General features: G+C 27.8%; 1 protein-coding gene across 1 annotated transcript; it reads left to right on the top strand.

Moving 5' to 3' along the window:
• Window positions 1-44863: 44863 nt before the first annotated feature.
• Window positions 44864-49955, top strand: LOC132935754 (uncharacterized). Its single transcript, XM_061002367.1, has 3 exons — window positions 44864-45148; window positions 49390-49655; window positions 49723-49955. The coding sequence occupies exons 2-3, from the start codon at window positions 49408-49410 to the stop codon at window positions 49907-49909; spliced, it is 435 nt and encodes a 144-aa protein (XP_060858350.1). The 5' UTR covers window positions 44864-45148; window positions 49390-49407; the 3' UTR covers window positions 49910-49955.
• Window positions 49956-72089: the final 22134 nt, after the last annotated feature.

Raw genomic sequence — 72089 nt, 5'->3', positions numbered from 1 at the left:
TTATGTTGGAATAATCATGATTTTCGTGATAAATGTTCATTTTGAAGGCAATAAAGTTAAGAAATTTATTTTGGACGCGTTCAAGTCGTAGCTGGTCTTTGACTAAATATGGTTGCTAGATCACAGATCCAAATTCAAGAAGAGAGCGGACAAGGGCATAGTATAAAGTACAAAGGCATCCAACCGACTTAAATAATTTAGTATTACGTATGATGAACCCGAGGACTTTAAGTGCTCTATTAACCATCGAATTTATGTGAGTGCTAAAACATAGATTAGGTGAGTAAATTATACCAAAGTCCTTAATGGAGGAAACTCGTTCAAGTTCCGTGCCGTTAAGAAAGTTTTAGCATTATAAATAACAAGGTATGACTTTAAAGCCGAGAGAAAACCAGGACACTAGGTTAACAATGGAACGAACATGGGAACGAGTTCATTTTTTAGAGGAACTATATTTGGAACGAGTTCATATTTTAACAAATGAACAGGGAACGGAACGAGATGCTTTTAAAAACATAACTGCATTTATTAGATGTGGAAAGGCGGGGAATAGTAAGTTCCTGCACGAGAGTAGCAGGTAAACAATTACATACGTTAGTTCCTACACGACGGGAAAAGGTACATATATGTAAGTTCCTACACGGCGGAAAAGGTTAAATATGTATATATACCTACAAATTAATAAAAATAAATATAATATGATGATTAAAAAATATAATAAAAATTGCATATTGCAAAATTTTATATTTTATAAGGTTTATTTCTATAACTTAAAAATTTAACATAATCGTATTTGATTCATTTTGTTTGTTATATAGTCTGCATTTTTTTCATTTAAGCCACAGCACCAACAGGCGTATCGTTTTAATAATACTCGGTCCAGCTGTAGCTAGCTATAATATACACTCAAATATACTTCATTTAAAGCCAAACATATACCCACGAAATTACGGGAAAATACTACAAGCTACAAGCTGATAATAGTATCCCGACTTGACGTAGGGTGAAAGATAAAATATCTTATTGAAATTTTTCCGGTAACAGAGGTGTTTGATTGTCGTTTTCATTTGGGCCAAGCTTGGCATCGCAAAAATTCAAAATTTTAGTTTACGCACCACAATTTAATTTTGCAAATGACGATGTAGGAAAATGGTTGGTACATATTTTAAGACTTTTTTCAATCCAGAGGATGTGGCAGAATGCTGTACAGAATATTTCATGGCAGACAAACCTAAAAATACAAAAGCTATAACAGAATTTTGTGATTATTTGATAGACAATTATTCAAATGTCCTCCGAAAATGTAGGCGTGGCAATGTTCTAATACAGTCCGCATACGACAAACGCATGTGAAAGTTTTCATTCAAATTCTAACTCAAATTTTTTTCACCAACATCCACATATTTTTATATTTATTGAAATTCTCAAACCTTTTCAAGTAAATACATATATTTAAATAAGAACCACAATTAGCAACGAAAAACCAAAAATCAGTAAAAAATACGCCGAAAAAGAAGATTTCATAAATAAACAAATTTCAGATTATACAACGAACAAAATTAAGCAATACGATTATGTTAAGTTTTTAAGTTATAGAAATAAACCTCAAAATATAAAATTTCGTATATGCGATTTTTTTATATTTTTTATTCACCATATTAGATCTATCTTATTTATTTATGAAAATGCTCTATAACGATATTTATTATATTTTTTAAACATTATATATGTATTTTTTTAAATTCGTATATACATATTTAACCTTTTTCTATCGTGTAGGAACTAACGTATGTATTTTGTGTACCTGCTACTCTCGTGTAGGAACTTACATTGGCCCGGAAAGGCAATGGGGAGGGGAGGGGGGGGGGGGGGTGAACACCCAAAACCCCCCCCTGTCTACGCCACTGAGAGGACGCAAAAATGCCATTTGTTGTCTCCCACTTACAAACGATCGTCATCTGACGAACTGTGCAATAACACATTTTACTCTGCAATTTCTAAAATTAGAGTGAATTTTCCTCATTATTCATGGAAGGAGGATTTTATTGATATTATTATTTGTATTATGTAAGTTATGATCATTTTAAGATTAAATTGTTCGATTCCTTGGCCGTGGTATTTTTCTTCGGACAAGTCACGGTGTCCGGAGAAGAAGTGCCGCCATCCCCCACCCGGGCATATGGCAGATACCTACGGGTGCCCAATCAAAAATTCTGCCAAAAACAACACACAGGATCGTACAAAACATAATATAAACCTAATATACTATAAAATCAAACTTTTGTTTTCAAAAAGACGAAATTCTAAATTGTATTACATAATTTTTGGTTCATCTATCTTCTGAAACCAAATACCTTAAACTTTAATATTTTGGAAAAATGTAAAACTGTTGCTTTTGTTTAATACCGAGGAGATCAACATTTTACCTAGGTGGAAAATAATTTATTCACCAACAGGTACTCGACAAACCTTAATTAATCGTAATTAAAAACGAAATAAAAAATTTCGCGCAGGTTAAGCACGCGTGGTCAAGCAGGTGTGTCGTAAAGATGACACGACGGTTTTGGTACGGGCGACAAGTCTGTGCTGGGCTGGACTAGTGCTAAGTCGGCACACGATTTTATTTTTAAACGCAAGGTTTTATCACGCGGTCTTGGACGTGTCCATTCCAAGCGCGCCCGAAATCGCTTACGTCTAAAGGGGGCTTTGTAAGTGATCCGCTTCCCTAAATACCAAGAAAAAATTAACTTGGTCCTTAGCATCGGAGATGTAGCCATGAACATTGTGATATAATAATTATTATATTACCCGTATTAAATTATAATTAAATGCTTTATATATTATATAGCGAAATGACTGGAACAAATGTATCTCGTAAGTATCTATACGTCTAAAAATTGTTTTATTAATTATTAGTACCCACCTATTTATACACGTTGACAGTGGCATACGCAACATTTTTCGGTAAATAACGATTGAGAACGGCATTTTTGGTAACACGATTGAGAGCGCTCGATATTTCATTTTTTTTCCAACGTTGCCAAATTTAATCGAATTATAATTTGAGCACCATAATTGGTTGGTATACCTATTGAAATAATCCAGAAATATACTATGTTGTTATTAAAATTCAAATTGAAACTCGATCAGAAACTATATTGAAAGTACTACGAAAGTTAGAGTCCAGGTACTAAGAATAAATTGTATTTGTATGTCATAGGTTTAGGCAAGTTTGGAGGCTTAGATGATCTAAAAATGTGTAACTTTGCATTTATTAAATCAAATTTCGGATTTTTACCTAAATCCATAACATATTTGGAAAAGAAAGAAATAAAATTATCTGATTCATTAAAAACTGTCGAAGATGTGAAAAATAAAATCATTGACTTAAAATGTATAAAATGCAAACCAGTTGAACAAGTTAAACGATGTTTTAAACAAAAACAAAGCTTTATGAAAATTTTCAAAAATTTTGAGCGGCAAAGTATAAGATATAGAAGGATTGCCTGAGGATTTCATAAGTATAATGATTTGGTTTATTTTATGTATATGCTCAAATGTCGTCTGTAGATGTCGAAAGAAGTATTTCCGTGTATACAAATTTATTGTCAAGTAATCGTCGTGGATTCACGTTAAAAACATCAGGAAATATCTCTTTGTGCAGTGTTATTTTTAACGTAAAGAAATTAAGAAAAAAAATAAGAATTAAAACATTTAAATATTTAAACATTGTTTAGTTTTTACTTTAGGATCGGTAGATACGGAAGAAAACTAAAATGTAAACCAATTACCTTTTAAAATTTCAATTTATTAAATCATTTTAAATATAATAATATAATATAATTAAAAATAATATAATATTCTAATATAGTAATATATAATATACATTTTAATAAAACAAATATTAAATTTTACCACATAATTGTTAAATTAAATTTTTTTGGGCATATCTTCGTGCATATACGGTTATTTTTAAGTGCATATTTGGCCATATTTTGGTGCATATTTTGGTGTTTTTTAGAGCTAGAATTCCCTAAGCCTATTAATTACTAACGATCTACCAATATAAATAATTGAAGTATAACAAATACTACCTACATATAATATTACATATAGTTTATATTTTTGTAAAACCATATTTAAGGATTATTATCCTTGGTATGAATATTTTAATAACTCAGAAACAACTTATTAGAATTTTGATTTAGATACTTCAACATTTTCAAGAGAATCACCCACAAAAAAATTTACAGTAAAAAAGGAAGATTTTCATTTGAAAAATTTAAGTTTTTATCGCCACAGAAAATTCCTTGAGTAGTACAAAATGATCAGGAATTTGAAAATATGGTCTTTTAAAATCAGAATTTTAATAAAAGTATTATTAAAGGGATAAATGGAGTTGAGCATGTTTAAAAAATTGTTCTATGTACCTATTACGTATTTTTATAAGTTATACATATTATTTTACGTTTTTTATTCATATATTTGTATTACATATTATTAGGTGCACATATATTGGTATTAGGTTATAATTATTAATTTATGACTTTTTTCAAGAATATTTACGGGCATGAATATTTCAATACCTAGCTAAATAAATTATATGGCAACGTCGTATGTAAATTCGTTCTCAATCGTTCGGCCAATAAGGTATAACGTTCACAATTGTTCGATAGCCACATTTTTATTGGTGGGGGGAAAATAATTTATCCAATTTATTTTGTCCAATCTAATAATTTCAGACGTTTAGGTGAGTTATATTTGAAAACGTTTGTATAACTTCAACTTCTCAACTTTTCTAGTAGACGTTTTCTAAACACGTTGATACACTTAAAAACATTGTCTTCTATAAATATTATTATTATTAATATAATATGTATCTGTTTATCTAATAATTTGTATTATATTAGAAGCAAAAGCATGATATCCGCCAACTGCAAAGGGTATATGACAAATATAAGCCAGAAAAACTAAAATAATTTTGTTATAAAGTTATTAATTATATTATACTGATTTATTTTTACCAATACTTTTTAGTGTATATGTCAAAATTCAAATATAATACGTGGGAACTACACTACTACTTATAGAACTTTAGTACTTACCTGCCTATCGATAATATTGTAATAATTTTTAGTATGATAAATATAATAAATAATAAAAATATTATTATGGTATAAACGCGAATATCCCAGCGTTTATACGTACCGGTACGTATTTATTGACATTTATATAAACAATTTTTTTTTAAAAATCGAAAATACTAAATGACAAATACAAATACCCTAATACGGTTATTCGTGCACAAAATAATCAAAAAATAAGTCGTTAGGATATTTTGCTTGAAACACAAATCACGACTAAGAAAAATTAAAAAAAATTAACATATTTCCATAAAATTACAAATGAAAATAAAATGTTTCTAACTAATATTCAAATCGTAAAATTGCAGGAGAAACGTAAAAATGAAGAAACTTCACTATAATAATATTATAAATATTGGAAACAACAACGGTCGACCGACGATGGTACTGCGTATACTAGCCACCGCATACCGCGGTATGACATCCTGGTACCGGGGCGGAAAAAAAGATTGTGTTTTCTTGTTTTTTTCTTGTGGCCTTTCCCTGGTGGAATATTATATACCTATGATGACGAATAGGATCAATTATGTTAATGTTAAATACTTAGTCAACATATTGTTTATACATTATTAATTACAAAAAATACTATAGTGGTTACTTAATTGTATTTATTCAAGTGTATTATACTTCTACGTCCTGCCAAATAGTTAAAAAATTGATCCTATTCGTCATAATAGGTATTTGTAATATTATAAAATGGCATTTTACTTAGTTTCCATATTATATCATGTCTTGTAAAGATTTAATCGTTACTAATATTATTATTTTTTTTTATTTAGATTTATTTGACACAGAGTTATAACGAAGTGTTTTTGGTGTGGTATAAGCTATTTTTTTATGAAATTAGTCGCGATGTTATTTGACTGTATATAATAATAATAATAATAATAATCCATATAGCATGCATCGTTGGCCTCCTGGTGTTATATCTTTTTTTCTAAAACTATAACGCGTAAACATCTTTTCCACCACGAGGCCAGCGTTCCATACTTATAGACATATCGTTACATCTAACCCATATTTTATTATCATGTATTCATGTTTAATAGTTGATGGCTTGCGACTTGAGTCATAGATGGACCATGATGGCAAATCACAGAATTAAGAGCATATGATTTACCATCGACCTTAATAAATTGTTGCCACGGGTAATGAATTAATCACCAGATTGTTTATTTTCTTATTAAAATTGTTCCGAGTTTTTAGCATAATAATATTATAATACCGTCGCGCTGGATACACGAAATGCACTAAACAATCGCACTCGTTGAGTCGTATATACATGCAATACACGCAATACCAGTGAGGCTCGAGCCTAGGGCGACAACTTGTATACGTACATATGTTTTAAAGTTATACCAAAAACTAAAATTCGATTTTGTCAAAACCCGATTTTGCGTAAAAATTCCCGTTTTTTCTTAATTTTCATTTTGTTTTTCCAGTCGCTTTTGAAAACTATTGGGAATTTAAAATTTTGACCTCCCAAAAGTACCAACTAGATTCACTTTCCCGTCGAACAAGATACTGAAGTTGAAAATCGAAGCATTCTTTCGACTACTAATCGTGTACACAGACACATAAATAAAAAAAAATAAAAAACACACATCATTGTAAAATCAATACATTCGTCGCTCCGCTCAGAATCTAAAATTGTGTGTAGTGTGTATTTTTATATTATATTAGATGGCTGAAAATGTTGGGTTGGGTAAACAATTCTAGATTTCACTTCACAAAAAAATGTTGAGTTCGGCGCCACTACCTGTGAAGTTACTGAATGCGATATCCCAAAATAATGTTGTATGTTTCGTCACATTGTAACTTTCATAACAATCATATAGTGTAACACGAGACTTCCCTATTTAAGCGCACCGACTTCGCTGAGAGTACACAAAGTGGTGTCCGGAAAAATAGGAAAAAAATATTCAAGTCTTATCAAATCATACCAATGACCTGTGAGTCGGGATCGAACCATACACCCCTAACTTAAATTACCTACCCCTTACATACAGGGACACACTAATAAGATAACTCAATAGAAATAACATAGTGTATTTAGACTCGTATAGGTATTAGGTAATAGTCGGGTGTTTGGTAAGTGGTATAAGTATTATAATGAAATATATAAGTATTACAAACAACAATATTGGTATAGGTATACTTATGATTTATAGACTTCTAGTTTATACATTGCTCAATAAAGTAGGTAGGTATTAACTTATAAAACTTATCTGCCACCTAAGTCCTACCTACTAAGTACTAATTATTACCAAGTAACATGCAGTAAGTAATTAATCCAATCAACTTAATTTGTTAGTTCGTTATGTTGTTATAATTATTTGGTTATCACTTATAAAACTAAATTCATGCAAGTTCATACAATCATACATAAACAAAATAAAACAAGTATTAATTTCAATTTTTAAAAAAATGAAATTCTTTATTAATATTTAGGTATTATTAAAACTTAAAAATTACAGAAATGATTAATTATTATAAGCATTAAGAAACCAGATTATTTATTATTTAGTAGTTATACCTTAGTAGGTATAACTTAAGTGCTAACATAAGAATAGTAAGTTAGGTAATTATAGATATAAGGCAGGTACTCGTATCTTTTTTTATAATTCATGAAGTAGAGTAATAGCAATGGATTTGCTACCTGTTGGTATATTATATAAACATTTATTTTTTAAACAGTCCAAGTCAATTAATTTTGAAGAAATATGATTATTATTGTTAATTTAAAATTATTTAATTAAGCAAGATGGAATGGGATCTTGATACATAATACAATAATTTAATGGAGTTACAATAAGATGTATTTATATTTATGTATTTTTATTTATATTAAATTTTGGGATGTCTCGATGATTACACAACGAGCTCCCTAATAGGTTGTGTTTTTTTTATAGTTTCTATTTTTATATCTCTGGGATATCGCATTCGACAATTGCATTATATCTAGTTGATAGATCGATATGACTCCGCATACAATAACACCCATAGTAGTCGACTAGTAATTGTTATTTGTTATTTCAAATTTAAATCGCATAGAAATCACTTTGTCACATCTCAGAGAATATAATTATAAACACTTTTTATAACATCTATTTAAAACTACATAGTAGTAGTTATGCGATGTCCCATTTGAGACTTAAAAATACAGTCTCTGAGATATCGAAATCAACTTTATGCACACAGAGTAATTAGTATCTATAATTAATATTTAATTACAGATACGCATATTATATTATATTATTCCTTCTAAGATTTTTCTGATTTTTAATAGGTTTTTATGAAAAACCTATTTTATCTATTACTTGAACTAATTTTAAAAAATACTAGACAATTGTCTGAATTTAACAAATACATGTTGTACCTGGTGAGTATATATTAACATATAAAAAAAAATTAAAACATTCGTGTTGACCAATTAAATAAGTCTTTTTACTGTAAGTAGGTGCCTCGTGCCTACATTCAATAAATTATTATTTGATAATAATTATTATTATTACCTATATTTTGTATAATATTTTTATATACTATGTTTTTAACTGTATTATTTGGCGTATCGATCATTCAAAATATTTTTATATACTATACCTATTTGTGAAGTTGTTAAGTTAGTTAAGTTGAATTACACATAATATATTATCGTAATTGAAAACAAAATTTATGATGCATAATTTATTTTAACAATATAATATAATATACGTATTTGTAATTAAATATTAACTAGAGATACTAATAAACGTCTAAAAATATTTGTTCAACCATTTGCATGTAGTTGTGGGTAATATGGGGATTTTTTTTCCTATGGTCGGGGATTTTTTTTCCAATTAAGTACCATTTTATAGTGATGGACACTACCGAATAGTTTGTACTATCGAATGTTAGTACATAATATATTATATGTAGTAGTATTGTACATATAGTATATACGAATAATAAATGGACATTTTCCTTTTTTTTAAAAAGTTTATTATTATAACTAATATAATTTAATAATACAATATTATTTATTATTTAATATGAAATTATTTTTTTTTTAAATAAAATATAAAATATATAAACATTTTTTTATTTTCATAAATATAATAGATTACCTATAAATGAATATGTTTGATCAACTGAACTAATTGAAACAATACAAATTTTAAAAAAATAAGTATAAAATAAAATATAATTAGTAGTCAATAAAAATGGCTATAAATTCTGACATAAAAATGATACATTTTGTAAAAAACATTCGATTACTGATTCTTTCGTTGCTTCTAAACACATATTTTTTAGCCTTTGTTCATATTTATTTTTTATTTATTAAAACTGTACCAGTTTGAATAATTAATAATTTAATAATTTCTTTTTAATTTTATTGTTATGATAGTTTTCAAAACGTCAATTAACTTAACTTTCAAAAAAAAAAATGGGGGTAACTTAAGTGAAATTGTACCCAAACACTGATAGACTATACACATAATAATATGAAATAATGAAAATCTGACACGTATGACTAGCAGCGCTCGGCAGTTAATGAGACTACGGCGTAACGAGTTCCGACCGCCGATCCAGCCCGCGTTGCATAACCTGTTCTTTATAATCGTGATCTAGATAAATTTATCTATTTTACTATTATAAATTATAATTAATGTTAATCAGGTATTTTATATTTTCTGATTACAAAAGTTTCAAGTACCCACGAATAATATTATACGATGACAACAAAATAACTAAAAACAAATATTCTAGGATTTTTAATATGTAATTTCGTCCAAATTTGAACTTAAAATGACTAAAAATAATAAACTGTGTTTATGTATTATTTAGATTTTTTGGTAACATAATTCACTATTTACGTGGAATATTGTTTTAAATTCTCAATCTTTAGGTATAAAAGTGGAACATTTTATATATTTTTAACTACAAAATAATTATTCAATTTTAAATTTGATAAATTTTATCAAAATTCGATCTTTAAATGCTTATAAAAAAAAATTATGCACATGTATTTTTAATATTTTCAGGAGCCTTGTATTAATTTTTACTCTTTTTGGCCCAACAGATAAACTTTATTGATATTCATAGAAAAAAAAATAAAAAAATTCAAATATGAAATTGTATGTAAACAGTTCAAAACAAGTCAAGATATTTTGAAAATGTTATTAAGTATAAGAATTGATAAAATAAACATTCAGTGAAATTTTCATGTACTACAGTTATTCGTTTTTGAATTACAACAAAATAAGAAAATCGCTACATGAGAAATTGAGTGAATATCCAATGTTGTAAAAATATAAACTTCAAACGCTCATAAAAATTTAATTTGATTTGCCTGTAGCCTTTTTTTTGATAAACGTAGACAAACTTATGAGGAATCTTGTATTACATTTTCATTTCTTAGACTTGAAAAGAAAATTTTTATGAATTATTAACTCAAAATAATTTGCTAATTTTCGTGATTATTCCGTATTTTGTCAATATTTGAACTTTGAATGCTTATAAATAAAAACTGTGACTAAGGATTTTTAATATTTTTCAAACGTCATTGTAACTACATAGTAGGAGCTTTGTATTAAATATTATATCCGTAAACAGCTCAAAACAAGTCAAAATATTTTGAAAAATTTTTCATGTATAGAAAAGGCTAATATAAACATTCAGTGAAAATTTCATGTATTTACAATCATTTGTTTTAGAGTTACACCAAAAGCCAAAGTCAATTTTGTCAAAAACCGATTTTGCGTAAAAAAAACCCGTTTTTCCTTAATTTGTATTTTGTTTTTCCAGGCGCTTTTGAAAACTATTGGGAATTTTAAATTTTGACCTTTTTGCACCAACGATATTCACTTTCCCATCGAAAAAGATACTGAAATTGAAAATCCAATCATTATTTCGACTATTTACCGTGTATAAAGGCACAAAAAAAAAATGTAAAAAAAAAACACACATCATTGTCAAATCAATACATTCAACGCTCCGCTCAGAATCTAAGACATAAGATATTATGTAGATATAAAGACAATTTCAAGTCTAAATAATTTTGAAGTTTCGTTTTTTGACATCAAATTTTATGGTGTTTTGAAAATTCCCCTTTACTTAATTTAAAAAACATATTTATTGAAATAACATTTAATTGACTTATAAAGTTACATAATTCACAACTGTTATGAAATTAAGATGTGTTACATAATATTATGAATTATCTAATATACTTTATTCACCTTAGGTTTGTAATAAATAGATAAGTGGGTAAATATTAAAAAAAATGTATCTTTTTTTTTATCTTTATCTAGATATTTAAAATAATATCTTTATATAACACTGCTAGCAGAGCTCAACGCGTTAATATCAATAATAATTTTATTTGTTTTTCATCCGTCGCTTTGTCGTAACCTCTGCAAATATTTTTACAGTAAGTTACGGACAACGCTGAAAACGTACAGGTATCGTGCCCATGTTATAGCACATTGTATGATTTGTACGTATATTTTTGTATGACAAAATTGTACCTATATTATTAGTATATTAATAATTTTGATAGTATAATTGTTATAATAGGCATATATTAGCATTTAGCGTGAATATTATTAAAGTTATTCGATCTTACGAATTGTTTTGTAAACTGTTCACTGTATGTCTGAAAAAAAAATTATACGTAGAGCATATTTATAATAATGTACTTTAATTAAATTATTAAGAGGACGCCTCACCCGCATATGGCATATCGCATATAATATTATGTTGTCTCCGTCTTACAAGTGCGTAACATACCAAATTGTACGCTCAGCAAAACACGTGTAGCTCCGTTAGTTTGAAAATTATGATGAATTGACCTCTTATAAAATTTGAAGGTAAGATTATTATCTAGGCAATCTTATGGATTTTTTTTATTATTGTTTATTTTAAAGCGAGTTATGAGTATTTTAAAATTGTAAATAGTCTGTACATCATAAATACTCATAACTCGCTTTAAAATTAAAATATAATAAAAATCCCATGAGATTGCCTAGATAATAATCGAACCTTTAAATTTTATAAGAGGTTAATTCCCTCTAATTTTTAAATAATTTTTAACATTTTTCTGAAGAAAATGTATTATTTTAAGGTAGTTAAATTTCAACAAAACTGTGAACTATTTAAATGTAATTAAAAATAAAATTTTTTATCCTTTATTGTTGTCTAAAGTCGAATAAAAATATTTTTTTGTGAATTATAAATTATAACTATAACGTATACTGCAACTTGAACTCGAAGTAGACGTGAATATGTTTGAGGATATGGTTAAGGGGACAAGGAGTAAATAGAGAGATCAAATGAAATGGCGGCAAATTTTGATTTTGTCTATGTACACCAGTCCCTAAAATTGTGTGTATAGTACGACACATTTTGTGTAGTACAAAAAGTGCAGTGTGTAGTACGAAATTTAAAAAAATATAATGTAGAATTTTCTGTATTCACATTTTTTTTATATTTTAACATTTTTTTTGCCAAACTTAATTTTAATAAATTATCATCTACTACGCAGACACACAGTAAACAATGTGTTGTTACGTATTATACTCTTATTATAGTTATTACTTATTATTATTCATTGTTATTAAGAGTAGCTATTTCAATATTTTAGGGATTGATGTTCACAATTTGTCTAGAGCCGGCCCTGATTTAGATCACAACAAAAACCTTCGTAAACTACGTGTAAAAATTGCTAAGTAAAAACAAATATCTTTAAGCGCTGTAAAGATGTGATATCATGAATAAATGTTAAGTATATTGAATTTAAGTAAACTTATTTTGTTTCAATAATTTATTTACTTGGCGAGGAGTTAATTCTTAAAAGAAACAATACATCAATACAACTTATTATTATTTTAAAAATATTATCATTAATATTTATATACTATTCTAAATAATTTGTTATGTAAATACTGAGAAAATATTGAGTATTTACACAATAGTCTATAAGAACGCGCGCGCGGTTCTATGTCATGAAAAATTACTGAATCGTTATTATAGTTGTAGTTCGAATAGTTCGATAGAACTATTTTATTCTGATAAGTTTACCAGTTTACGTAAGTATGAAAAGATATTATTGTCATGTCATTCAATGTTGGTTAGTATTAAAAGGTATTATAAATAATACATGTCGATGATATACAATAAAAACAAAAATTATAATAATATCGTACAATTTTTTTTGTAAAAGTAGTCATAATATAATATAGACTTAATATTATTATCTTATTATTAAAAATTGAATTTAAAAACTATTTAGTATATGTTATCAATTTCAATTGCCATTTGCCACCAAATTAAATTTGTAATTTTCTTTTAATGTTTTTTAAGACGTGTCAACGATGGTGTGAGATGTGATATTACTTATTATAGTTATAGTATTAGCGGGGTTATAAATTATAATGGAGTCTCAATCTGCAATATAATTAAAATGATAAAATTAGGTAGGTAGGTACATTAAGCAATTTAATTATTTATTCGCTCAAATGTTTAATAATTGTTTTCGATTAAACATTAAAATAATGTAAAAACAAATGTCATTATAATTATTTTTTGGGGCTTTATAAAATGTGTGGATATCTAATACTTAATATTAACAATGTATCTGACAATAATTATTGTATTTATTTATTCATTAAAATTATGGTTTTGTTTATAAGATAACCTGAAAAAATAAATTGGGTATTAAAGTTAAGAATCGTTCTGCTGAACAATTGGATATTGTATTATTGAACCTTTTAATTCTCAACCCGTGATATTACGGTAATATTGTCATATTTTTCCCGACGACTTTGCTGAATTGCGACGACGACTACGACGACGACAACGGCTACCATAATTCTGAATTTAATAAAAAATTAAAATTATTTAATCCATTAAAAAGTTTGTACTTTTTCATTTATAACTCAATTTCTTAACGTACGATTTTGATGATTTTACAAAAGCACGTTCTTTACAATATTTCTGATATTTTGGAGTTTACTAGTTGTTGATTGATGCATTAGAAAATTGATTATGTCGTATAACAAATTTACGTATTTGTATTTTACACAGTTTAAACAGGCGGAGACTGCTTCGATGTCGTGCATTTTTTACTTAGTTCGCGGCGCCACGACTGCAGCGCGCTGTTTCAGACTGAACAACAAAAATAATAATAATAATAATATTGTTGATCAGTAAGGTTGATAGTGAAAACACTACTAAAACGTACGAACTAAATCGGAAAATTGGGGGCTGTAGTACCAGGGACTCATGGTCTAATCGTTACTTTTCTTCTGTTTCGGCGGCGGCGGCTCGGCGGCAGTTGCAACAACGCGCGGCAGCAGTAGCTACTCGCTAAACGGCAATCACGATCATAGCATACGTTCCTGTTACATTCTGTTACATTATAGAAAATTCGCCTGCTACGAAGTTTCTGTAATTCTTACTATGTACTATGAGTACAAATACCGTCGGGCGTCGTTTTTAGCGAATTTCATAAAACTCTCATGACGATCACCTTAGGTGCGATAAAAAATGAATAATTTAGTTTGTATACCAATATTAAAAATCACGGAAATCACCGAGGGAATAAATTTGTCATATAAATAAATGCAAATAGAATTCAATAGGTAGATTAACTAGATTATCATTGATTTATGATTATAATAATATATTATAATCAATGTTACTAAGTACTAGTTACAGCTGTCAACTAATGAGTGCATAAAACTTTGATTTGACGCACAACTGAATGACCGAAAAAACTCGGATAGCTAAAAAATTCGTACAGTTTTTTTTCACTTGACCGGTGCTTGATTATTGTGATGTGTGGTGTTATTTTACATAACAACACAATAATAATTCTGTATATCTGGCTATACTTAAAGTTGTTTAAATGCGTAGGGATATACTAAGGTTAGGCATAACCTAACCTAACCTAACCTTGTAAAATATACTTTTTAAAAGTATTTAAGTAATTACTCTAATACTCTTAAAATATATTATTTAAAATACCACACAAAATACTATAAATAGTAAAGTATTTGAATAAAATTCTTTTTACTTTTTAGTTATGAAATAATTTGTTAAATAAATATAATATAAATAACATAATAATATATAATTATTAATAAGTATAAAGTATACTAAGTAATATAAAATATTAATAAAAAAAAATTAACTGTGTTTTTCGTTCACGTTCCTCAAAATAAATAATTCGTTCATTTTCTTTTTCCTTTAATTTTAAAGGAAGCAGTTCCAAGCTTTGTTTCTACAAAAAGAACTCGTTCCAGGAATCCGTTCCTTCCCAACACTGAATAAATGTATTATTTATATGATTGACTATTGTATATTTCATGTATATTTCTTATGTTTAATTATACTATCTGTACAGGTTTTCAACAACACTGTCGTTCTGACCACGACTAAAGATATTATTATAATTATGAAATTATGACAATATTTGATAAAACTGTTTGCTTACAATTTATATCACGATATTCAAAGATGAGACTATTTTGTTCGCGCCGCTACACTCACACGCACACGATCTTAACAATTATATCGTTTTTATATTTTATTTAATTGTTGTGTAATAATCATAAAATATGTAGATTACGCCACGGCGCGGCATCGGTCAATGTAGGCCGCCGGAGTCGCAACCAGCTAGTTTGGTCTTGAATGTCAAGGCGAAAAATAATTATTAATTACGTGCCGCGACGTCGCCGTATACTTAGGTTATTGTAATATTATTATTGTGGGTGCTAATCGCCGAGTTTTTTTTTGTAAATAGTAAGCCCCGGGGGCCCTAAGTGTGATTTATTACTAATTAATATTATTATTCGTGTGAGGCGCGAATCGCCATGTTATATTATTTGTCGATTTTAGAATTATTTTATACGGATACAGGTAGCGGCTGGCCGACAGACCACCGACAATCTGTGAGTTTTTTTTAAATTATTATTCTGTCGGTCCAAAAGGGCCGCGCATTATAATTTATCAACTATCACTATTGACACTATATTGTTATCTATTATTTTTGGTCGTGCGATACTGTGATAAATTAAAATCTGCGAATTCGTAATTACAAATTTACGAATATAGTAAGATAAAAAAAAAATTCTAATTTGTCAATTTAATTCATGTTTGTTATTATACATTCTACTTTTGCCGTCATGCAGATACATTTATAATCTAACCTAACCGGAAAGTAACATGAAGTTATGTTTAGTATGTCGATTATTATATTTTAGACTAACACTGATAAAGACAAATACTAACGTTCTGTGGAAGATGGCGAAGATGTAACCACTAAAATTGCTAAAACTGTAAGTAATTATTACTTAATTACATTTAATTTAAAAAATGACCTATTTGCTTAACAGTTAGCAAAAACTGCAACATCATTATATCATATTATATTATATTATATTATATTAGTTGAATAAATGATTTTATTAGCGCAATTAAAAACTTGTATAGCAATGGGACTATATGGGACTAACAAATGTTTTTTTTTGTCCTAAACTTCTGAAAACAGCCATGACCCTGATATTACTGATTCTATGGATATTAGATTCAGTAGTTAGAAAAGGTTTGCATGAAAAATTATTTAAATATGTTTTTATGTGGTTCTAAATTATTTTATGTATAAAAACAAGAAGAATACGTTTGATGTAGATAAATAGTAAATATTATACCTAGTTATATGTTCATAATATTATTAGGATTTGATTTGTTATGTATAATTTTATAACCTGTACAAATAAAAAAGTATTAATTTTCATATTGAGGTGTTTTTATATAATTATAAAACATTGTACTTTCACAAGTTCACAGCTGAACGTTGATTTTGAATAATTCAATATTGGTCAACAAATATGACGAAAACTGTAAAAAACTAAGATTAATTTATACTTAACCCCCCCCCCCCCTTGAAAAATCCTGGCTGAGCCACTGCGTCCAGTCATCTTAAACGTCGTCGATAATGAAACCCATTAATAAGGTTGTAGCTTGAACAAATTTTCGGTAGTGGTTTAAAACCAAATTATTGTGGAAAAAATTTAGAATTTAAATGTGAATTGTTATATTAATCGTTATAAGCGTTATACCTAAGGTCGCGTGTACATTGGCGAGCGTCGAGCGGCAGCGTCGGTGATGGCGACGCTCGGCTAGCGGTGAGCGCCAATGTGTGTACATTGAGGACCGTTTTTCTTCAGCGGCATGCTGTTTTACATTCAATTACGAATAGACATTTGTCCAATTTTAGATACTGAGCAAAGCGATGAATGTATTGATTTTACAATGATGTGTGTTTTTTTTTTATTTTTTTTTATTTTTGTGTTTGTCATCACCTTTTAGGACAGTAAAAGTGCTTGGATTTTCTTCAATAGTAACTTTTCTGATAGGAAAGTGAATCTAGTTGGTACTTTGGGGGGGTCAAAAGTAAACATTTCCCAGTAGTATTCACAAGCGACGTGAAAAACAAAAGAAAAATTAAGGAAAAACGGGAATTTTTACGCAAAATCTGTTTTCGATTTTGGTTTTTGGTGTAACTCTAAAACAAATGACCGTAGGGACATGAAATCTTGACTGAATGTTTATATTAGCATTGTCTATACACCATAAAATTTACAAAATATTTTGACTCTTTTTGAGCTGTTTACGGCCATTGTCAGTTTTCAATTTTTTTAGTTTTTTTTTCTATAAATATCAATAAAATTTTATTTGTTGGGTAAAAAAGCGTAATATAAAGCTCCTGGGTTATTGTTTCAAAGGCAGATGAAAAAAATTAAAAATCATTAGTCACAGTTTTTATTTTTAAGCATTTAAAGTTCAAACAATGACAAAAGACGGAAAAATCACGTAAAATAGCAAATTATTTTGAGTTGAGAATTCATAAAAATTTTTCTTTTTAAATCTAAGATTTTAAAATGTAATATAAGATTACTCATAAGTTTGTCTACCTTTATCAAAAAAAAAAATGTCTAGAAGAAACTTAAATTAAATTTTTATGAGCGTCTGAAAATTATATTTTTACAAAATTTGATATTTACTCGATTTCTCATGTAACAATATTCTTATTTTATTGTAATTAAAAAACGAATGACTGTAGATACTTGAAAAATTCACTGAATGTTTATATTAACATTTTCTATACACCATAAAATGTTGAAAATATTTTGACTCTTTTTGAGCTGTTTACGGCCATTGTCAGTTTTCAATTTTTTTAGTTTTTTTTTCTATAAATATCAATAAAATTTTATTTGTTGGGTAAAAAAGCGTGAATATTTAATATAAAGCTCCTAGGTTATTGTTTCAAAGAAAGATGAAAAAAATTAAAAAATCATTAGTCACAGTTTTTATTTTTAAGCATTTAAAGTTCAAATTTTGACAAAAGACGGAAAAATCACGAGAAATAGCAAATTATTTTGAGTTGAGAATTCATAAAAATTTTTCTTTTAAAATCTAAGATTTTAAAATGTAATATAAGATTACTCATAAGTTTGTCTACCTTTATCAAAAAAAAAAATGTCTAGAAGAAACTTAAATTAAATTTTTATGAGCGACTGAAATTTATATTTTTACAAAATTTGATATTTACTCGATTTCTCATGTAACAATATTCTTATTTTATTGTAATTAAAAAACGAATGACTGTAGATACTTGAAAAATTCACTGAATGTTTATATTAACATTTTCTATACACCATAAAATGTTGAAAATATTTTGACTCTTTTTGAGCTGTTTACGGACATTGTCAGTTTTCAATTTTTTTAGTTTTTTTTTCTATAAATATCAATAAATTTTTATTTGTTGTATAAGCATTTAAAGTTCAAATGTTGACAAAATTTATCAAATTTAAAATTTAATAATTATTTTGTAGTTAAAAATTTATAAAATGTTCAACTTTTATAGCTAAGGATTGAAAATTGAAAACAAGGCTCTTAGGCTCCACATATATAGGTTATATATAGATTACTTTTTTCACAATAATATCATCAAATATACTCGGTAATATCATAGGCTGACTGACCGTTTTCGCTCAGAATCGTATTTCTTATACAATGATATTATATCATTGAATTCAAATTTAACACCATCCATTACAGTGACCCACTTGTAACCTACTGTACAGCAGAGCGACATCCACTTATCCAACTTTTTACAGTTACAGTTCATCTGTTCAGTGAGAATGTCGTTCATCACAGTAGAACGTCTCTCTTCAATCTTCGACAATCCGTTTTTACGAAATAAAATTTTTAAAATAAGAGATAATTTTTTAAATTTTGCAAACTAAAAAACATCAAAAATATTGTGAAGAACGTGCTTTCGTAAAAATCATCAAAACCGTACGTGCTAAAATATTCCTAAAATATTTACATTATATTATTCCATTAGAAATTAAAAAAATTGCAACAACAATCAATATATTATTATGCTTTAATATGTAATTTTTAATAATTTTTTTTGTACAACATATTAAAAACCTCTAATTAATTAGTGAGGACGTGAGGTATATACACTTCCGTTTTTAAAATTAACTGGTTCATTCATTTTGTTAATTGAAAAAAATTAAAAATCACGCAATCGTTATTAAATGCTTAATATTGCTGTGATCGTTATTACCGTTGAGTGGGTCGCAACAGACGCCGAGTCACCGCCGCTGCTGCCGAAACAGAAGAAAAGAACGATTAGACCATGAGTCCCTGATACTTCAACTCCCTATTTTTCGATTTAGTTCGTACGTTTTAGTAGCGTTTTGATCAACCTCACAGACCAACCATAATTATTATTATTATTATTATTATTATTATATTTGTGGCGCGAGCTAAGTAAAAAAAAAAAATAACTGAATGTGTTTCGTATATCGAAGCAGGAGTTGCCTATATAAACTGTGTAAATTACAAATACGTAAATTTGTTATACGTCACAACTGATTTTCTAATGCATCAATCAACTTTAAGTAAACTCCAAAACAACAGAAATATTGTGAAGAACGTAGTTTTGTAAAAATCATCAAAACCGTACGTTTAGAAATTAAGCTATAAATGAAAAAGTGCGAACTTTTTAATGGAAATTTATACTAAATTCAGAATCACGGTAGTCGTCGTCGTCGTCGCACCAGCGTTGCCAATGTTTGATATCTAGTCATCGGGGAAAATATGACAAAATTACCGTACAATTACCGTAATAACAACATTACCGTTCTTATAGATTATTGTGTAAATACTCAATATTTACTCAGTATTTATACAAACAATTGTATGTCCGTACTTTATACAATGTATACAATGTACCATCTTTATATAAACAATTCTATTGTGCTTGTGTATGTCACTGAACTCCTCCTAAACGTCTGGACCGATTTGAATGAAATTTGTTGTGTGTGCTTGAGTGGGTCCTTGAATGTTTTAGATTCACAATTGGACTCATTAAGCCTGACCCGGAGATGTGCTCAAACAGGGATTTTGAGATTTACGATGGTAATTGTTCTTTATATATAGTTGCTATATTGGTTATAGGAGAAATAATTAGTAGAAATTACTAATTAGTATTTATTTGTTGTTGGTGGCCATAAGTTATTCGGACAAGGACGTATCAAATCGAATTTTCTATAGAATTGTCTACCAAGGTGGTTGCACTTATATCGGGTTGATTGCCTACTTGATATGTTGTCGCAAATCGTCCGCGATTATAATGTACGACTTTGTTTTATTATGCCGATATTCTCATTAACAATACCATGCCACGATCAAATACTTCACGTCAAAGCCGTAATGCAACTAGGATTCGAAACATTACGAATGAAAGGCCTGATATTTATATATATAAATTAATTTTCGTCTGTAAATTAGACCTCTGGGAAGAATATAGGCTATAATTTAAAAAGGTTTAAATTTGTTTTTTTTTTATTCATCAGATTTTATTACGGTTTTTAGGTTAGGTTAGGATTTTGTATTAATTGATTATATTAATCCATCTTAGGTAGAATTAAAAAAAACGACAAGCTTGGTATCACTTTTATTTAAATAATACACTTACTCGTACAAACAGCATTGGGTAATTTTTTTTTAGCAGTTCCCGGTACTTTTATCATATATTTTTAATTTTTTTTTATCAAAAATAATAATCATAAATTAAAAATGCATCATTATTAGAAAATTAATAAATCAGCTAAATCGTATTTAAATCACAATAATTAAACTATTGTTGAAGAAATCAATTTAGATAATAAAATATGTTTATAAATACAGAATAAATTAAAATTTAGTATAGTTAACTTTTTACAATAATATGATTTATGCTTGATATTATTATGTTTCTACGATTACAATTTTTTTTTATAAATATTTGATTATGATTTATGAGTTATAAAATGATATTATATTTTTCCTAACCCACCTATATTATTATGGCAGTATCACATTAGGAACTTTGTTTAAAAAGGTTCGTTTACCTGACATGTTACGCAATTCGTGTGCGCCGACATAAACACATAAATAGGGCAGTGAATTTGTTGCATTTGCATGTTTTTTGTAAATGATTATATTTATTGCTGAGAGAAATTAAAATATGTTTCGTAAAGAGGATGTCAGTGTACTATTTGGTTTCTCTCTCTGACTCCCCCGCAACATGGACAAAATACAAAATATTAGTTTTTTCTATATTCTTAAGAAAGTTCAGAGTAAAACCACCCATTACAAAAAAGATAGAGAATAATATTTTAGAGGGAATGACATATCGATTTTATATTTTATTTTTATTTGACTTTCGACATAAACAAAAAAATGTTGTAAATTTAAATTATGTTTAAATTGTTTTGAAACAATATTTGGAGATATGTCATTCCCTCAAAAATATCATTTTCTATCTTTTTTGTAATGAGTGATTTTACTCTAAGATTACTTCAAAACATAGAAAAAACGATTCTGCACGAATGTATTTTGTCTATGTTGCGCGTGGGCTAGAGAGAGAAAACAAATAGTCCGCTGACATCCTCTTAACCTCTTAATTTCAACAAAAAATAATAATATTGCAATAAATGCAATTTTAGTGACTTTTTTAATTTTACTGCAATTTCAACTATTTTTCATGATTTTCGTTTACATTTAAGATTATATAACTTAATATATTAAATAAAAGCAAGTAGCAGTTCACAAATTTCTATTTTTGTTGTAATACTTATTATTTTATTAATATTTCTATAAAGCGATTATCGCATTAGGGTCGCTAAGAAAACTTAAAAAAATCATTTGCTATGTAATGCATTAATTTAAGCAATATTCATATTTAATTTTTATTATCATTATTTATTAATATGTTTGATTTTATTGATTATAATTAAATTTTTCGATGTAATTTTTAAATTATTCAGTGCAATTTTTAATATATTTTAATGCAATAATGCAATCAATTTAGTGAATTTTTTAATGCAATAAATTCACTGCCCTACACATAAGGGTTGGCATTGATTATGAATATTAGTAATCTAAAGTACTCTAATACTAGTATCAGTGGTAATAGGTGTATAATATATTATATAATTACCTAATGGCTAGCTTATAGGCACGGTGTCTAGTCTATGACATAGGTACGGAGATGTTTTGGTGATGATTTCAATTTTTGTCCTTGTCTGGCCTGTTTTATTTCAAAGATGGATACCATGGATATTACTGTTTAATGTTTAGTATTAGTGAACCAGACACGTACGGATGGACCGTGACTCAGACAGACCTAATTTTCCACTTTCTACTGATCTTACCATGACATTTTGTAAAAGGTCGATTCAATCTAAATGTTTGTTGATTTTTATTCTTATTTTTCGTCAGTATATATATGAATTTTCATGGGTAGATTAGACCTCTGGGAAGAAGATAGGCTAATTTAAAAAGAGTTAAATTTGGTTTTTTTATTCATCGGATTTTAGTACGGTTATTATATAAGGTTAGGATTTTGTATTTATTCATCATATTAATCCACCGTAGGTGGAATTAAGTAAAAATGACAAACTTGGTATAACTTTGATACTTAAGAGTTTAATCAACTTACGTACAAATAGCATAGGGTCCGCGATTTACCGCAGGTAGATCGCCTACCTGATAATATACTGCTCCGAATAAGAATTTTTATTCCAAGCAACAAAAAGTTAAGATAAATCTAGAACATCACACACCGAATATTAAATAAGGCATTGATCAAAGTTTGAGTCATATTATAGAGTTTGTACATTTGATGGGTAACGAAAGTTACAAAGGTGACTTACGCCCGGGCAACGCCGGGTGGGATAGCTATTATATATATATAATTATATATTATATTATATAGATAATATACTCTAAATATTCTTATAGTTTAATTATCACTGGTCATTGAAGACAGCTGGTCTCACACACACATACCACCTTATTTGTATTGTTTTATTTTCGTATTGAATGTGTCTTGTGAGTTATATAATATGTAGATTAAACGTTATCGCACGCCGCCGCGCCGTCTATGCGAATATTATTTAGCACGGCCGCCGTGAATCTGTCCTGTTTAGTACGTCTTACCGAGAACACCGACGTATGTCAACTATTTTTTATTGTATACTACTCTAAAGGTAAAGGGTCAGTATTATAATTAACGTGACAGTGACCAGGCTCGAGCCTATATGCGTATTAATTGTATTATTTTTTTTCTTTATCATTGTGAGCCATAAGGGCAATACTCATTTATTATTTATTACTGAGTGTGTGTTAATTGTCGAGTATATGTCGCCGTATCGGCACAACCGCATCCTTTATTATTGTGAGCCATAAAGGCATTATTATTATATTTGTCCAGATTTTACGTGTGTGAATCGTCACCTTTTATCATTATATTATTGTTAATTTATTGTAGCATTGCCTTGTATTATTTTATATCATCTTTCAGCACAGGACCAGCTAGCTAGACTGCGCTCCACAAACTGTGAGTTTTATTATTATATTATTATTTATTTATAATATATTGAATCTGTTGAACCATAAGGGCCGCAGATATCTTCTTATTATTATAGTATCGTGTGCCAGAAGGGCCACGTGTTCTTTTTATACTTCATACTTACCTCTACACGAGCTAACAGCTTAAATAGCTGGTCAATTTATATATATTCTGTTAGGCCATAAGGGTCGTGCATTATTATTTTGTTAATTATTATATTATTTATGCTGCTGCGGCTTTAAGAGCCGTGCGTTAATTATTATATTATTTATGCTGCTGGCTATAAGAGCCGTGCACTAATTATTTATTACTATCATATTTGTATACGATTGTGTTGCTGTGATTTTATTATATATCTGTGTCATTATTATTATTATTGTAAATTATAAAACAACAGCAACTTATTACCAGAAACCGTGTTACCATTTTATTATTATTTGTTTTATTGTACACACACCCACATACATACACAAATACACATAATCCACAACAAGCACTACATAGCCGACAGTATTGGCTAGGCGATCCCGACCACTACTGTTCGAGCCATTACAACACTACACACCAGCTAGTCCTCCATTTTATATTTTTAGACCTAGGTGTTAGTGTCGTAAAAAAAGGAGTTTGGTGTCCGGACTCGTATATTATTATTATTTACTCCGGCCCGTACAATACTGATACATTATCATTATCAAAAACCCTTCGTAAACTACGTGTAAAAATGGCTAAGTAAAAAAAAATATAATATTTTTAAGCACTATTAAGTGGCAGGTGGTGACATTTAGACATTAAGAGCCCTGGGCAACATTTTACTAACGCCCTCAACCCACCTAGAAATATACATTTAATATTGAAATTTTCTGTAAACAGCTCAAAACAAATCGAAATATTTTGAAAATTTAATCAAGTATAGGAATTAATAAAATAAACATATGATATAAATCTCAAGTGTCTACGGTCATTCCTTTTTGAATTTCAACAAAATAAGAAAATCACTACATGAGAAATCGGGGAATATCAGATGTTGCACAAATTTGAACTTCAAACGCTCATTAAAATGTAATTTAACTTTTTTATAGGAAGATATTTTTACCTGGTATTTTTTCTACTTCCTAGTTTATGCTCAAGTCAAAATATTATTTTTGGTAATCTCCACCGCACATTCAAGTTAAATTATTTGAATTTATCTGATAAATTAACCGATCCCGCATCAGTTATAAGTTATAACACATACAATGTGAATCAATAAGATGCACATTAAAATTAAATTGATTGATGAGTAAAATACATATGATTAAGTTTAAATCAGGGCTTGCATTTGAAAAAATATTTAGTTTTATGTTTTTTACAATTAAAACGTTATCCAAGTTTTGCGTTTACTGTTATTTAGAACTAAAACGTTATACAAGTTTTGCGTTAATAGTTATTTAAAATAGTGTTGGTACCTATTAAAATTAAAAATAATAACTAATGCAGGCAGTTATTCCCGATATGGAATATTATAATATAATCAATTCTTAGATTTTTTGCATGAAATAAATGTTTCTACGAAACCAATAGACCTTTTAAATAAATCAATTTTAAAATATTTCGTTCGCGTTATTTTTCGGTCAATGATATTTTTATAAATTACGTTTGCGTTATTTTTCGTTTAATGATAATCTATAAATTACGTTTGGCAGTATGTTTTGTTGAATGATATATAATATATTTTGTTTTGCGGTATTTAATTATTATTTTTGATTATTGCTTTCCGTTAATATTACATTTAAAAATTTCAATCGTTTTTTGTCAAATATAACGTTATAATCATAACGTTATTATAACGTTTTCAAGCCCTGGTTTAAATACAACTATTATAATGAAATATTTTAAATTGGCACAAATTACAATGTTTATTGATACAAGATTGCGCATATCTCATAATGGCCTAATATACTTTTTTCCAGGGTTTTGTTGTGCAAATTACAACCATTAAAAAAGCCGCTCGATTTTGTTTTTTGTTTTTGATGCAAATTACACGGGACGCCCCTTAATAGTATTAAAGTAAATTAAATCTATTTCATAACTTCTATTGTATATTATCAATATATTATGTAGCCGCACGTAGGTTTCGCTGTTACTGATTCATACTCCATATATGTCCATTCATTCTACCATCAAGTCAAACGTCTAAAAGATTAAAAAGGGCCCCACGGTGAAGGCCAACCGGAAAATTCCCAGTTTTCCTGTAGGTCTATCCACCCGTGGATCTACAGTAGGCTTTTGCAAATGTCATCACGTGTATAAAATATAACAATTTACTATAAAAGTTTCAAATACCAACAAATAATATTTTTAATTACAAAAAAATAACTAAAATATTGTTATTCATTGTTTAAATATCTAATTTTACCAAATTTTAAATTAAAAGTCTGTACACAACACCGTTTATATTTTTCGGTACTCGTACGCGGTACTGATTTGATCCATGGTATCGATTAGCTCACTAGGTGCCTACTCGATTTGTCGACATCTTATATATGATACAAAATGTTATGAATATCAGAAATATCAGAACATATTTTAAGTAAATCGGGTACTAACTTAAAATCACGAAAATTATTCAAGTCATATTTCAATAGTATATAAATTGTTATTATCTTCTGTCGAACTACTGCTACCTATCAAGATTGATCTGGTTTTACAAAAAAAATCTTTGTTATTGTTAATAATACAATTTTGAATACAAATAGTTTATAATTTCTAAGGTTTTGTGGAAATTGGTAACACGGCGATTTGAATAGGCAATTAAGCTGCATTTCTGTAACGTATGAGGCAATCTAATCATCACGAAAAAACCATTCCACATTTTATTGGATCATATTGACATTACAGATGGACGAACCGATGTTTGATTATTCAAAACTTTCTATTCCGATATTGCAAATCCAATAGGTACATAAATTGAATTACCTATGTGATAGTTTTAAATGTTTGTTAATTATTATTCTTTACAATTTATTATTATTATATATTTTAATATTTTACTTTGTTTATTTGTATTAGTTATGACTACATTTTCCGCTGGAGTTTCCACATTCAACAGGGGTGTAATGCAATATTTTTTGAGATGATATCTATTATCTGCCATGAGAATATTATCCCTAAATTCCCCATTCTCAAAACAAGAGTATATTTTTGAATGTTGAAAAATTCGGGAATCATGGACTGACCCCTTCCACCGTGAAACTGTGTCAATAAATTTTAAATTTGAATCACAAATTGCCTGAAGATTTAATGAAAAAAACTGCTTCTATCTGTTTCTATATACCTCTGCATTTGATCCACCTGTTATACAAATTTATTTTTCATAATTTTAGAAAGTCTAATTATTATTCATTCAAATGATACCAGGTGATTGGATCTTTACACGTGCACAATCCAATGGTAATGTACCAACAACTTTTATAAATTTCAACAATAGAATATATTTTTTTTAATACCTCTAGGTTAGTCGTACTAACCTAAATATAGACTACTATAACCTAACCTAGCCTAATCTAACCTACTTTGAAGAACTACTAGATCATTATAAAATATAAAGAACTTTTTTTTCAATTGAGCTATTGCTTGTAATACTTTCCATATATATTTTCCTGCAAAACCAGTCGAAAAATTCTTGGTTTTCTTGTCCATCCAAGTCTACTTACAAATTAAAGTTTGCCCCAGTTGCCCCCCCCCCTAAATGACGCCACTGAGTTGGGCTAAAGAGAATACGTTTATGAGTATATTATCATAGATATGGCTAATATAATAATTAAAATTATTAATATTACTTTTTGATGTATCCGATAATGATCAGATTTAGCGAAAGATATTATATAGATTATAGAACATTCAAAATTGCATCTATAGAATATAATAATTATAATGTATATAATATAATATATATATATATATATATATATATATATATATATATATATATATATCAGTGTTTAGAAGGGACTAGTTACAAAAGGAACGGATTCCTGAAACGAATTCCTTTTTATAAAAAAAACAACGAGGAAATGAACTAGTTCTTTTTTTCAAGGAAAAATAACAAAATTGTTCGTTCCTTTCTAGTTCCAATAATTTACACAGATAATTATGTAAATAATTGAAATAAAGATTTTTTTTAATGTGTATTGCTAATTAGTGATTGTTATCAAGTATCGACGTTAAGACAATCGACATACGTTGGCCAATAATTTAATTTTGAAGAAAATCTCAAAATAGAATTATAAAATGTGTACCTATACTTGTAGTCATATATTATAATTAAAAATTAAATAAGTATGCATATAAAAAAAAAAACATAAATGATTAAACGATTCTCTTATTATGTTGTATTGAAAAAAGAACAATCGTAGATACTTAACATTTAGACCAAATGTTAATTTTATAATTTTCTATACTTGATTGATTTCATTTTCAATTTCACGTGTCTAAGGTCCTTTAAAATTAAAATTTTTTTGTTCGGCCAAAAAGCGCCAAAATGTAATACAAGTCTCCTGAAATATTGTTAAAATATCAGTTGAAAATATTAAAAATACATAGTCACAATTTTTTGTGTAAGCATTTAAAATTCGAAATTTAATATTTAAAAATTATTTTGTAGTTGAAATTAAAAACAAGGTTTCACGTAAATAAATTATAAATACTTAGAATATATAAATTACGTTATTCATAATAATATCATCAAATATAGTTGCTTAGTAATATCATAGGTTGACTAACCTATACTATACTTATAACTATGTTATACATTGATATTATATCATTGAATTCAAATTTAACACAATCTATTAGAGTAACCCACTTGTAACCTACTATACAGCAGAGCGACACACACTGCCAACCTTTTTTTCCCCCCAGTGCTTAAGTAAACTACTGAGTACTTTTGACTTATGATTCCCTCAAAATACCAACTAGATTCACATTCCTACAAGAAAAAAAGGCTACCCCAAAAGGTGACAGATGCAAAAAAAACTCATCATTGTAAAATCAATACATACATTGCTCCGTTCCGAATTTACAAATTTTAAGAACCTAAAAATCCACTCTTTATGAAGTGCAATGGTTCATTAGTTGATAGTTGGTTCAGTACTAGATAGGTATTGACGACCAAATAACTGTTAGAAATGAAAAAAATTAATAATTATAGGTGCCTACCTCCAATAACCTGATCAAGAAATAATTAACCAGCAATATTGAATTGATTCATAGGTCCTGTAAGTAAAGATTTAAAATTTTAGGGAATCAAACGTCCTCTTAATCAATATACCTACTGAATAGAAAAACATCCTACTGCCATTGATTATAAATACTGTAGTATTTATAATCAATGCTACTGCTAATAACTCATTGGGGCCTAAATAGGTCCTATCTTAATATATTTATCTTATATCTTAAAGTATAAAGTGTGTTTTATACAGTTCTATCAATTCTATAAATAAATATTAAAAATATATATCACCAGTAGCTATAATTGGTCACCGCTTTTAATAAGTTACCTATTATTCTCGAATAAGTCGATAGTCTCATAGATTAAGTACAAAAATAAATTTCTTGAGAATACTGTATTTAATCTTACAACATGTTACTTAAACTAATTAAAATATTTTAATTATTAAAAAGTACATTTTGTAAATTATTTGTAGTTCTGTAGGTACCATTGACATCACAAATAGAGTAATTTTAAGAGACACTATTCAATAGCTGTAAAAAGATTTAAATTAAAAGTCGTTCATGAAGTATGACGGCTATCAGCCAATTATTGTCAGCTACAACCACAGAATTCTACACTATTTGCTATGTGCATTAAAAATAGTCATGGTAGGTACATTACAAAAAGAGCCAATAATAACAACAAAGTATAGGATGCGCAACACAAAAAGTACGTTAACCAAAATATGAAACAACTCTATACTAATGTGGTATTATAATACAATATTACTTAACTATTGTGCAACAAAATCATCATTTTAACATTTGTCGATTAATTCAAAACGAACAATACGAGAGGGACAATAATTATAACAAAAATGCAAATCAAAGCTACTCACAACTAATCTAAACCAAATTAATATTACATAGAATGTGCTATCAATGTTCAAATTCCAAACATGATTTTAAATTATCCCGAGACAAGAATAAATTATTAATATAAATTAATATAAATACAATAATATAATATATATATTCATATTTCATACAATTATTATAAGAAGAATATGTTATCGCCTCAAAATAAATTACTCTGAAAATTATAGAAAACATCAGTTATAAAAATACTTAAAAAATTGTTTTCAGATATATATAATATATAATTGTGGTTCACTGTATTGTTAATTAGTTAAACAAACATTTTACAAGTAAAACACTTCTCATATAAATATTTTAACCTGTTAAAACTATATTTAATGGTAATTATTGACCTACTATTTATAGATCAAAAACAGTAGACATCAATACTGCATACAATTAAGAGGATCCCACACCCGTATTAGTTGTTTCCATTTAAAAGCAAATAAATACATAAAATAGAAAATGTATGTTCATTCTATGCATTGATTTTAGAATATACAAATAGACCGTGGTTAATGAATATTTGATTTTATAAAATCAATAGTGTAATTAACAAAATATTACAATATTTGAAAATGCTCATAACTTGTATTAAAAATGAAATATGGAAAAAAATATCGATAACTCACAGACATTGTTATTCCGTTTTAATTTGATAATGCAACCTCTATTTATTCAATCTAAGATTAAACTTACAAAACTGAATAAATACTATTGAAAATAAATCATTGTAAAATAGAGACGGGTTGAACACTAATTAAGTAATGTTAACACATTAATATACAATCTATTCAAAGAATAAAATTTGTTTTTATTTTTTCATAAATGTTAATGATAACAAACAAGACTAGAATGAGAATGTCTAGTATTTTTCATGTATATTTTATTATATACCTTGTAAAAAATAACAAGGTCAGTACAATAATTTATGGATAAAAATAATTATTTTATATACATAAACAGTTTTAATGCACTAACATAATAATTTCTATTATTTTATTGAAAAACTACAAACTACCAATTAATAAATACAAGTGTTATTTACTTTTGAGTTAAAACTGTTTAATTATATTTACTATTAAATTTGATATTAGAATCAGAATAAAAAATATACTAAGAAATTATTATAAAAATTATATGTTTCATTAAAAATTTCATTAATTTTACAGTGAATTCCGCTAAAGAGAAAGTCAGCTCACTATTCATTTTCCCTCTCTGACCCACCCCCAACATAGCAAATTTAGCAGAACCAACCCTGTGTCAATAATTCTAATATGAGTGTGAATTCACCTATTACCAAACTTTAAGTTAAGAACATTCTATTAAAAGGTCAATTTAACATTCATAACATAAGATTTGGTTTGGGTTTATCTTTTTTGATTCCAGTAAACGATTAATTCTATAAACCAGTGATCACATAAGCAGAACTCACTATAGTTATATTATTTTTGATATCATTGTTATTTTGACCCTTTTGACATTCATTTATGTATCATATTTTATACACCCTTAGTTCATATAATTCTTGGTCTCTAGTTCTACGTATTATCTTATACAAATTTTAAATTTACCCAAGTTCAACATTATAAACAACAAGTATCTGTTCTATTTTTAATTTGGTTTATGAAAAAAAACACTTAAAATTGTAACAAGTTAAATTTTAATAATATTCTATATCACATTTCATTGTTGATTGATTGTCCATTTATTGTCGATTAAAACCACTTTTCCGTCCTTCTCTAATTTAGCAAGATGATTTTTCACAATATACGATGCTACTTTCTTGTAATCATTGGGAATAACCTGAATAAAATAAAAATATTATATGAGCAAATTAAAAGTATGATTCATGTAATAGCAAAATTAAACATAACAATACAAATGTAAACTTGTCTTTACATTACCTTTACAATTTCTTCTTCAGACAATGATCCGGATGGACTTTTATTAATCAAGTTATACAATTCCATTTCTCTTTCTAATCTTTGTTTAATATAATTATTTACTCGAACAATTCGATCCTAAAAATGAAACATTATTATGTCATTAAATTTACATTTTTATAAAATAACTATTAAAATAAAAAATGCACTGAACAGGGTATATTTTTTAAGGCTGGGCAGCAAGTTAATGCAATTTCTTAAATCAGTTAATTAGTTTTTTTTTCAATTAACTTAACAAATATCATAAACTTAACTTGACTTAAATTATTTTGCATATTTAAACATATTTTGATCATTATATTTAGCCTATTTTTCATATTTAAGAATATCTTCTATTATTGTTAATTAATTAAAATTTTGTTAGTTTTTCGAGTTGTGATTTTTTAATGAAAAAAAATAATTGGATTTAAGAATGATAAAAATTAAAAATCATTCAATTATCTACTTGTTTTTATTAAAATTGGTAACGCTGATTATTTTGTTACTCTCAGTCCGTGATTGTACCATAGATTATAGTATTTTATACCTGATAACATGATGAGAATGTTTGGTAGTAATAAATTTGTTTTTACTTTTTATTTAAATAATTTATCTGTTATAAAAGAAAATAAATCATATTATCGGCATATTTAGAAAATATTTTAGGGTCTTTTTAGAACATATTATCATCATATTTTAAGCTTTTAAGAACCTAAACATCCGCCCTTTAATAATAACTAGGAAACGAAATTTTTACCACAAAAAATGAGGAACCTTGTTCAATAGTTTTTATTTTTCTATATCGGAACTTCAAAAAAAGTTATTAATTTGAAAAACGCAAATAATAATAGAATTTGAAAAAATAAGAACTTTTTTTGTATTAGTGATAAAAAAAAGTAAAAACGATATTCCACAGCCAAAGTTCTCCTATTTTACGTGTTGAAAATGTTGTTTCTTAGTTTTTGCTATGTTGTACGTTTGTAAGACGGAGACAACACATGCGGGTAAAACGTTCTCTTAAGAAAAAAAAATCCAAGACAAACTTGGATAACTATTCTCCATATTTATGTCCAATAAGATATATGTAAAAAGTACCAATTCGCATATCATACTTATTAAGTAAAGTTGGATTTGAAGGTAAATGTATTTTTTTTTTTTGATAACTATAGAAAAATAATTTTTAAATGAAAATGTGTATCATTTAATTTTTAAAATAGATGAACAATATTATTGCTTATTTTGACTTTTTTCCATTACATTTTGCCTTATCTATTTTGCTTTTTTTCTCTTTTAATTTGTATGTGTTTAAATATCAACTGTCCAGATAGTTCTCTATACAAGTCAATGAAACAAATCGATAAGAGCTTGTGAAGATGAAGCATTGTCAATGTTTAGTTTTATTGGGATTTATTATCGAAGATATCGATTAAGTATAAATTACGGCAAGTTAATCTATCATTTTTATAATACTTAATAACTAATTTTTTTCAACACAAACTAGTTAGGTAAATCAACTGATATCTATTACATTTTTTAGTAAATTTTGTAATATTGTTTTTAAATATAAATTAAATGCTTTTTTATATTGATTGTATTGAATTCAAATTCAAACTTTACTAATAAATAAATAATGGTAACGAAATAAAAGTTTGTGGTAACAGGCAAGTAGTAAATAGTGAAAATTAACATTGAATAATACTGACTAATTAACAGAGCTCAGAACTTCATCTCTATTGATTTGTTAAATGTTTAGTGATTGTTCATGCAACCATACATATTAAGCATATTAATGTATATTAATATTAATACTAATTATTAATACTAAATATACTAAAACAACAACAAATACATTTTCAATAATTTAAAAAAAGAACTACCACACTGTAACTTTGTCTATATTTTGAATTATATTTATTATAAACCGAATATTAGTTGTAAAAATTTGTTATGATCAACCAGTCTTATTTAACATTTTTTCAATACCGAATAAATTATATTTTATTTTTAAATAAATATAAATAAAGTTTTTTCATGTAACTCATGTCATGTTTATCTTAGCACATATTCATATTGTAAATAAAGTTTTACAAATTGTATATATTAAAAAATAAAATAAAAATAAATAAATATAATATCTTGATTTAATATTTGGTGTATTTGATACATTTAACTTTTTTAAATAAAACTGGGAATAATGCTTAAAGATCTACAAACAATAAATATACACAAAAAATTATTATTGAAAAATAAAATTTGTTTTAAATAATTATGCTTTTCCAAGTATTTATATATAAATACATATATTGTAAAAAAAAAAAAATATTCAGTATAATATGAATATTTTTTTAGTACATACATGTACACTATACACTTAAATACTGCTATTTAGTGCTTGAAACTTAAAGGCCCTGGTAAATGGTAATAAATATGATTACACTTGTCATAAGTGAAATTAAAGTTAAATTATTTAAAAGATTAAACTGGTAAGTTAAGTTAATGCTTTAAAATTAGCTTTACTTTTCAGTTATTAACTCGTTTATGTGCAGCCTCAAATTATTTTTTAATGAAATAAAATATATTACACAGTACAAACAAAAGTTCAATCTAATAATCAGGGCTTTTAACTTATTCTACAAAAGTATCTTAAATATGCAATTATTTTTTTTATAAAAATGTATTTTTATGGAATAGATTTTTAAAAATTAATAATATTATCAATAAGTGTATATTCGTGAATACCTATGTATTATAATTTCTATTAAAATGCATGATCATGCTTTTTATGATTATAAAATATTTTTAATTTAACTTTTAATATACAAAGTTAAAAATAATTATTAAATCTATAGTATGATTTAAAGATTAGATAACTACAAGATGCATAAAGAATCATGTTTTAAAAAAGAAAATTATTTCTTTTACGTTTGAAAATATTATATTTTTTTTTTTGTTGACATTCTGTAATATAATTTAAAAGTATGTATTAATTTATACTCATATTAAAAATATATTATTTTTTTCGATAAAATATACCAGGGGAGAACAAAGTAATAAGAAAAAATGAGTTGGTAAGAAATATTAAATTTTAAATTTATTTAACTTAAATGATATCTATTGTGTATATATTTTTTTATGAAATATTTTATTATAATCAATCATACTCATCTGTAATTAATTTTAATAGTACAATTTTTTTATTTTTTGCAAAAAATTCTTTTTCTGCCCCAAATAATTGTCATATTACCCCCAGTGGGGTAATTAGAAATAAATATTTGTTTTTTTCTACATAAAGCCTTATGAAGTTTTCAAGGATAAGAACAGAACGTTTATAATAAGTTTAATATGTACCTATAGTTTCATTTTTTTTTTTATCTAATGTATTGTATTTTTAATATACTGGAGAATTTTAAAAACTACAATTGATTAATATAGTTCATAAAAGTGCATTTCAACTATAGTTAGGTATACTAGTAATAAGCAACTGAAGTTGTTACTTTATATTATTAAGTAGCTAACAAACAACTTTTAGATTTATGATCAATTTTAATTAAAAATACCTTCATATACCAAGGTTTATATAATTTGACTATTTTATATCACTTTTGTATTTCTTTAGTTGATATATAAATTGAGGAATTCATATTGCCTTATATATATATTATATAAAAATAAAAATGAATTTTCAGATGAATTTTGATACCAAACGTTTTCGATAATTAATTTCATTGCAAACTATTCTGGGATACAGTTCAATACTCCTACTACCTATTTGTGCCTAAAATATTACATATTGATAAGCAACGTGATTTGCTTGGAATTAATTCTCCTAATACCCTAATTTCCTACTACCCCCGCTCTCCACCATACATAGTTTAAGAAAAGTTACTTTTATAAAATAGTCATCTTTTAGCACAGTCCTTTATTAGTAGGTATGTAGTATAAAAAAATGTACAAAATAATGATCTATCTTAGTTATAATAGTAGCTATTTAATATAAAAACAAAAAATACTAATAATAATGAATAAAATACATATTTACTGCTTTAGATATATAAGATTTTTCAAAAATATTTAAATATTATAAGATTCGTTTCCAATAATAATATATAACATAATTTTAGAAGCTCAAATACTGTAATTAATAACTCTAAGAAATTAATTCAAATCATAATCAAGATTGTTTTCCATTTGCTACCATATTAATTTAACTCTATTTATTGTAATATATTTTATTTTTTATAAAATTTTGACTGCAATTTAATTGGTTCAAATACCATAATGGTTTCTTTTTAAATACCTACAGAGTATAACTTAATAGATTAGGATGAGTAGTTAAAAGTCAGTTATATTATGCTAATCTTCTGATAAAATATGAGTTGTCAAAATACGATATAAGTACTTAATGTATATTATACTATTTTTTATTGACAAAATGTTAATAATACGCAGAAATAATCATACCACAATACAATACCTACTCAAATGTTTCATGGTTATTTAGCTTAAAATATTTTACTATAACATTACATTTCTAAAAGTTGACAAACTATAACTTGTTACGGATTCATTAAAATGCAATTTATTCTACTGTAATCAAATCACATACATAAATACATATTTAATATCTTACCATTTTTATAAGTGATCCAACACATTTTTTTTACCCTGCCAATATGATCCGAGTGCCAATGTGATATTATATGATCAAGTTGAAAATTATACTTTATCATCATTTACTGAAGATTTTTTATATATTCTGGAAAATTCGGCTCTCCAGCATCAATTAAAATACGTCTGTAACAAAATGTTGGATTAGCAAATCAGGTAAATATATAATTTTAAATTAAAACAATTATAATTTTACATACAAGGATAATATAATTAAACTAAGTTAAACTATTTGTTTTTAGTAGGTATATATAGTAATATTAGATTATTACCATAGCACAACCTGGATTTAGCTGATTACGCCTCTGGAATATTATACCTACCTATTTATAATTAGAAGTTTATGTTACAAAAGTTTGTAAGCAGAATGTACCTAAAATATATATGTTTTAGATAAGAATGTAAACCTTAATACATTTTAAATTATGAGTCTCGAATATGGTTTATGAAATTTTTGCTGTCATTTGCATAACGAAAATGTGTGTACAAAATCTGTCCTGTAAATGATGATAATAACATAAATATGCATTGTAATTTTTGGTATATAATGTCCCAACTAATGCAGTGTTATTGTACAAAATATTTCACATTTTTACGCCAACAATATTGATAATTCAAATTGGCTACAAACATTAAACAATGTACCCGAGCAATCTAAATTTGAGCTAGTTGTCCTCATACATAACTTCTTAATTGTGTAAATAATTATAAATGGAATACAGATTATTTGGATACTATGGACAGGGACAGATATACTCACAATCAAATTAAGCGCTTTGCTTAAGACCCTAAAAAAAAATGCAGACAGCTGGTATTAAAAAATATATATAATATAATAGTTTGCTTAACAAAGAAACAGAGAATTATCTAGTTTTCCAGATAATTTTTAGTAAAGAATTTAAACGATTATTGAATTTTTCATCAACACTGTAATTGTTAATTTTTAGTACTTAACGGAAATAACCGAGTTTTCCAAATGTCAAAAGATTATTACTGTTTAAAGGTATCTTTCTCTTTTGCTTAGGTACTAACTGAACTATGGAGTGAAATATATAATAATCAATAATAATTACTAAAAAAAAGCATAAAGATCTTCATGATAAAAATATAATCCACAAACATCTAGACAGTAAGTATTGAAAAAGAATTTATGAAATATCTTTGAATACATTATTCATCATTTTACAAAATATGAAACACCTGGGAAAAAAAGATTTGCGGATGGCCAAAAAAGGATAAACAATTTGATGGTTGCATGACAACTGTGATTGATTTCATAATAAAAATGAAGGTTTTTACTCAATAGTCTATTGATGTATTTAACTGGTTTAGTTTTTCAATTTAACTTGATTTAACCCCGCATATAGTACGCTTAATCCGGCTCTGACTATGGAAAAAAAACTACAAGAAGAATTTTCCCGTTCAAACAAACAGTCTAAATCCATCAATATTTGATATACCGATGCGTAAAGCATACCGCTGACCCGTGCTAACCATATAAGTACCCTGTAGCGTCATGAAACTGGGATTGCATCCCAACACCCACAACATTCTGCTCAAGACGCTTCCGACGGCGGGCAGACGGGGCAACGACATCCTGGAACGGGATCGGCGTTTGGTCAAGCAGAGTCTACTGACGAACGACCGACAACGCGGACAACCGCCATCCGCCAGACGATCGTGGAGCGATGAACATTGACCTCGCCGAGTGCCGATTACGAGGGCTACAATAACATCGAGAACACCCGTTATCGCCGTCACAACAATAAAATCATAACAGTAATCGAATTAAATTCGGCACAACAATCAATCATAATCCAAAACATTTTACCTGGTGCAGCTGCAGCTGTCGGCGTAATGCGAGTCGACGACTTACGACTGGCGACCGTCGGCCGACACGGTTGGACGGCGGCAGCGATCGTAGTCGCAGCCATGGTTTAAATATACGATCGGTGAGAAATGAGTATACCTATGACTTTAGGGCGTAATAATTATTATAACGGCGCAGTACTCATTAATTACTATATAGCTACAATTACCTTCGTATTTTTTAACTAAGTTATTATAAATTATTATTATGATTTGAGAATTTGAAGGTGAAAAGACGTGAAATCATTAAACTGAGATAACGTTATCTCGAATCGTGGTGATAACAATAATAATTATATTAAAACAAATTACGCTGTCGACGCCTATCGTACTTGTTACGTCCCAACCGACGTCGATATATACATCAACGCAGAAATGAATACTTGATGTACTAGGTTGTGAACAGTGTTTATTTAACGAAGTACAAAATTACAAAATCATAATCTATGGTGGAGAAGAGAGTGGTGTTACGACTCTAATATAGAATTTAAGACTGTGAGCGGTGTTACGACCCGACGTGACCTGTCCCTAACCGTCTAATCGTTTGTTCAACCCATACTGTATAACCGTCTGACGAGCTCTTGTCATGGTCTACTATATATATGATCGAGTCCTTTGGAGTGGGTGGTCGTAGTAGTGGCCAAATTCGGTCATGAGACAGAGTTCAAATATCGTACTTGGTGTTCTGGTCGACTAGTATCTTCTCCCGTACTTTCCCGAGGAGAGACGTGTGACGACATTTTTATAGCTTTTTTGTTTTCTACTACGCTTTTACAATGGCCTTAGCATGTTATAATATAGTAATTGCCTTATAAATTATATAGTCATGACTACTGGAAACGTGTGCTATGTGGTACATATATAATACTTAATAGGTACGTAACATACTGATGGTTAGGCGGGTTCCTCCCTACGTCGAGTCGGGAGATTGTATTTATTTTCCCGACATTTCGCATACAATTTGTCTTAAGTGAAGTGTATTTAAATGTATTTGATGATATTAGTAGAAATTGTACTTACCAACGTAAACAGTTAACTATAAAAGCGTGTAAAGTTTCGATACCAAAATTAATTTATTATAAAAGGTAAAATAAACAATATAAAATTATATCTAAACATTCCGAAAGTGCGAGTTGAGGATTATCCCATTAGCTTGTTTTTAGGTATATTATTTTAGTAACGCTATAAACTATAGATTTTTGCATTTTAGATTCTGATTTTACAATGATGTGTTTTTTTTTATTTTTTTTTTTTTTTGTGTCTGTCATCAGCTTTTAGGACAGTAAAAGTGCTTGGATTTTCTTATACAGTAACTTTTCTGATAGGAAAGTGAATCTAGTATATGCCTTTTTAGGTGTTATCATAAATAAAAAAAGGGGCAAGTGGGTAGCGATCTGTTGTACATTAGGTGTCTAGATAAGGAACTGTATAATGGATGTGTTAAATTTGAATTCAATTATACAAAATCATTGTAAACGAAAAACGATTCTGTTCAAATGCTGTCAGCCTATTATATTACCAAGTATATTTTATGATATAATTATGATTAAATTTATTTATTTTACTATTAGGCATTAGTACTACTTTTCTACAGTAGGCTAAATTCATTTTGGACGAAAAATTGAATTTGAAAATATTATTTTGCGTCTAAAATATAATAATATATTTGACAAGTTTCAAGTACCCATAAAATTAAAATTACGAAAAAATAACTAAAATCATTATTGTTTGTTTAAACATCTCATTACGTCTAAATTTGAACATTAAATGTCTATAAATAAAATCTGTGTGTATATTTTTTAGATTTTTGGTTTTAGTATGAATTAAACTTACGTGGGACTTTGTTTAAAATTTTCAAGTCTTAGCATAAAAATTGAACATTTTATACATTTTTAACTACAAAATAATTTGCAAATTTTCAATTTGATAAATGTTGTCAAAATTTGTACTTTAAATAGGTACTTATGAAAAATAATCATGCATACGTATTTTTAATATTTTTAAACTATTATTGTTACAATATATGAAGAGCCTTGTAATACATTTTCAAATTTTTTGTTCGGCGCCACGGATATTAAAAATTTTGTTGACTTTTATGGAAAAAAAATAAAAAAATTCAAAAGTCTTCAAACGGCTCAGAACAAGTCAAAATATTTTGAAAATGTAATCGCAAGTATAGACAGTTATAAAATTAATATTTGGTGTAAATTTAAAGTATCTACGATTATTCGTTTTTTTTAATAAAAATCGTTCCGTGAGAAGTCGAGTGAATATCCAGTGTCGTTACAAATGAATAAGTTCTAACGCTCATAAAAATTACTGTGGATTTACGCACATCTTAGTTTTTAATTTCCACCGACAACAACTAATGAAGAACCTTGTATTATATTTTCAAACTTTTCAACATGGTGAGGCTGACACTTGAGCACACATTAGTAGGTAATTGTTTACCTAATGTATCTAGTGTCCACCACCCGGAGAGATACTTAAACGGGGATTTTGAGATTTTCGGTGGAAATTTTCGTTTATAAATGGCTGCTATTGGTTATAAAAGGTATAATTAGTAAACTATATTATAAATTAAAGTTTTAATTAGTATTAATTTTATTAAGAAACCTAATATAGGAGATGAACCTATAATATTGAGAAAATTAAAATTAATATATTTAATTTGAAAAAAAAAATTTAATTAAAGAGTTTTATTTGATTAATATAGTTAATATTATAATTATTAAGTATTTTAATAATTTAAAAATTTAATATTGAATAAATTAAAAAATAGTTAATTCATACATTTTCATTTAATAAGATTGCAAATAATATTCATGTAGTATTATTTATTGAAGATGTAGCTAAAAGTGTACTTATTGAATTTTAATTTAAACCAAAAATTGAATTTATTGAGATTAAAACAATTAAAAAAATTATATTTTTATTAATATTTAAATAAGAAATTATAATTAAAGGTGTAATTTTTGTTAAGTTATTATTAATAAGCATGGTATTAAATTTAATCCTTCTATTATTGAGGGTAGGTAATCATAAGTGAAAAGGTATTAATCTTAATTTTATTAATAATGATATTATAATTTATATATTAACATTATTTATAAATTATACATTTTTATTTATTAAAAAAATTAATAATAAAATGGAAGCAAAAACTTGAATTAAAATTTTTTTTATTGTAGCTTAAATGGAGTAAAATTATGATTTAAAGTTGAAAATTGGAATAATTGAAAATAGATTTAATTCTAATTATATTCATGAACTCAAGAAGAAAGAGTATATAGAGGCATTATTAATATACAAAGTAGTATATACATATATAAACTTCACATTTATATAGTATATACATATATACATCTATATAGCTTATATATCTCATATGTATATATTATGTAAATTGTTATATCAATATATACATATTATATTAATTGTATATATATATATATATATATATATATTTATATATATATATAGGGAGTTCCTAATTTGAGAAATTAAATATTTAAATAATTTATATATGAATGTAATTATTCAAATAAATTGGTATACTATTTTCTGCTATACATTTTATTTTATTTTGTTAGAAATGTCCATTAAGTAAAAAAATATGTTGAAAAATTGTATTTTTAATTTTTTTCTAAAAGAAAGTTTATTAAAATTATTACAATAATAATTTACATACACGGAACGCAAAACAGTTGACGATTATAACTATTAGATAAATATATTATACAGATAAATATTTGTAACCTATCGAAACACTATGGTACTCGACTAGTCAGTTGCGCCCATCACTAAATATAACTATGTATAATAATATTAATCCAGAGCAAGTAGAGACAAAAAGCTCGTTGCACGGCGGCTGTATATAACACGAGACTCACTCGTATTTAACCTTTGTAATTTTACGAAAAATGGCCAGTCCTCTCTGTATCCTAAACTAATGAGCAGGTAACACTAAAACCTGGACGGGACGGGACCGGTTCCTTTCAAATTATGATAACAAAAATATGGGATAGCCAAATCGCATTTATTACCTGAATATGGTCGAACCACACTCGGGTAAAAACCAGGTAGTGATCGAACTGCACACGTTAGGTAAAAAGGAGTTACATTTAAGGTCACTATGGACGTTTACGTGTACGTGCATAAATGCATTATAATGCCGTGTTGTTAGACATAGCTTTAAAAAAAGAATTACTAAAAAAAGTTATAAGAATGAATAAAAATTAATAATATTTGACGATTTAAAAAAAGATTTAAAAAAGTATAAATATATTAGTATTACAAAAAATTATCAAAATAAGTTAAAAAAAAAAAAAAGTTATAGTAAGTAATGACAATAATAATATTTGATGATTTAATATATTATATATGTATACATAATTGACAGTGGTATGTATAAAACAATCATTTTTAACCACGCCAATGATTAAAATAAGTACCAGTCAATAAAAATTATCCAGAATGCGTATTCAAATACGTAATTTTTCCAAAAAGTACCGATTTAAAATAGTATTTGATTAAAAAAAGTATTTGAATACATTTATTCGAATACTTTTAAAGATTGCTTGTTCGAGGTTAAATTAATTATTTAATTTGTGGCTTGGCATGGCGCGTAGGCTGCTACCAGTCGCGGAATGGATTCTGGGTGAAGCGAGGAAGCTAGTAGTTTTACAATGGTGTTTAATTTTTTTTTTCATCCTGAATTTCTATCAGAAGGAATGCTTCGATATCCCTGCGTATGGGTGTTGGCTTTCCAGCAAAGATCCGTGTGACGACACCTTCTATAGTTTAATTGTTTTCTCTACGCTTTTGCAACGACCTCCGCATGTTATACTATACTAATTGCCTTATAAGTTATAGTGTCAAATATTATTAGAGACGTGCGGCGGCGCGCTGTACATAGTTAATATATGACTACTTAATACGTGGGTACGTAACATATCAATAAAACTTTATTTGTTGAGAAAAAAGTTTGAAAATTTAATACAAGGCTCCTAGTATATTGTTACAATGAAATTTGAAAAATATTATCAATCCTTCGTCACAGTTTTTTTTATAAGCATTTAAAGTTAGTCGGTAGTCACAAAATGACCCTTGCATATTATCAGATTGATTTGTGTTTTTCTGAAATGTTCCCGTAACGTATTGGAAAACATTACATAGTTTTTATAAAACAATATGTTTTTGTAAAATTCGTGTAGTGAAATTTATTTGGTTATCGAGAAATTGACATGTGCATGCGCGTACGAGAGAGGACACCCGCATTTAATTTCAATCACACTAATAATCATTTACAACTAACACATAGACCCCGGGCGGCTATGACAAGATTAGGAATTGCCGAAATGTTGCTCCTTAAATAATGACTGTAGCGAGGCCCCTTACCATCTGAATTATTCTCGGTAGACTGTAATTTATGAATTTACCTAATTCTGCACAAACGCATTCATATACAATAAACGAAATTTCTAAGAATTATTGTTGTAAAAATTATACTTTTTTTAGTCAATAGTTAATACATATTACAGCAATAGCCATTTAGGTATATATTATATTATAATATATACGTGTATCGTATGTGTAAAAATTAAAGATATACCATACCATACTGCGGCATACGGGCATATTGTAATAATAATAATAATTAATAAATACTAATAACAAATAAGTAAAATTATATGATATCATTATATTGATATAATTACAAATCACACAGGTACATTTCTCATTATAAAATATTTTCGCCATAAATAAGTTATTTATTTATTTATAAATCAAAAGATTATATTTATTTCGGAATTTTCAATTTCGTATGTTTTTGGTACCTATTACATAATTCTGTTAATTCAGTACCTAATAATTTAATTCTATGTATAGAAAAGCTATTGGCTATTTCCTGTGTTCAATAATATTTATGATTTTTATTATTTTAAACCATATTACTGCTGCGTATTTATCTAGATATTAAATAATAATAATAATAGCTCTACGGCTATTACTTAGCTCCACAGCCCGTTATACGCGGCGGCAACCGGCACAGAGTACAGCTCCCGCGGCGACCGGTCTACGCCTTCGTCGACAGCCACCACAGCGACACCGTCGCTCTCCCACCACGCCGCGTTGGCACCTAGCGGGACGGGAAGGCAACTCGTGCAAACCGAGCACGGCGGTCGGCGACCCTTCTCTAGTTATCCAGCCGTCCGACCGGTCGCCCGCCAGTTATCACTCCTCGTCCGTCCGCTGAAGTCGAGCGTTCCGTCGTGACGGTAGAGTGTTGGCACAACCCGCGTACTAAAATATTGTATTACGTCTTTTGTGTTCGCCATTGACTATTCTCCTCGAGCAAACGTCCATTACGGACCTAAACCGTTTACCATCGAGTTTGTGTTGTGTTCATTTTCGTGAGCGTCACCTTCTCCCGCAACCACACAAACTGCGACCGCCGTACTACCCGTGTCAAGGTAAGAACTACAAGGTCATCTACTATAATATAACCGCCATAAGAACTGGAATTCATTTTGTCGTGTCCGATTCGATATTTTAATATTTCTGGACATTTTCTGCGAGTCGCGAACTGTGTTCCAAGTTATACTTAAAATAATAAAAATTATAACGCCGTGACGCCCATGGTATTGAATTCTCATTTCTCGACTCTTAGACAGTAGTCGTATGCCTATTTTATACTGGTTTACTGAAATCGATTACGATTTCAAATGTATTTAATGGTTAACTTTGATCTTATCGCCCATGTCATTTTAGATAGTCGTTGTTCATAAATTTTCTCTGTTACAGTCAACTGTCATCAGCATAGACGTAGCGTGTTGATTTTTTTTGGGGGCTATAGCCTTTTTTTTTTGTGGTATCAACGACGCCGCCGCAACTGCTTGCGAATTACTTTGTATAAGGACTTTAATGGTCCAGGTACAGAACATATTATATTCTACACATATAACTATAGAAAAATATAAAGGAACAAAATATAAAAAAGACTAAAGAAGCACATTATTAAGTAAAATATAAATAAATAATATACCATACATCATATTATTATCAAATACATATTTTGTATTTTAATTAAATATTTAAAAAAAAAAACATTTTAAATAGGAAATTATTACTATAATTATAAGGTTATAGTTATATTATTATTATATTATTATATTTTTATAATTACTATATTATAAGGTTTAAACGTCAGCTTTTTTGCGCAAATATATTAAGAACCTCTTCAGATGTAATATTATTAGATAAGTCCCTTTCAATATGAAGTAACGATATATTTGAAAATCTATCGTTAGACATGTTTTAATTCGTCGCATTACCGAATTTTTTTGTTGATTTCTGATACAATAGCATTTATGTCAAAATCATCTTTATTAATACAATTCTTCATAATTATAATTTCAGCTTTAAGTTGGTCTTTATCAATGCATAAAGCAATCTAAAAACAAAAACCTTATATTAACATTAATATAATAATATATTTTCATGTATTTTACTAACCTAATGTTCAATAAAATGTAAACTTTCATCATATTTTAACTTCATAAAGTTATCAATACTATGTCCAATTTTCAAGCTTTCTGTTGAAAATCTGCTTCTCAAACCTGATAAAACACAGTCAAGTATCCTCAAATAACCATTAATTTTTCAGTATTCAAACTTGGTATCTTCATCATTCATTCCTTCATTGAGATTGAGTTCATCTACATTAACATAAGAACATTCAGCACCAGTAGTATTACTAACATAATAGTTTCGTAAATGTGTTGTTTATTTTCTTTTACGTTTGGAAACCTGTGAAGTATTAAATTAAATATATAAAGATATATTATAACATAAAATATTTCAACATAAATTCTCTATTACGGTTAAAAACTATCTTTTCGTTCTAAAATAAAATATGATTTATAAATATTTTTAAATAACCTTTAGCTGGAATTTCTAATGAAATGTTGAACTCTTTAGCTAATGCTATAATTCCTGTCCACACATTTTTACATTTTTCTGAGTAACGGTCATTTTCAAATATTTTTATAATACTATTGATTAAATTTACTGATTTTCCCAAAGTTGCTTTTTTCTCTTGCATTAGGTTACTAAGAATATTGATTTTTGTTAAAATATCTTCAAGTATAATTAAAAATACTATAAAATGTCCTTTTTTTATCATAGCTTCAATTCCTTTTTAATTAAAAATATAATATAATGTTAATAACATTTTATAATTAATTCATACAAAATTACAATGAAATATCAAACAGATCATATACCTATTGCTTGTGCTACATCTAGATTACTGTTAGCATCAATTTCTTCTCTCAAAACCTGTAGTATCACTTCAAAATTATCTTTAACAGCTTTACAGTTTTTATACCTGCAAACCCAGCGAGTATCAGAAATTTGAGTAATAGAAGATGCTTTAATGTCCATTTTTAATAACATATCTTTTAGTTTTTTATTTGTAGATGGTCGTGAGAAATATACGTATAATGCTTCTAGACTGTTAAAAAAATTTTTTGCATACTAAAAACAAAACAAAGAATTTAACAGGAAATAATTAATTTATATTTTATATATTTCAACAAAATTACCTCAACATTCTTGCATATGTCTACTACAACTAAATTTATTCTATGGGCCATGCAATGCGTATAAATACCGCATGGGTATCGTTCAAGAAGTTTACTCTGGACACCATTTCTTTTAGCACTCATAACACTCGCTCCATCGTAGGACTGTGCAAATATTGGTATATTTTCCAAATTTGATTGCTCAAAAAATTGAAAAATAGTATTAACAAGTGTCTGTGCATCTTGTTTTTCAGACTCATCCATAAAACCAAGGAACCTTTCATAGACTTCTAAATCTTTTACACAACGTACACATATAGACATATATTCTACTTTATGACACCTGTTAAAATGGTAATAGTATAATACATGATTTAATAATATATGAACAAGTAGTGTCATGTACCTGGCATCGTCAACCATAATAGCAAAAAAAACCAACTGATTTTATTTGAGAAATAATATTAGTTTTTAAAACATCACTGCAAACATTTATCAACTCATTTTGAATGTCAGGACTTGTAAAATTAAACTTACTATCTTGTTTAATTTTAAATTGTATATCATGCTTAGCCATTAACTGGCAGGCTTCTTTAAAATTACCTAATATTGAATAAAACAAATTATTAAATAAAACTTTTATAATAGCGCTAATAACAAAATAATAACAAGCAGACGGTCAAATATAAAATACTACATTCCACACTTAGGTTTAATACCTTATTACCTTGGTTTAAAGAATCTTTTGTTTCATTGTGGCCTCTAAATGAAATCCTTTGATGAGTCAAGTATAAAACAATATCAATAATTTGTTTAAGATAGTTTCGGTTTTCTATAATTTCTTTTTTATTTTGCGCTGAAAAAATAAATGTGAAAACTGAGTAGTTTTATTAATTAAGTACCTATAGTACCTTATAGTTATTACATTTATGTAATTAAATTTAGTATTAATTTACCAATTAATTTTTTAAACGTAATACTAAATTATAGATACTATAATATGTTCTATGAATAATTTTTATATTTTTCAGACAATTAAATAAACATTTTAGATAACCCAATTAAAAAGTATAATATCTTTAATATCTTGTATTATTGTATCTATGATTAATAATAACTATAATATAATATTTACTTTTAAAATCGGTTGTTTTGGTCCAGAGTCTAAAATTCCAAGATCTAATTTTAAAGTTTTTACATCACCTGAGTCTATACAAGGTGATACAATTAGTTTTTCTCAACTGGATTCTTTCTCTGGATTTTTAACGAGTGGATTATTAATCGTGGTCTTTACTTTATTAAATATACTAAACATCGTTTAATCGTTGAAAATTGAGGGTATTTAAAAAAAAAAATTTGATGTTTAAATGCACTTTAACAAAAACGAGAACACCGTGAAAACTTATTTTGCCATAAAATAATCTGCATATTTAGTGTAGATTGTAGACTGTAGTTAATAGTTATACCATTATACTGGATAGTGTTTACAAGTTTGGCGGATTTACCATTAACGAATACTCTCGTATCGTCAACGACGTCAACGCTGTGTTATTGCCGTCTATTTTTAACCTAAACAGTAAACATGATAATTGATAAGTATTTTTCCAGAAACACCGATGGACGGCGATAACGTCATTATAGTCTTCTGATGATTATGATTTATTAATTTATAATATAGAAGATAGAACTAGGTATATACCAAAATATTATTATTGTTATTGATGTCGAATGCCGATATGAAATTGTAATGTATAAATAAAAGAATAATTTAAAATTTGAATTATCAAATATAATATTCTTCGGATATCAAAATAAATAATAGAAAATGTTTTCAGTTCCCACATATGGATGTATAAGACAGTAAACTATTACACAAGAATTTCTGGGGGGGCTTTGTAGAATTCTGGGAGGGCTATAGCCCCCTTAGCCACCACCATTCTACGCAGAACTTATACTTGATTAACATGCCCATTAGCGTGAGTTGTAGCTTATCGACACCTACTATATAGCAGAGCTATTACCTAGTTTATAATATTGTTTTATTTGTTTAGATACTATTCCATAAAAATATTGATTTTAAGCTATTATTTTATTCCAAATACTTTTAAAGTTTTAACTTTTGTCAACAGAATTCCTGTACTATAAAGATGGCAAAAAATCCATTTATGACCTGTAAGTCACGTAAACGAAGAAAGAACAGAGTCCCACCCACTGCACCAGTAGAAAAGCTCTTTTGTCCCCGGACAATGGTGAGGTACGACGGATCCCACAGTGATTATCCTACTAAGTGGATTTGTAAAATGTGCCTTAAGGTACTTTTGAGTGAAGCAGCTGTTAACAATCATTTGACCAATTGCCTTGGACAAACTAGACAATCTAACCCAGCTCCACCTAAGTAATTGTTCAGCTAGTCTTATTTTTTCTATTAATTATAATAGTTAACTTATTTTTATTTTGTTCAGTAACGAAAGTACTCCTTACATATGCAAGTATTGCGAAAAGGTATTTTCAAGGGGTGTTACGCTAAAGAGGCATTTGGAAGACCATGAACAATCATCAAGCCGTCTTGACTCAGAACTATCTGACAACGAAGTTGAATACAAAGTGAAGAATATAAAAAAAGAAAAAACAAATGATGTTAACCACTAATCTGAGAATTAAAATTCATGCAATAAAATTGATTTGATTTAATTTAATTGTATTCGTATTATTTTTGATTTTGTATTAGATATTATTTTTATTTGACAATTCTAACACTAAGTTAGAGGACTTGTCAGGGACATTTATACAGCAGTCCCCAAAGTATCCAATTTTCTGTACTCATAAATAATCTTAAATCGGTAAAAACTAAATAAGAAACCAATGCTTTAAAAACAAGCACTAATTCAATAACACATAATATAAATTAAATACCTATAAATATATTGTTTCATTACTGTGAATAAAATAAAATTATTATTAATTAATTTATATAATAATTTACTCAACACTTATAGCTACATTTTCCACAATATTTTTACTAAAATTAGTTGAAGTTATCAAAAAAAAATATATAAATATAAATATACCATGTACTTTAATGTTGTAAATATATTATACCAGTGATATTTTTTCATTTATACAAGTCATTTTTAGTATACAAAATGCATATAAATAAGAATATATAGTATAAATAAATAAATAAAAATAAAAAAATACATTTAAATTATGTAGATACTATTAAATTAAGTACGTCAATATATTAAAATATATATAATATACAATATATAATATTTCGTTGTAATATAAAGTTTCGTCAAATAGAAGTTTGTTAAAGAGACTAGAGAGGTAGGTACCACTATATTTGAGCCCACAATAATCCATAAGTATTACTTACCATTTACTTTCATTAAACATATTATATTCATTGTTAAGTTTGTGGTATAAACATAGAAATAAAATAAACTATTACTAAACACTAAACTAGTAAACTATTAGGAAATAGTAAATACTTAGGTACTTAATACACAGTGATAGAGTGGTGGTATAGTCATACAAATACCCAGTGACTAAGATATCTGTCTACCTATAAGTGTCTGGTTGGAACTTATATTAAGTATAAAAAAATACTATTAATGACAGCTATAGCAATGTTATAAAATAACTACTCTCAATAACAATGAAATACGAATAATAATAACTTACTATTAGTAACAACACAAAAATATTGTTTAATGCGTTGTTAGGTACTGAGTGTCTGTGTAGAATGTAGACAATCATTAAAATATAAAAAGAAATATGAAGCTATAGAATTATAAACAATATTATAATGGTTTAATTTGGATAATGCACTTTTAAATTTCGTATTACACACTTCAATTTTCATACTATACACAATTTTAAGGACTGTCATACTGAATAAAAAACCTATAGGTATATAAATTATTATCGGTGTAACTTAATATTTTGAGCTATAGCTTTTAAAAGTTCTTTTAATAAATACAAAACAGATATTAAACAAAAACAATAGCTAATAATAAATTATAAAATAATAAAACAAATTGAATCGTAGTCAATAATATTATTAAAAATAATATATCTCACTAAGTTAGATGACTTGTCCGGAACGTTCATACAGAATAGAAAAAAAAATTACATAATTATAAAAAAACCCTACAGTTAATATAATAATATAATTCGTTATAATTCAGCAGTTAAGTCATCTATACGGTTGTAACAAAAATACAAAATACATAACATCAATAGAAAAACAATGGCGCGAAATAACGCGCCGGCGTTTTACGTAAAAAGAGACGCGAGGAAAAAGTGGTTTGCGCGTCGTTACATTTCAGAGGTGGTACAATCGATATAATATGTATATGTGGTTCGCCCGGGAAAAAAGAAGAAGCGTGAGTGCAGCAAAAACCATATATTCAAGTAAGTCTTTGAATTAGGTTTTCAAATAATAGTAAAATAAGCAAATAGGTAATTATTAATTTTTAAAATTTAACAGTTAACTCTTCATTCATTTCTGAAACAAATTAAAACAAAAAAATATGTTAACAAAAACAGGTAACTTAATTTTAAGTGTTTTTTTTTTTTGGTGCACCATTATTATAGATACTGGACCATAACATGTACCTTGGTCATAACATTTATTAGACATTTGAAAAATCAATATTATTATTATATTAATACAAATATAAAACAATCAGAATACTTTTATAACTTATAAACATAAAAATTAACTTATTAACATAAAAATCTTAAACAATACAATATAATGAGTTACCTACATACTGAAATAATTCTTTATGCAAATCTATATCACTTGTTCTATACATTTAAACAGAGACATGATAACTTTTTTTTTCTGTTAAAAACAATTTAGAACCAGTAGCAACTGCTGTTATTTGTAAAATATTAATATCAGGAGATTTTGGTAAAATTATATCTCTGTATTCAAATTATGAAACTGAATGTGTAGTTTTAAAACCAACACAATCTGGGGATTTTTGGTTAAACATTAAATGTGAATCATTTAAAAAAGGAATAAGGTTAAATTAAAAAAACTGCAAGTTTATGATAATCTTTAAGACAATGTTTATCAAGTATTAACAATTCAAATGGATTTTTTAAATTCACTTAAGATAACGCTGAATATAAAGTTAATGCAGACCGGATATCCATTTTTTTTCAAGAATTTCGCTGTTTGAGAATGGGCGTTATCATTCTATATTAATGTTTACGAACAAATTCAAATTTCAATTTTTTATTTTTTTTTTATATAAATACTAATAAAATTTTATTTGTTTTAGAAAGAAGCGTGAAAATTTAATACAAGGTTTCTGATATATTTTTACAATAGCAGTTGAAAAATATTAAAAATACAATGTCACAATTTTTTTTAACACCATTTAAAGTTCGAAATTTGACAACTTTTATCAAGTTTAAAATTTAAAAATGATTTTGTAGTTATAAACGTATAAAATGTTTAACTTTTATAGTTAAGGATTGAAAACTTACGAGAAGGTTTCAAGTAAGTAGGTTATTCTGTAACCAAAAAATCTCAAAAATATAAAAACACAATTTATTTTTATAGTTATTTAATGTTCAAATTTGGAGGATAAAAACAACAAAATATGCAAAAAAAAGCAAATTTATTAATTTATAATTTTTTTGGTCACTTACAAATTATTATATGTAGTTATTTAAGATTTGAAATAATTTAGTCGCTCTGATCAGAATCCAAATCAATTGATTTTACATTCAACGCTCGTTCGTTTATAATCGGCGATTAATAATCGCAGTAGAAATCGACAAAAATCAGCAGACACAAAAATTAGAACCAAATACCTAATACGAAATTATCGTAATAATTCGACTGTCAAAATTCTAAAAACACTTTAACCAAAAAATAATTTCATGAAATATGACCAATTTTGATTCAAAAACCGGTAAAAATGCAAAAAAGCCTCAAAAAAAAGCAAAATAAAATTTTTGATTTGAGTTCTCTATATCACGAAATACATTTTCAGCTTACTCTGCTACTTTTTAAGCATATCATAAGAAATAAGCAAATGTTATTGCAAACGATTCTATAGTTCCAACAATACGTCTCAACGATTACCTCGATTTGCATTCCGATTAAATATTTATTTTTTTTCCACAATACGTGTACCTACGAGGGATCGATCGAGGCACATTTTTAAAATTGTATTTAGTTAATTAAATATCTAAGTTGGAAATTCTGAACTTTTTTTGAATTTTTTACAATTTTTATTGCAATTTAAATTACAAAAATTCAAAATGTGGCTCGATCGTTCCCTTGTATATATTACGGACAATCCTAATATTTTTTCAGAATGAAAATCGTGATAATTTTCGACACGTATCGTTGGAATTCGAAATGGTAGTTTTCGACAAAAAAAGACGTGGTTGTGAGACCCCCTCATTAACAGCCATTAAGAGGATGCCACATCCGCGTGTGTTGTCTCCGTCTTACAAACTCGTAACATACCAAATTTATGCTCAGAAATTTAGGTCGTTAGCTTAAAGATTAGAGTGAATCGACCTATTATGAAACTTAATGGTAAGAGTATTATCTGTGTTTTGTTGCATTTTTTTTTACGATAATTCAGTTTATAAGTAAGTTATAGCGTGTATAATAAATGTAAATTAAAAATGCTCCTAAATCACTTTAAAACTGAATAATTGTAAAAAAAACTTCCAACTAAACACAGATAATGTTCTTACCATTAACTTTTATAATAGGTCGATTCACTCTAATTTTTAAGCTAACGGCATAAAACTTGAATTTCTAAGCGTAAATTTAGTATGTTATGCGTTTGTAAGATGGAGACAACACATGCGGGTGTGGCGTCCTCTTAATATAAAATAAAATATCCAAACTGACAAACCATCACCGATCAGAATCGTTTTTCGTGTACAATGATATCATATCATTAAGTTCAAATTTAATACCATCCAAAAATTGATAATTGTAAAGTGTATAGAAAATGCTAGTATTCAGTAAAAAATTCATGTCTCTGCGGTCTTTCGTTTTAGAGCTACATCAAAATCCAAAATCGTTTTTATCAAAACCCGTTTGTCCTTAATTTTTCTTTCGTGTTTTCTGGCGCTTTTGAAAACTACTTGGACATTTTTACATTTGACCCCCTTAAGTACCAACTAGATTCTCTCTCCAATCAAAAAATGTACTGTTGAAGAAAATCCAAGCATTTTTAATGTCCTAAAAAGTGATGACAGACACAAAAAAAAAGGTAAATAAGTGGATGTCGTTCTGCTGTACGGTAGGTTACAAGTGGGTTACTGTAATGAATGGTGTGACATTTGAATTCAATGATATAATATCATTGTATAAGAAAAATGATTCTGAGCGAAAACAGTCAGTCAGCCTATGATATTACCAAGTATATTTGATGATATTATTGTGAATAAAATAATTTATATATAACCTATTTACGTGGAGCCTTGTTTTAAATTTTCAATCCTTAGCCGTAAAAGTTAAACATTTTATACATTTTTAACTACAAAATAATTTATAAATTATAAATTTGATAAATGTTGTCAAAATTTGAACTTTAAATGCTTATAAAAAAAATTCTGCCAATTTTTTTTAAATATTTTTCAACTGCTATTAGAACGATATATCAGGAGCCTTATATTAAATTTTCACGCTTTTTTACCCAACAAATAAAATTGTATTGATATTTATAGAAAAAAAACTAAAAAAATTGAAAACTGACAATGGCCGTAAACAGCTCAAAAAGACTGTGACTAAGGATTTTTAATTTTTTTCATCTGCCAAACTCTGAAACAATAACCTAGGAGCCTGCTATTAAATTTTCAAGCTTTTTTACCTAACAGATAAAATTTTATTGATATTTATAGAAAAAAAAACTAAAAAAATTGAAAACTGACAATGGCCGTAAACAGCTCAAAAAGAGTCAAAATATTTTGTAAATTTTATGGTGTATAGAAAATGCTAATATAAACATTCAGTCAAAATTTCATGTCCCTACAGTTATTTGTTTTAGAGTTACACCAAAAACCAAAAAGGATTTTCTCGAAAACAGATTTTGCGTAAAAACTCCCGTTTTTCCTTAATTTTTCTTTTGTTTTTCACGTCGCTTGTGAAAACTACTGGGAAATTTTTACTTTTGACCCCCCCAAAGTACCAACTAGATTCACTTTCCTATCATAAAAGTTACTGTTGAAGAATATCCAAGCTCTTTTACTGTCCTAAAAGGTGATGACAGACACAAAAATAAAAAAAATAAAAAAAAACACACATCATTGTAAAATCAATACATTCAACGCTTCGCTCAGAATCTAAAACAAAAAAAAAATCCTCATTGTAAAATCAATACATCCATTGCTCCGCTCAGAATCTAAAAAAACATTTCACCTTGATATGTATTGTATTGATTTCTTAGTTTTCATAATTTAATAATTTGACGATTTGTTGAAACTAGCTTGTTGTGACTATAAGTTAGGATTACTGTTCTTCTTATGGCTGGTTGTCCGTCCCACGTATCTTTCGGACTAGGCCTACCGTGAGAATATCACACGCCGGATGTCCCTTACATAATATTATATTTATTATTATTGTGATTTGTGGTGTTATTTTACATAGCAACACAATAATATTTCTGTATATCGGGCTATATTAAAAGCGATTTATGCGTAAGCATATTATATTATCAATTGTCGCGCGTCGCCCGTGGTCCCGCTCACTGTTGTAAAAAATACTTTTTAAAAGTATTTAAGTTATAACTCTAATATTCTTAAAATAAAGTATTTAAAATACCACACAAATACTATAAATAGTAAAGTATTTCGGTAATACTCAAATACTTTTCAGAAGTATTTGAAATAATCTTCAAATACAAAGAAAAATTCTTTTTACTTTTTAGTTACGAAATAATTTGTTTAAATCAAAAATTTAATCAGTCATGTTAGTTGCACCACAACAATGAACTTTCCTCTACAGAGCTATATGTTAATTTAAAGCTATAATATTATGCATTTGAATATCCCATACCGTCATCGATCGTCGTCGACGACAAACGATATTGATAATTATTGATAACAATTTTTTTGGCAAATAGGTAGTAGGTACAAATAATAAGTAATAATATTTTCGTCTAATTAAATAATTATAGGTATAAACTATAAACTATAAAGTATAACAGCCGTTAAGCAGAAGATTTTTACATAATATATTTTTTGTTATTGACTTCAGCTAATAGTGATACCGACTACAGATGTATCTTTTCGATCTTTGTCGACAATAAACTGTCTTCTGGAGAAAAAAACTACTTTCCCTTTTTGCCCAAGAATATTATATAGCATTTTTCAGCCACATTTTTATAATACACACCTTGGAAACACTATATCTACATCATATATCTACAATGGGCCGCTCAATATTTTAATCCTATTTTTATAATATTTGGAAACTTTATTAGTATATAATAGTATAATATATATTGTAACGTCTCCTCTTCACCTGGGCTCTTACCCGTTCCGGTGTTGTTCTGTTTATATTAACGAGGTCTCAGAGACTCGACCTCGGTGTGTGATATTATTACTAGGGATCAGGGTTACCTTATGTGAAGCAAGTACTCAACGTAATGTATATATATATATATATATATATATATATATATATATCTGTTATTGATGTATTATTATTGTTTACTACAAGTTACTACATTGAAAAGTATACTTATAAATTATAACTCCGGGATACCGATCGGGCCATAGTGTGTTGTGGGTTGAGCTGGTCGTCCGCAGGTCCTCTTCAGGTCGTTGTCAGTCCTCGAGTTCCTCTATCGACCACCATCTATGACTCCTCATTCTTGACCATCCAACCATCAACCGCCGACCATATTCTATCGACTACCTCACTGTAGACTCTATCATAACTGACATACGCCAGGCGTCCAGGTCGGTTATTTACGCGATGTGAGCTAAACCTCGCGTCAGCATAATATATATTTCATACATATATACACATTTGTCATTTCTAACACTCAGTATATTAGCCGTGCTCAACGTAGGGAGTAATGTACGATGTCGATGACGATAATCGTTACAATATATATCATGTTGATTTTGAATTAGCTATTCATAAAGCTATAGAAAATGTCTGGCCGAATACAACAATAATTGGATGCCGGTTTCACTTAACTCAATCATGGTGGAGAAATATTCAAAAGTGTGGTTTAACTTCTTTCTATAAAGACGAATCTTCAGAAATTGGTAAGTGGATACGGTATACATTTGGTTTAGTATTTTTTAGTCTAGATTAAATGTCAAATTGTTTCGTTGTAGACCTACTATCTGACTGTCCAGTAAATGACAAATTAACAAATTACTGTGACTATTTAACCGATACTTACATATCTGAAGATACTTTATTTCCACCGAGTATTTGGGCATCTAATACGTCGGAATTAATAAGAACAACCAACGCGTGTGAATCTTTTCATTATTTTTTTAACAAAAGTTTTAATCATATTTCTCCACCAATAAGTGTCTGGTTAAGTGTTATAAATGAAATTCAAACCGAGGTCTACATAAAATTAAATAATATTCATTTACAAAGGTGTCCCAAAGATAAAATATTATAGATCAACAGAGAAAAATGAGGAAAAAATACAGCAATATAAAGCAGGAACAATTAATCAGTATGATTTGATTAAATCTGCAGTGTCATTTAACTAATCTATCTAATACTACAATATTAACAAATAGGTAATAATATTTTGACGATTTATATTTTTGATAAAAACTTACTTACATTATATAAAAATTATATAAATGTGCAATTAACAAACACAATACATTTTTGGGAGGGTAATAAAAGCCTCCTCGTGGTACTCTCTGGGTAATAGTAAATGGCTTTATAAAACTAATTTACCTAAATAAATAATTTAAATATAACAAATGTATTATTATGTTAAATATAATTTAAAGTAAGTGTTTTCCAAAGTGTGTGTTATAAAAATGTGGCTGAAAAGTGCTATATAATATTCTTGAGCAAAAAGTTAAAGTAGTTTTAAAATATTGGGGCGAAAAGCGAAAGGTCATTTTTGGGCAAACGGGGTCTTGCCCTATTTATCTATATAATATTATATATATATATATATATATACTAACCGTCCCTCCCGGCGTTGCCCGGGCATAAGTCACCTTTGTAACTTTCGTTACCCGTCAAATGTACAAACTCTATATGACTCAAACTTTGTTCAATGCCTTATTTAATATTCGTTGTGTGATGTTCTAGATTTATCTTAACTTTTCTGTTGCCTGGAATAAAAATTCTTATTCGGAGCAGCAGATCACGGACCCTGTGCTGTTTGTTCTAATCAAATATTTATAAAAAAAAAATTGTAATCGTAGAAACATAATAATATCAAGCATAAATCATATTATTGTAAAAAGTTAACTATACTAAATTTTAATTTATTCTGTATTTATAAACATATTTTATTAGCTAAATTGATTTCTTCAACAATAGTTTAATTATTGTGATTTAAATACGATTTAGCTGATTTATTAATTTTCTATAAATAGTATTCTTTCTCAATATAGTTTTCGAACTTTTTCTAGACTTCTTATCAATATTATAGTATTGGTTTGCATAATTTTAAAAGCTTCTAGACATTTGTATGTTTGAGTGAGGGGAATCAAAAAAAAACATTAAATAATGATGCATTTTTAATTTATGATTATTATTTTTGATAAAAAAAAAATTAAAATATGTTGAAATCACTGGGAACCGCTAAAAAAAAAAATTACCCCGTGCTGTTTGTACGAGTAAGTGTATTATTTAAATAAAAGTGATACCAAGTTTGTCGTTTTTACTTAATTCCACATAAGATGGACTAATATAATCAATTAATACAAAATCCTAACCTAACCTAATAACCGTAATAAAATCCGATGAATAAAAAAAAAAACAAATTTAATCCTTTTTAAATTATAGCCTATATTCTTCCCGGAGGTCTAATCTACACACGAAAATTAATTTATATATATATATATACATATATAAATCAGTCCTTTCATTCGTAATGTTTCGAATCCTAGTTGCATTACGGCTTTGACATGAAGTATTTTACCGTGGCATGGTATTGTAAATGAGAATATCGGCATAATAAAACAAAGTCGTACGTAGAAAATGCGTGATTGTGTAATTATAATACATTTATTTTATTTTGTTTTTTGTTTATTTAAATAGTTGTTATTGATTACAAAAAAAATTATAATCGTGGACAATTTGCGACAACATATCAAGTAGGCAATTCACCCGATATAAGTCCAACCACCTTGGTAGACAATTCTATAGAAAATTCGATTTGATACATCCTTGTCCGAATAACTTATGGCCACCAACAATAAATAAATACTAATTAGTAATGTCTACTAATTATTTCTCCTATAACCATTATAGCAACCATTTATAAAGAGCAATTTCCATCGTCAATCTCAAAATCCCTGTTTGAGCACCTCTCCAGGTCGGACTTAATAAGTCCAATTGTCAATTTAAACCATTCAAGTACCCACTCAAGCGCACACAACAAATATCATTGAAATCGGTCCAGCCGTTTAGGAGGAGTTCAGTGACATACACAAGTACAATGTACTTTATTAATATAAAGATAGTACATTGTATAAAGTACGGGCATACAATTGTTTGTATAATTACCGAGTAAATATTGAGTATTTACACAATAATCTATAAGAACGGTAATGTTGTTTATACGGTAATTGTACGGTAATTTTGTCATATTTTCTCCGATAACTAGGTATCAAACATTGGCAACGCTAGTGCGACGACGACGACGACGACGACGACGATGGCTACCGTGATTCTGAATTTAGTATAAATGTCCATTAAAAAGTTCGCACTTTTTCATTTATAGCTTAATTTTTAAACGTACGGTTTTGATGATTTTTACAAAACTACGTTCTTCACAATATTTCTGATGTTTTGGAGTTTTTTTGGTGTTGATTGATGCAATAGAAAATCAGTTGTGACGTATAACAAATTTACGTATTTGTATTTTACACAGTTTATATAGGCAACTCCTGCGTCGATATACGAAACACACGCCGTCATTTTTTTTTATTTAGCTCGCACTACAAATATAATAATAATAATAATAATGGTTGGTCTGTGAGGTTAATCGGGTTGATAAAGTTGAAAACGCTACTAAAACATACGAACTAAATCGAAAAATAGGGAGTTGGAGTATCAGGGACTCATGGTCTAATCGTTCTTTTCTTCAGTTTCGGCAGCGGCGGCGGCGGCTTAGCGGCTGTTGCGACTCACTCAATGGCAAACACGATCACAGTTATATTAAGCATTTAATAAGGATTGCGTGATTTTTAATTTTTTTCAATTAACAAAATAAATAAACCATTTAATTTTAAAAACGGAAGTGTATATACCTCACGTCCCCATTAATTAATTAAAAGTTATTAATATGTTATAAAAAAAAAATTTAAAAAAGGTGGGTAAGTGGATGTCTCTCTGCTGTACAGTAGATTTCAAGTGACTCACTGTAATGGATGGTGTTAAATTTGAATTCAATGAAATACGGTTCTGAGCGAAAACGGTCAGTCAGCTTATGATATTACCAAGTATATTTGATTATATTATTGTGAAAAAAGTCATTTATATATAACCTATATACGTGGAGCCTAAGAGCCTTGTTTTCAATTTTCAACCCTTAGCTATAAAAGTTGAACATTTTATAAATTTTTAACTACAAAATAATTATTAAATTTTAAATTTGATAAATTTTGTCAACATTTGAACTTTAAATGCTTTTACAAAAAAATTGTGCCTATGTATTTATAATATTTTTCAACTGCCATTAGAACGATATATCAGGAACCTGTAGCCACTCACTCAACGGCAATCACGATCACAGCAATATTAATTATTTAATATCGATTGCGTGAAACCAGTTAATTTTAAAAACGGAAGTGTATATACCTCACGTCCACACTAATTAATTAGAGGTTTAAAAAAAAATTTTAATAAATTACATATTAAAGCATAAGAGTATATTGATTGTTGACGCATTTTTTGAAATTTTTAATAGAATAATATAATGTAAATATCTTATAAGATATTTTAGGAATATTTTAGCACGTACGGTTTTGATGATTTTTACCAAAGCACGTTCTTCACAATATTTTTGATGTTTTGTAGTTTACAAAAATTAAATAATTATCTAAACAAAACAAACATAATATAAATTCAGATTTTGCGAAGAGATTTTTGGTAGTTATTTTTTTTTTTAGTAAAGACACTAATTGTAGATTCGTTTTAAAATTATATGATACAGACAAACAAAATTGAGTTCAAATACTCAACGAAATTATAAGGTTCACGTTGCGGCGCCGTCAAAGTAACAACACTTAGTGGCGACGATATTGGCGGTCGGGGCATTTACTGTCGGCACCTTTTACGTGCTGTTTGCGGTCAATTTACTATATGAACATTTTATAAATTTTTAACTACAAAATAATTATTACATTTTAAAGTTTATAAATTTTGTCAACATTTGAACTTTAAACACTTATACAAAAAATTGTGCCTATGTATTTTTAATATTTTTCAACTGCTTTTAGAACAATTAATCAGGAACCTTATATTAAATTTTCACGCTTTTTTACCCAACTTCACAATATTTCTGATGTTTTGGAGTTTACTTGGAGTCGATTGATGCATTGAATAACTTATGGCCACCAACAATAAATAAATACTAATTAGTAATTTCTACTAATTATTTCTCCTATAACCAATATAGCAACCATTTATAAAGAACAAATCTCAAAATCCCTGTTTGAGCACCTCTCCGAGTCGGGCTTAATGAGTCCAATTGTGACTAACGGTAATGTTGTTATTACGGTAATTGTACGGTAATGTTGTCATATTTTCCCCGATGACTAGATATCAAACATTGGCAACGTTAGTACGACGACGACGACGACTACCGTGATTCTGAATTGAGTATAAATTTCCATTAAAAAGTTCGCACTTTTTCATTTATAGCTTAATTTTTAAACGTACGGTTTTGATGATTTTTACAAAACTACGTTCTTCACAATATTTCTGTTATTTTGGAGTTTACTTAGAGTTGATTGATGCATTAGAAAATCAGTTGTGACGTATAAAAAATTTACGTATTTGTTTTTTACACAGTTTATACGGGCGACCCCTGCTTCGATATACGAAACACACGCCGTCATGCAGTTATTTATTTTTTTTTTACTTAGCTCGCGCCACAAATATAATAATAATAATAAAAATAATATTGGTCTGTGAGGTTGATCAAGTCGAAAACGTTACTAAAACGTACGAACTAAATCGAAAAATAAGGAGTTGGAGTATCAGGGACTCATGGTCCAATCGTTACTTTTCTTCAGTTCTGCGGTGGCGGCTCGGCGGTGGCTCCGCGGCTCGGCGGTGGCTCGTCGGCTGTCGCGACGACGCGTGGCAGCAGTAGCCAGTAGCCACCCACACAACGGCAATCACGATCACAGCAATATTAAGCATTTAATATCGATTGCGTCCAACCAGTTAATGTTAAAAACGGATGTGTATATACCTCGTCCTACGTCCTCACTAATTAATTATGATTCTTAATATGTTGTAAAATAAAAATTTTAAAAAATTACATATTTAGGCATAATAATATATTGATTGTTGTTGCAATTTTTTAAATTTCTATTGGAATAATAAAATGTAAATATTTTATAAGATATTTTAGGAATATTTTAGCACGTACGGTTTTGATGATTTTTGAACACGTTCGTCACAATATTTTTGATGTTTTGTAGTTTACAAAAATTAAAAAATTATCTAAACAAAACAAACATAATATAAATTTAGATTTTACGAAGTGATTTTTTTTCAGTAGAGACACTAATTATAGATTCGTTTTAAAATTATATGATACAGACAAACAAAATTGAGTGCAAATACTCAACGAAATTATAAGGTTCACGTTGTGGCGCCGTCAAAGTAACAACAGGTAGTGGCGACGATATTGGCAGTCGGGGCATTTGCTGTCGGCACCTTCTACGTGCCGTTTGCGATCAATTTACTATCATCTACCATATATTATTAAATTGAACAAATGTATTTAACATTATATTAGATTATAACCGCTCCTCAATTTACACACTTTGCCACTCACCGCTAGCCGAGCGTCGCCACCACCGACGCTGCCGCTCGACGCTCGCCAATGTACACGCGACCTTAAGTATAACGTTTATAACGATTAATATAACAATTCACATTTAAATTCTAAATTTTTTCCACAATAATTTGGTTTTAAACCACTACCGATAATTTGTTCAATTTGTCATACCTTATTAATGGGTTTCATTATCGATGACGTTTAAGAGGACTGGACGCAGTGGTGTAGACAGGATTTTTTAAGGAGGGGGGGGGGGGAAAGGGCACGTAATTATAATAATTTTTCGCCTTGAAATTCACGACCAAACTGGTTGCGACCCCGGCGGTCTACATTGACCGATGCCGCGCCGTGGCGTAATCTACATATTTTATGATTATTACCTACACAACAATTAAATAAAATATAAAAACGATATAATTGTTAAGATCGTGTGCGTGTGTGCGTCGGTCGGTGTGTGTGTGTCAGCGCGAACAAAATAGTCTCACCTTTGAGTATCGTGATTGTAAGCAAACAGTTTTATCAAATATTGTCATAATTCACAACCATAATTAATAATATCTTTGGTCGTTATAATATTCCGAGAACTCGTATTCAGAAACGTCTTAAGACATAATTATGTCATAAATTTGTATAGGTACTAGAATTAACGAAATATACAATAGTCTATAATATAAATAATACATTTATTCAGTGTTGGGAAGAAACTCGTTACAAAAGGAACGAATTCCTGGAACGATTTCTTTTTGTAGGAACGAAGCTTGGAACTGCTTCCTTTAAAAATAAAGGAAAAAGAAAATGAACGAATTCTTTATTTTGAGGAACGTGAACGAAAAACACAGTTCATTTATTCTTATTAATATTTCATATTACTTCGTACACTTTATACTTATTAATAATTATATATTATTATTTTATTTATATTATATTATATTTATATTTATTTTTATTTATATAATATATTATACATAAAAGTTGAAAGTACTTTTAGGCAAAATAAAAAGTATAAGCAAAATACAAGCTAAATCTATATTATTAATTATTTTTAATTTTTTGTATACCTGTTGATTAAATTGTTCAGTAGGTACCTAATGACTATTTAGCTCTTGTTTAGTTTCATCTTTTAAGTTCTAATTCAATGATCATTGTTGTTTTTACATTATAAAAAACAAGGTATGACTTAAAAGCCGAGAGAAAACTAGGACACTAGGTTAACAATGGAACGAAAATGGGAACGAGTTATTTTTTTAGAGGAACTATATTTGGAACGAGTTCCTTTTTAAATAAGGAACGAGGATCTGGAACGAGTTCATATTTTAACAAACTAACAGGGAACGGAACGAGATCCTTTTAAAAAGGAACTTTCCCATCACTGCATTTATTAGATGTGGAAAGGCGGGGAATAGTAAATTCCTGCACGAGAGTAGCAGGTAAACAATTGCGTACGTTAGTTCCTACACGGCGGAAAAAGGTACATATGTATATAGGAATAAATAAAATAAATATATGATGATTAAAAAATATAATAAAAATCGCATACTGCAAAATGTTATATTTTATAAGGTTTATTTCTATAACTTAAAAATTTAACATAATCGTATTGATTCATTTTGTTTGTTGTATAATCTGAATTTTTTTCATTTAAGCCACAGCGCCAACAGGCGCATCGTTTTAATAATACTCGGTACAGCTGTAGCTAACTATAATATACACTCAAATATACTTCATTTAAAGCAAAACATGTACCCACGAAATTACGGGAAAATACGACAAGCTACAAGCTGATAATACTTCCCGACTCGACGTTGGGCGAAAGATAAAATATAAGATTACATCCACATATTTTTATAATTATTGAAATTCTCAAACTTTTTCAAGTAAATACATATTTTAAAATAAGAACCACAATTAGTAACGAAAAACCAAAAATTAGTAAAAAATACGCCGAAAAAGAAGATTTCATAAATAAACAAATTTCAGATTATACAACGAACAAAATTAAGCAATACGATTATGTTAAGTTTTTAAGTTATAGAAATAAACCTCAAAAATATAAAATTTCGTATTCTGCAATTTTTTTATATTTTTATATTCACCATATTAGATGTATCTTATTTATTTGTGAAAATGCTCTATAACGATCTTTATTTTATTTTTTAATCATCATATATATTCATTTTTTTAAATTCGTATATACATATTTAACCTTTTTCTATCGCGTAGGAACTTACATTCGCCCGGTAAGGCAATGGCGGGGGGGGGGGGGGGGTTAAACACCCAAAACCCCCCTGTCTACGCCACTGAGGGACGCCCAACTTTCATTTATTGTCTCCGTCTTACAAACGAACAACATGACGAATTGTACGTCTACCATAACACATTTTACTCTACAATTTCTAAAATTAGAGTGAATTTACCTCTGAAGTTATAGGATTAAGATTATTCATGGAATCTCGGAGAATTTTATTGATATTATTATTTATATATGTAAGTTATGATTATTTTAAAATGAAATTCATGATATTTTTCTAAAAAAATTCGTCGTGAATTTTTTAGACCAATAACGTTTATCGCTCATATTTAAAATTTTATAATTCTTATGTAAAAACGTAATTATTTATAATAATATTATAAAAAAATTTTTAGTTGAAATATTTAAATATGGTAAATATGCTAATAGGTACCTATAGCAAGCTGGAAACAATACTTGTTGTATGGTACTCAAGATACGAAATCGAAGTGCGTGTTGGTTAAGCACAAGCTCGTTCAAGCTAGTGTGTCTGATCACACATGGACAAGTCTGTACAGGATCGTACATGAGTATTATGGTCAAGATATTGAAAATAAATACAAAACATAATATAAACCTAATATAATATAAAAACCTAATTTAAAATCAAACTTTTGTTTTTCAAAAGACGATATACAAAATTGTATTACATAATTTTTGGTTCATCTATCTTCTGAAACCAAATACCTTAAACTTTAATATTTTGGAAAAATGTAAAATTGTTGCTTTTGTTTAATACCGAGGAGATCAACATTTTACCGAAGTGGAAAATAATTTTTCCCCCAACAGGTACTCGACAAACCGTAATTAAAAATTTCGTGCAGGTTAAGCGCGCGTGGTCAAGCAGGTGATGACACGACGGTTTTGGTACGGGCGACCAGTCTGTGCTGAGCGGGACTAGTGCTAAGTCGGCACACGATTTTATTTTTAAACGCAAGGTTTTATCACGCGGTCTTGGACGCGTCCATTCCAAGCGCGCCCGAAATCGCTTACGTCTAAAGGGGGCTAATTTCCGTAAGTGTTCCGCTTCCCTAAATAGCAAGAAAAAATTAACTTGGTCCTTAGCATCGGAGATGTAGCCATGAACATTATGATATAATAATAATTATATTACCCGTGTATTATATTATAATATATTATAAACGGCTGTACAGTGTTATAACTCATTGGTGGAATATGATTTAGTACAGGGGTTTTCAACCTGTGCGTCGCGGCTCCCAGGGGCGTCGCCGGTTATTATCAAGGGAGCCGCGTTCGCAATAGAAACTAAAAATAGAATTAACAATTACTGAACAAGAACAACTGATAGACTTGTACTCAGATTCAGTATCAAAATCCAAATTTGTATCATTATCTTTACCAGAATTTTGGATAGCTATGAAGAAGCAATATCCGATCGTAGCCAATAAGGCTATCAGGACTTTAATTCCATTTGCTTCTTCATACTTATGTGAAACGGGTTTTTCGGCCTTAGCAGCTATCAAAAGTAAATACAGAGGAAAACTAAATACCGAAAAGGAAATGAGAATCGCACTATCAAAATTTACCCCACGATTTGATGATTTAATGCAACAAAAACAAGCACAGCCGTCCCATTAAAAATTAAAATTATTATTAATGTATTAATTTTTTAATTGTATGTAAAAAATAAATCTCAAAAAAATGTTTCCTATTATTAATACCTAATTACATGTTTATCATTAAATAAAGTTAGATTAAAATTATTATAAGTAATGTAAATTTGTTTATTTTAAATGTTCGTATGGGAGCCGTATATTTTATTTCAAAATCAAAAGGAGCCGTGGACCCAAAAAGGTTGACAACCACTGATTTAGTAGATATCCCTTAGTAAAATTTTAATTTTAAATGCTTTATATATTATATAGCGAAATGACTGGAACAAATGTATCTCGTAAGTCGTAAGTATGCATACGTCTAAAAATTGTTTTATTAATTATTGGTACCCACATATTTATACACGTTGACAGTGGTATACGCAATATTTTTGGTAAAATACGATTGAGAACGGCATTTTTGGTAACACGATTGAGAACGCTCGATATTTTATTTTTTTTCCAACGTTGCCAAATTTAATCGAATTATAATTTGAGCACCATAATTGGTTGGTATACCTATTGAAATAATCCAGAAATATACTATGTTGTTATTAAAATTCAAATTGAAACTCGAGAATAATTTGTATTTTTATGCCCTAGGTTTAGGCAAGTTTGGTGGCTTAGATGATCTGAAAATGTGTAACTTTGCATTTATTAAATCGAATTTCGGATTTTTACCTAAATCCATAACATATTTGGAAAAGAAAGAAATAAAATTATCCGATTCATTAAAAACTGTCGAAGATGCGAAAAATAATATCATTGACTTAAAATGTACAAATAGTAAAGCAGTTGGACAGAAGTTAAATGACGTTTTAAACAAATCTTTTTCCAAGTATTTATTTATAATATGTATATATTTATATTTCAGTATAATATGAATATTTTTTTAGTACATACATGTACACTATACACATATAATACTGCTATTTAGTGCTTGAAACTTAAAGGCCCTGGTAAATGGTAATAAATATGATTATTTAGTTTTCATTAATAAAAACTAAATAAAGATCTTAAATTCTTTGTAAAATCATCATTCTCTTTTCTAATATTTTCTATATTCCAGACTTATAACTTTATAATAACTTAAATATAAACGATAATAAACAAAATATTTTTATGGATAGGTAATATGAAACTTTAAAATTAGCTTAATTAGAAATATTCAACAAATTATGACTTAATTTTAAGATAATATGGCGATAAATAAGTGGAATTAAAGTTAAATTATTTAAAACATTAAACTGGTAAGTTAAGTTAATACTTTAAAATTAGCTTTACTTTTCATTTATTAACTCGTTAATGTGCAGCCTCAAATTATTTTTTAATGAAATAAAATATATTACACAGTACAAACAAAAGTCCAATCTAATAATCAGGGCTTGTAACTTATTCCACACAAGTATCTTAAATATGCAAATATTTTTTTTATAAAAATGTATTTTTATGGAATAGATTTTTAAAAATGAATAATATTATCAATAAGTGTATATTCGTAAATACCTATGTATTATAATTTCTATTAATATGTATGATCATGTTTTTTGTGATTATAAAATATTTTTAATTTAGCGTTTAATATACAAAGTTAAAAATAATTATTAAATCTATAGTATGATTTAAAGAATAGATAACTACAAGATGCATAAAGAATCATGTTTTAAAAAAGAAAATTATTTCTTTTACGTTTGAAAATATTATATTTTTTTTTTGTTGATTTATTTAATTATATTATATATTATATTCAACACGGAATCTACAAAACCGCATCATTATTATAAAATTTGGAAAAATAAAGACAATATACATTTTTGCATTTGAGTTGAAGTTATTTAAATACTATTTAACTTTTATTTTAAAATTTATTTTACTTTTAATTACTACATTATTTAAAATTTTAATTTTTTCTAGTCACTATAAGTAGGACAGTGACATGGTGAAGGTATTATTTTTGAGCAATTGCTCCTACAAAATTGTTGGTGGTTCCCTCTGCCCTAAAATACCTAGGCAAGTTTGTCATATAAAAATACTACGTATATAAAAATGTGCCTTTTTAGGTGTCATCATAAATAAAAAAGGGGCAAGTGGGTAGTGATCTGTTGTACATTAGGTGTCTAGATAAGTAACTGTATAATGGATGTGTTAAATTTGAATTCAATTATACAAAATCATTGTAAACGAAAAACGATTCTGATCAAATGCTGTCAGCCTATTATATTACCAAGTATATTTTATGATATAATTATGATTAAATTTATTTATTTTACTATTAGGCATTAGTACTACACTTCTACAGTAGGTTAAATTCATTTTGGCCAAAAAGTTGCATTTGAAAATGTTATTTTCCGTCTAAAATATAATAATATATTTTACAAGTTTCAAGTACCCAAAAAATAAAAAATTACGAAAAAATTAAAAAATAGATTTTTGATTTTAGTATGAATTAAACTTACGTGGGACTTTGTTCAAAATTTTCAATTCTTAGCACAAAAATTGAACATTTTATACATTTTAACCTACAAAATAATTTGCAAATTTTCAATTTGATAAATGTTATCAAAATTTGTACTTTAAATAGGTACTTATGAAAAATAATCATGCATACGTATTTTTAATATTTTTAAACTGTTATTGTTACAATATATGAAGAGCCTTGTAATACATTTTCAAATTTTTTGTTTGGCGCCACGGATATTAAAAATTTTGTTGACTTTTATAGAAAAAAAACTAAAAAAATTCAAAAGTCTTCAAACGGTCAGAACAAGTCAAAATATTTTGAAAATGTAATCGCAAGTATAGACAGTTATAAAATTAATATTTGGTGTAAATTTAGAGTATCTACGATTATTCGTTTTTTTTAATAAAAATCGTTTCGTGAGAAGTCGAGTGAATATCCAGTGTCGTTACAAATAAATAAGTTCTAACGCTCATAAAAATTACTGTGGATTAACGCACATCTTAGTTTTTAATTTCCACCGACAACAACTAATGAAGAACCTTGTATTATATTTTCAAACTTTTCAACATGATGAGGCTCACATTAGTAGGTAATTGTTTACCTAATGTATCTAGTGTCCACCACCCGGAGAGATACTTAAACGGGGATTTTGAGATTTTCGGTGGAAATTTTCGTTTATAAATGGCTGCTATTGGTTATAAAAGGTATAATTAGTAAACTATATTGTAAATTAAAGTTTTAATTAGTATTAATTATATTAAGAAACCTAATATAGGAGATGAACCTATAATTGTGAGAAAATTAATATTAATATATTTAATTTGAAAAAAAAAATTTAATTAAAGAGTATACTATTTTCATTTTATTTTATTTTGTTAGAAATGTCCATTAAGTAAAAAAATATGTTGAAAAATTGTATTTTTAATTTTTTTCTAAAAGAAAGTTTATTAAAATTATTACAATAATAATTTACATACACGGAACGCAAAACAGTTGACGATTTTAACTATTAGATAAATATATTATACAGATAAATATTTGTAACCTATCGAAACACATGGTACTCGACTAGTCAGTTGCGCCCATCACTAAATATAATTATGTATAATAATATTAATCCAGACCTAAGTAGAGACCAAAAGCTCGTTGCAGGGCGGCTGTATATAATACGAGACTCACTCGTATTTAACCTTTGTAATTTTACGAAAAATGGCCTTTCCTCTCTGTATCCTAAACTAATGAGCAGGTAACACTAAAACCTGGACGGGACGGGACTGGTTCCTTTCAAACTATGATAACAAAAATATGGGATAGTCAAATCGCATTTATTACCTGAATATGATCGAACCGCACTCGGGTAAAAAGCAGGTACCTAGTGATCGAACTGCACACGTTCAAACACGTTTTATACTCTTTTAAATAAGTTATATTTACTTTTCAGTTAGTAAATAGTTTTATTCTGTTGTAAATATCGATCTGGTGGTATCGTTATTCTTATTGTAAATTTTGTGCGTTTGAAACCATGAGAAACGATCTCTTTGTATTTCTAAGAAGCCAACAGTATTTTAGATTCTGGGTGAAGCGAGGAAGCTAGTAGTTTTACAATGGTGTTTAATTTTTTTTTCATCCTGAATTTCTACCAGAAGGAATGCTTCGATATCCCTGCGTATGGGTGTTGGCTTTCCAGGAAAGATACGTGTGACGACACCTTCTATAGTTTAATTGTTTTCTCTACGCTTTTGCAACGACCTCCGCATGTTATACTAAACTAATTGCCTTATAAGTTATAGTATCAAATATTACTAGAGACGTGCGGCGGCGCGCTGTACATAATTAATATATGACTACTTAATACGTGGGTACGTAACATGTCAATAAAACTTTATTTGTTGGGTAAAAAGTTTGAAAATTTAATACAAGGCTCCTACTATATTGTTACAATGAAATTTGAAAAATATTATCAATCCTTAGTAACAGTTTTTTTTTTAAGCATTTAAAGTTAGTCGGTAGTCACAAAATGACCCGTGCATATTATCAGATTGATTTGTGTTTTTCTGAAATGTTCCCGTAATGTATTGGAAAACATTACATAGTTTTTATAAAGCAATATGTTTTTATAAAATCATTAATGTAGGTTTGTAAAGAACGTTTCATTGTAAAGATTACACTGGAACGTTAAATGTTCATAACTCATGTTTTTGTGGAACATTACAGAGACGTTTCGGTAACGTTTACA

The sequence above is a fragment of the Metopolophium dirhodum genome, chromosome 1 (genome assembly GCF_019925205.1).
Source record: "Metopolophium dirhodum isolate CAU chromosome 1, ASM1992520v1, whole genome shotgun sequence".
NCBI classification, from domain to species: domain Eukaryota; kingdom Metazoa; phylum Arthropoda; class Insecta; order Hemiptera; family Aphididae; genus Metopolophium; species Metopolophium dirhodum.
This window is presented reverse-complemented; position numbering and strand designations above follow the sequence as displayed.

Coding starts and splice junctions, on each gene's coding strand:
- LOC132935754 (XM_061002367.1), top strand. CDS start 49,408: ATGGCAAAAAATCCATTTATGACCTGTAAGTCACGTAAACGAAGAAAG. Junction 49,656..49,722: donor TCTAACCCAGCTCCACCTAA/GTAATTGTTCAG, acceptor TATTTTGTTCAG/TAACGAAAGTACTCCTTACA.